At 42.3% G+C, this 72,089-nt stretch overlaps 1 protein-coding gene across 6 annotated transcripts; it reads right to left on the minus strand.

Annotated features, from left to right (window-relative positions):
- Positions 1-9,358: 9,358 nt before the first annotated feature.
- HMGN3 (high mobility group nucleosomal binding domain 3) lies at positions 9,359-43,695 on the minus strand. Of its 6 annotated transcripts, none has more exons than XM_052645727.1 (7): positions 43,519-43,692; positions 21,988-22,038; positions 15,928-15,957; positions 12,624-12,674; positions 10,390-10,506; positions 10,227-10,269; positions 9,359-9,842 (listed from the first exon to the last, which is right to left on the minus strand). In XM_052645727.1, exons 1-7 carry the CDS (start codon positions 43,531-43,533, stop codon positions 9,829-9,831), a joined length of 321 nt encoding a protein of 106 aa, XP_052501687.1. In that variant the 5' UTR covers positions 43,534-43,692; the 3' UTR covers positions 9,359-9,828. The 6 variants fall into 6 exon arrangements, with proteins under 6 accessions (XP_052501687.1, XP_052501684.1, XP_052501685.1 ...); XM_052645724.1 differs by having other exon boundaries at positions 10,183-10,269; positions 43,519-43,691; XM_052645725.1 differs by having other exon boundaries at positions 10,170-10,269; positions 43,519-43,686.
- Between the last annotated feature and the right edge of the window lie 28,394 nt (positions 43,696-72,089).

Here is a 72,089-nt window from a genome sequence, read left to right on the forward strand (position 1 = left end):
ACAATTCAAGGCTTCTCTGACCATGTGGACAGCACATTCCCAGCCTACGACAGTACATACCCACGGACACTGGCATGTCATTTCCTTAGTGCCTACTGTGAGCCAGGCCCAGCTCCACTTCTGTTTCCCACCAGCAACCCTTTCCTCCAGTCACGGCATTTTTCCGTTTTCCTGCAGATCTGTGCACACTGATAGCCTGGAGGAGTCAAACTGTCACTCAGGCCTTTAGGATTCCTCTGGTTCATCAGTCTTCAAATCGTGTCCCATGAGCTCACCCAAAGAGCCTTAGGAGCTGCCCAAAGAGGTGAGGTGATGGCCTCAGGGCTGGGTCCACCTCCCTCACCAACATCCCCAAAGAATTATCAGTATCCTACTGCTTGCTCCCTGGCGGCTCAGTGGTAAAGAATCCACCTGCAATGCAGGATCCACAGGAGATGTGGGTTTGACCCCTGTGTTGGGAAGATCCTCTAGTTCAGGGCATGGCAACCCACTCCAGCATTCTTGCCTGCAGAATTCCATGAACAAAGGAGCCTGGCAGGCTACAGTCCATGCGGTTGCAAAGAGTGAGACACAACTGAAGCGACTTAGCATGCACTACTTTGAAAAATGGTTTTAAAAGCCATTAATCAAACCCAACCTATCATTTTGCAGAAAAAAATAGAAGCAGGAAACAGTGAATCTATTTTCGCTCAGGTACCCAAAACATGGTTTTAGGAGATGAACCTAATCCAGATGTGACTCCACGTACTTCCCTCCAGCCTTATAAAGGTTGTTCCCCATCTGACAAGTTTTCCTGCTATGCTCAAGACTCATTCAGACCTCCTTCAAACATCAGGAGCATATGTGCATAATACACCATAATCCTTCCACAGCTACTCAAAATGGTTCCCTGCTCTGGTCTCCTAGAGTCATTTTTAGACTGAATTGCACGCATATGTAATGATTGATTTTTTACCTTAGAGTCTTTTATGGTATTATAGTATCAGACAGAATGGAATCAGTATAAAATATAGGTCAAGAAGGTGCTCTAAGAATGCAAAAGGCCAAAGCAACGCATTATGACTGAAAAGATCAGTCAAGTGTCCAATTCTTTCTTTCTGTCATAGGGACACTGTAGCCACTCAACAGCTAAACTGATCAACTGAAGATTTTACACAATTTGATTAATCATTATTCAACTCGTTGTAAAAAAAAAAAAAAGAAAGAAAACAAAAAACCTAGAAGTGTATATGGCTAAAGGTCTGTCTGGACTCGTAAGAATGAAGCCCCAAATTACATCTCTTCCTGGGTTGTTATCAATTCTTTAGCAAAGTGCTCAGAACACAGCAGCAGCTCAGCAACTGCTGGTTAAATGTAGTTCTTGGAGGCTTTGTATATGTTAAGTAAACCAGTTTTTAAGAGCGCTGTTCATTACCAATTATTCAAGCTGACCTCAACCAAAAAGAATGAATGAATACTATAAAAATTTATCTTATCCTGATTTAGATGCTACTATGAAAAGACCTTAAAATTTTCACAGGTAAAAAAGCAATTCTTTTGGAATTCAAAGGAGACTTGGCTCTAAAAATAAAGGTACCCATACAGGTCAGTTCCACCTGTTTCCTTCCTCCCATCCTCTATTCTCCCCAAATTCCATTTTGCTTTCAAATCACTCCAGTTCCACAGGTTGTTCGGTGCAATGGGCTGGAGTCTTCCAGCCCAAAAAGACATCAGTGGAAGAGTCACAAGAAGTATTATTCAAGATCAATTATTTCCTGGAAATATAGCTAAACATTTATTCCAAGTCCAAGGAGTCATTTTTCACAGGCACTCTACAGCAACCAGGTAAATAATATTTTAAAGTGCTATTCAGTAAATTAACTTACTTAGTTTTATGTATGTTTGTTTGCGACTAAAATCTGTTCTCAAAATGAAATCCATTAGAGTAATTATATGAACGTTTTACGGTGGAAAAGGTTAGGATTCAGTAATGGCTTTTATAAATACACATTTGTGTTACTAAGAAACTAATAATGTTAGCTTCCCCACTAGACTCTGAGCTCCGTAACAGCAGGACAATGACCTTCTCAATACTGCATCCCTAATACCTTGCAAAATGCCCAGCGTTTAGATGTTCAGTATGTTTTTGATGAATAGATGAATGTGGAAGACAGACTTTGGTGCAACCCTGATATGTCCTTTGTCCTGAAAACATACTTATTCACAGAAGACACACTAAATCAAATTTCCACGAAGGAGAAAGACTGAGGAAAAGGATCAGTTGAATCATGTGAAATCACTGTTTCTGAAGGTCCAAAGAGAAAATAGGATAGGCATTTCATACAGTTAGGCCTAATGTGATTGTTTTAAAATTGTTCTGCTCTCATTTCTCAATCAGTGTGAATTTATGAGACTAATTTAAGTACAATTATATCTTAAAAAGAGATCTTTCCTCCTATCTTTATAGAGGAGTTTGAGAAACCAAAGTGTTTCCAGGGGGACGTAACAGGTGTCTTCAGACACTTGAAGGGTCACTGGATGAAGAATGTTAGTTCTATACGTCCCTGGTCCTGGGAGACCTGACATTAATAGCTGGCAGGTTCAAGGATAGGGCAGGTGGCTCAGTGGGTAAAGAATCCGCCTGCAAGGCAGGAGACTTAAAGGAGGTGGGTTCGATCTTTGGGTCAGGAAGATCCCCTGGAGAAGGGCATGGCAACTCACTCCAGTGTTTTTGCCTAGAGAATCCCACGGACAGAGGAGCCTGGTGGGCTACAATCCAAAGTACTGCAGAGTCAGATACAACTGAAGCCACTGAGCAGGTACCCACAAGGATACAGTTCTTTGCTCAACAATAAGAAAGTACTTTGTAACAGAGCTGTTTGAGTGATAATGTCAAGACTGAAGGAACTCGAAAGTCTAAGAAACTCTTTGTCATGTTGTAAAGGGGATTTAAACCTCCTTGGAAGGGAGTAAGATGATCTCAGGGGTTCTTCCCGTTTTCAGAGTTGATAACCTGGCTTCAAGCAACTCAGTGAGACCCATCAACCTAGGTCTGCTGCTACTGCTGCTGCTAAGTCACTTCAGTCGTGTCCGACTCTGTGCGACCCCATAGACGGCAGCCCACCAGCCTCCCCCGTCCCTGGGATTCTCCAGGCAAAAACACTGGAGTGGGTTGCCATCGGCTTCTCTGCAACCTAGGTCTAGGTGTATTTATCTCTATGTGAATATTTTCTGTTGAATTGTTAAGCAATTTGTAATCTAGAAAGAAAGATATTACACAGAACGAACATGGTGTAATTTTTGTAGAAAAGTGAAGTTGGGTCTAAATTAAAAAAGAAAATGTGAGCACACAGGTCAAACTAGTATTGTCCCAAGAATAGCACCACAACCAAAAAAGATGTTCCTTAAGTTATGATGTGCCTGTGTGGGTGCATGCTAAGTTGCTTCAGTCGTGTCTGACTCTTTGCAACCCCATGGACTGTAGCCTGCCAGGCTCCTCTGTCCATGGGATTCTCCAGGCAAGAACATTGGAGTGGGTTGCCATGCCCTCCTCCTGGGGATCTCCCCAACCCAGATTGAACCCATGTCTCCTATGTCTCCTGCATTGGCAGTCAGGTTCTTTACCATTAGTGTCACCTGGGAAGCCCCAAACTGGATTTTAAAAGGCTTTAAATACAAACAACCCGCCTGCAACTCAGGAGACCCCAGTTCAATTCCTGGGTCGGGAAGATCTGCTGGAGAAGAGATAGGCTACCCACTCCAGTATTCTTGGGCTTCCCTGGTGGCTCAGCTGGTAAAGAATCCACCTGCAACGCGGGAGACCTGGGTTCGATCCTTGGGTTGGGAAGATCTCCTGGAGAAGGGAAAGGCTACCTACTCCGGTATTCTGGCCTGGAGAATTCCGTGGACTGTATAGTCCATAGGGGTCACAACTGAGTGACTTTCACACAAAATAAAAGATGATTTAATTTTTTCATTAATTCCAAGGAATATGAGCCTGAACTGTGGTTCATATGTTTGGGTTACACTGTCCAATTAGCTTAATTTGGAGACACATAGAGCAATGATAAAATCCTGAGCTTGGTTCTTGTTTATTGAAGACCACACTGAGTTCAACAAGTATTTACTCTGCCTTTATCATGTGTCACAAAGGTAAGAGACAATGGTCACTGGTCCCCAGGGACTAACATCTCACCTGCTGCATGGTTTGACTCATACTTCCTGAACACCTATTTTATATCATTTCACACTTTTAACACCCAATCAAGTGTACTATTTTTATTCTCGTTTATAGACAGGAACTCTTAAGATACACAGAGTATAGAGAGACTAAGTAACCTGTCCGTGGTTATATGGAGAGTAAAAAAATAAAGACAGGACTTGAACCTAGGGAGTCTGGTTTCAGAGTTTACAAGTTTAACCACTATGTTACATTGCCTTTGATATGAAGCATAGTTTTTCCTTTTGCACACCTATGACAGACATACCTGATGTATGCACCAGCCCACACCTACAAGGCCCATTCGTATTCATCCAATTTCCATTCAGTTTTATGGAAAATCCACTGCATTTTAGGCACTGCATTACGTGATTTCATAGTAACTACCTCATTTACCACTAACAGCTTTGTTGAACAGATCTTCTGTTTTAGGGATGAGAAGTTGAGAAGCAGAAGTTAAATGACCTGGCTGGCTTAACACAGGTGAGCAATGGTGACCTCCTCAAGTCCCGTGCTTTTAGTAGCCTCATAAATGTCATTTTTAATGGTGTACAGTCAGTGGATTTTAGTATAGTTACAAGGATGTACAACCATTTTTAAATTCCAGAACCGTTTCATTATCTTCCCCAAAGGAAACTGTTTCCACTATCAGTCAGTTCCCACTCTCCCCTCCCACTACCTACCATGAGTCTATTTTCTGTCATTATAAATTTGTCAGTTTTGGACATTTTGCATGCATGAAATCATATAAATGTTTTTTTGTGACAGCCTTCTTTCACTGAGCAGGATGTTTTCAAGGTTCATCCTTGGGAAAGTATGTATCAGAACTTCATCCTTTTATGTGGTTGAATAATACTCCACCACGAGGCACATTTTGTTCATTCATTCATCAGTGAATAGACATCTACACTGCTTCCACTTTGGGGAAAATAAAAAATACTGCTATAAACATACATGCATCAGTTTTTGAGTGAATATTTTTCAGTTTTCTTGGGTATATATAGAACTCCTGGGTCATTTGGTAACTCTTTCATTTTCTGAGGAGCTTCCAAACTGTTCCCCAAAGATGCTGCACCATTTTACATTCTCACCAGCAACAAATGAAGGCTTCAATTTCACCAGGTGCTCTCCAACACTTATCTTCAATTTTTAAAAACTTATCCTAGTGACTGTAAAGTATTGTCTCCTTATGAGTTTGACTTGCATTTCCCTAATTATTTTGAGCACGCCTTCATTTAAATATTGGCTATTGATACAAGCTGGAGAAGCGTCTATTCAAATCCTTTGCCCATTTAAAATTTTAAAATTGTTTATTGTTGGGTTTTAAATTTTTATTATATGTTCTGGATAATAGGTCCTTATCAGATATATTATTTGTAAAAATATTCACCCACTCTGTGGATTGTACCTTTACTTTCTTGACGCTTTAAATTTTGATGTACAATTTATCTAGTTTTTTATTTGGCTGCTGTGCTTTGGATCTCATAATTACGAAACTGCTGCCTAACCAAGGTCATGAAGCTTACTCATAAATATAATCCTAAAATCGGCTTTCACTTTCTCATCTCATACAAGGGAGAGATGTATAATCCCAAATTCCCTTTGCAGTTTTAAAAGAGCCTGAACCTCTACTTGGCACTGGAAAAAAAGGCTCATTTTTACTAAGGCATAGCAGCATCATATTAATATATTTAAAGAATTCACAAATTTTCTCCCAAATTAATTTATGAAAAGTGCTTATTACAGGGTAGTAAATAAATTGTGGCTACTTATAATATCTTAATCATTATAATTATTGCAAGATATTTTATATCAGTGTCCTGGATAAAATAATAGAAAATAATAAAAGTTCAGAGCTCACAATTGAGAGGCATTCAAAGAGATACATTAGCATAGGTGACAGCTAAAAATTGAGATGGCCTCCTTATATCTGCTGGGATTGGAAACCTGAAGGACAGCATTTGTACCTCTAGCTGAGAAAAACATCTCCTAAAATTTGAGGAGAGGGGGAAAAAACTTTCGTTTCGTAAACCTGTTTCAAACTTAATCATTTTAATGTCCACCAAAGATGTTATAGAACAGTTCACCTGTCAGGCTGATGTATCTGATGTATCTTTTCAGTTCACACGATCTTTTCACAGAACAAAAAAATGGGAATTATAGAGCCACTTACTTCTCAAAGCCCACTCTTACTCCACCACAATCCATGGGCCGGCCTCAGGGAGAATTTTAGGATTACCACTTACGACTGAACAAGCAGTGCACTGCTCAACCGTAAGGCCATGCCATTTGACTCAAAGTCACTGTAGATCCAAAGAGTTATGATTTTCCAGCAGGTTAGGCAGACAAGTGGGCTTTCCAGGTGGTTCAGTGGTAAAGAATCTGCCTGCCAAGGCAGGAGATGCAAGAGACAGAGGTTCAATACCTTGATCGGGAAATGGCAACCCGCTCCAGTACTCTTGCCTGGGAAAATGGGTTCTTTCCTGGGAACTCCCATGGACAGGGGAGGCTGGTCAGAGTCCATGGGGTTGCAAAGAGCTGGACACAACTGAGCACAGCACAGCAGAACACAAGCAGACAAGTATTTTGGACAACACACGTTTTTCTAACTTGTGTCCATTCACTGAAGGGGTAAGCAATGTGGCAGTGGACGGGATTCCCAAACCTTCGTTGCATTTGCTGGCAGCACACTCATACCCTTGGCAGCATATCCTTTGGTCAAGTTCTTGGGGAGCAATGTGGGCTTCCTATTTGGGTAGCTGTCTGCTCGACAGTATTCCCTTGCTTTGTCAATGTGGCAGTAATAATGCCCAGAACTTTAAGAGACGTAAACCAGGGGCCTACAGAACCCCTGATCTTTGTGTTTGAATAAAAAGTAACGACAGCAGCGGCCATGGCAAATAAGGACTTAAAACACACTGATTCCCTCAGAGAAAAACATCACAATTCATACAAGAAATTAAAGCGACACTAAACATAGGAAAAGCTCAGTTTTACTGGTAATAAATTTAAAAACTAAAACAGTACAGCATATGTTTCATTAATGAGACTAACCAAAATAAGGGTGTTGACAAATGCAGGAAGAAACGGCATTTATACCCTGTTGATGGAAGTGGACAGGGACCATTTTTTTGACCATAGTGAGAACATCGAATGTATATTCCCTTTGATTCAGACATTCCACTCCTAGGAAATTATTTGAGTTGAAATATGTAAGTAGGCAAAACTTTGTGTACAAGAATGTTTACTGCAGTACTACTGGCGATACTGCACTGTTAGAGATAATCTTTATACCCAATACAATTTATTGGTTGAATTCAATTCCAAATAGAATGCATAGTATGATTCCTTCTTTTAAAATTATATGCACATATGTACACATGCGCACACAAGTGCTTATATATGCACATATACACAGTAAAATAGAGAAAATCATGGGACAGTGATTATCTCTGGGAGATATGAAGGGGAAAAAGGAGGAGTTTGACTTTATGTATCTTTGTAATCTTCTTTTTTTAAAGAAAGATCACCAGCAGCACTTTAGAAATTAAATGTAAACCTATGAAGTTTCTACTTCACTTTGGAACTGGAAGCTAGCCAGAAATGTACTTCAACTGTGTATTAACTGCATGATGAAAATATCTTTGTCAAGTGATCATAGGATACCAGCTATTTTCCTTTGGGGTAAAAGTTCTTGGCATATCTAACACTCATCAGTCAAGGTACATTTCATAATCAGAAACCAAAGAAAACTATACATGAGATTATCCTCCATATAATACAGTTCCTACCTGCAGGAGATTAATGCCAAACTTGGGACAATGACACAGGTGTAAATTCTGAGTCCTGAAATTATACCTTGGAGGAGGGAGCTTGTTTTTGTTGATAAGAGAAAAGCATGGAGGGCCCTAGGAACAACAGCCTTTGTGCAAGAGTCCCAGAGCAGCCCAGGCAATAACTATTCTCCATTTCTTCATCCAAGAGGAATCTGCAGATTTCAGCCTTTCTGGAGGTGTTCATGCAGTTACCCAACTTCTTAGGAATGCAAACAAACAAATTTGCATTTAGAAAACAGCTCTTCTGCACCTCTGTCCTTCCAGAAACAAAAAGACATTGCTATGGCCTGAGTGCCTGTGTCCCCCTCAAGTTCCTATGCTGAAGTTTCAACTCTCAAAGATGCTGGTAGTAGGAGGGGAGGCTTAATTCATGAGGCTGGAGCCCCTGTGAATGGCATCAGTGCTTATAAAAGAGAGATCCCCAGCACCTTGCCCCATGTGTGGACACAGTGAGAAGTCTCAGATCTGAGGGGGGCCTCACTCAATCCTGCTGGCACTTGATCTGACTTCCAGCCTCCAGAACTGTGAGAAAGAAATTTCTGCTGTTTATAAGCCACCCAATCAGTGGTATTTTGTTACAGCAGCTTGAACAGACTAAGACAGATGCTATTCAAAAGATCACGTTTAACTCCTTTCCCAGAAGTGGCCACGTGGGTAAAGAGCGTCCAAAACTGTGAAATTCTCAATGAATGGGGAAGTATTTTAACATGAATGTAACTTAGTACTGGCTTCCCAGGTGGCACTAGTGGTAAAGAGCCTGCCTGTCAGTGCAGGATATCTAAGTGACGTGGGTTCCATTCCTGGGTTAGGAAGATCCCCTGGAGCAGAAAATGACAACCCGTTCCAGTGTTCTTGCCTGGAGAATCCATAGGGACAGAGGAGCCCGGTGGGCTACTGTCCCTAGGGTCACAGAGTTGGACACGACTGAAGTGACTTAGCACAACACAGCACGACTGAGTTTTTTTTGAAAGTGGGAACATTTTCAAGGATGAGGCTGAGTTTACGGTTTTTCACTAGTTCTGGTTTAGCAGAATGCCATTCTATTTATAAGGATTTCAACAAAATAATGTTGCATTGAGTGTTATTATATGGTTGACTATTGCTGGCCACTTCTGGTATTAAGGATATTAGAAATAATTCTACACTGGCACTCATAGATGATTCTATTAAAATAACATTTTTAAAGGCCAGAAAATTAAGAAACAACCCTATATGAATTATTAGAGGGACCAGCATGGGACAGACTGTACAAATTCTTTCCATCTTCTGCAACAAGAAAACGAAACAATGCCTAAATTTAGCAAAGACACTACTAAGGCAGGTATTTTGCAGGCAGGAAAACCTTTTATTTTAAACCACAAATAATCAGCAGGTGGCCACAACTATCCATGTTTCATTAAAATCACATAAAACCTAGGTACAAAAGCACCACTGATTATTGCTCTAGAAAAACGGCATGAAAAAATTCAAATACGCACAGTAAAAGCACCACAGAATGCACAGGACTAAAATTTTAAAGCGAGAGCATGGAATACTGAAATCAATTTTATAGACAGCTTCCAATATTAAACTGGTATTTATTTTACTCAAGGATGATGGAAATTTCCAAAAAGCACGACTATGAGAAGGTAAAATGTCCATCCTTATATATTTTTGTATGCCAACTAGTAGAGTCCTAAAAAATTAGCATTTACAAAATACTCGGTAAAAATAGCTTTTAAAAGTTGTCCCAAGAGGTACATAAAATCAACCCCAATTTTCATGACCATTCATTCTCCCTCGTTAGCTACAGATTCAGTTTTCTGTGCCTGTGAAAAAAAGAAAGGAAGACAAAAAAGACAGAGTTACTATTAAAACTACCATAAGCCAAAGAAGACTCCACCCGAGCAACATGCACAGTCTGGAACGTCTGCTTTTAGCGGCTCTACTGCAAAACCAAGTTCAACTCTGGGTGTAAAAACAGACAAGGCAGGGATATATGACACAAACGCTTGGCTGCATTTGCTGCTTTCTGCTTTGCAAACGACCACAAAAGCTTTGCCTGCGGGGCTCCCGCGGTTCACGATTAAAGAAAAAGAACACCACACTACTATCTGATGCTAGTCACTGCAAACGTGCAGAACTGTCCACTGTACCCTTAACTCTCACTGTTTCAATCTGCCCCTTTACTGACAGTGTGCTGGGTGGGGTACCTCTGGAGGCTGAGACATTAACAGTTGAGCGAGAGATGCGGATCTGCAATCACATTACGGGCAGTAAAGAGACACATTATGAACGTGCGGTCACTGGCTGAAGGGTCCAGCGATTGCTTTCATGACACTGATTCAATCAGCGGGAGGTGTCTGGGGAAAGTACCTCTTCAGCTTTAGTGTCACCATTTTCAGACGGTGCTGCGGGACCTTCCTTTCCAGCGTCCTGCTTCTCCTCCTTCTTCCCTTTAACACCTTTGCTAACCTTTGCTGCGGGTTCTTTCTAACAGAGGATCAAAGCACAAGGAGACAGAGTGTGTGAGACAGGGTGGGAGGCTGCGTAAACTCAGCCGGCCTCCATCCAAACGCAAGGGGAAGCACAAACAAGGGGGAGGGGTGGCTCTCAGGGGAAAAAGGGAACCCGGTTCTGCTGAGCTTTGAGTGGGTTACATGGAGGCTCCCGTGAAAATGTAACAGGCAACTCAGGAAATCCACCGGACTTTGACCTCTCCTCAAGTGTGTGTCTGGTGAGCATCCTCTCTTGATGCAGTGAGAAGCGGTCCTGACGTGGGGAGAGCAGCTGCAGGGGGACACAGGGAAGTCAGGGCAGACCCAGTGAGAGGAACCGCTGCACGTGAGGACCTGGGGCTAAAAGCTGGGAGAGCCCCTGGGAAGGAAGGCCCAGAGGAAGAAAAAATCCCAATTTTAAGACCAAGCTGGGACTGCCCTGGTGGTCCAGTGGTTAAGACTCTAATGTGCTCCCAAAGCAGGGGGCCCAGGCTCCATCCCTGGTTTGGGAACTAAGATTCCAGATCCCACAGGCCATGAGGCGTGGATCCCCCCCAAAAAAGAGACCAAAGCCACAAAAATGAGTTCCGCTTCACAATCGCCTTTTCACACCTCAATACACATCATTTCAAACAATGCACACACAACAAGGGGTGACGCTCTGAAGGGCAAAGTAAAGAAAGGCCATTTGGGGGGTACACTTCCTACCCCCGATAATTCTGCAATGTATCCCTACCTTAGTAGGACTGATGTGAGTGTCTATCCATAAGATGAAAGTGAAAGGCACTCAGTCATGTCTGACTCTTTGTGACCCCATGGACTACACAGTCTATGGAATTCTCCAGGCCAGAATACTGGAGTGGGTAGCCTTTCCCTTCTCCAGGGCATCTTCCCAACCCAGGCCTCTTGCATTGCAGGGGGATTCTTTACCCACTGAGCCACCAGGGAGGCCCATGCATAGGATGAGGGTCTGACATAGGACAAGAGGCTTTCCAGGTGGCTTAGTGGGTAAAGCATCTGCCTGCAATGCAGGAGCTGGAGGTGAATATGGATTCAAACCCTGGGTCGGGAGGATCCCTTGGAGAAGGAAATGGCAACCCACTCCAGTATTCTTGCCTGGAGAATCCCCATGGACAGAGGAGTCTGGCAGGCTACAGTTCATGGGGTCACAAAGAGTTGGACATGACTGAAGCGACTGATCACACACGTACACAGGACAAGGGCTATGTAACTGTTTGCTTGTATTCATTATTTGCTGTGTGTTGTTATTATTACTGTTTGTGTTAGGTGCTCAGGCATGTCTGACTTTATATGACCCCGTGGGGTATTGCCTGCCAGGCTCCTCTGTCCATTGGATTCTCCAGGCAAGAATACTGGAGTGGGCTGCCATTTCCTTCTCCAGGGGATCTTCCTAACCCAGGGATCAAACCCAGGTCTCCTGCTTTCCTGGTGGCACAGCTGGTAAAGAATCCACCTGCAATGCAGGGGGCCTGGGTTCGATCCCTGGGTTGGGAAGATCCCCTGGAGAAGGGAAAGGCTACCCATTCCATATTCTGGGCTGAAGAATTCCATAGTCCATGGGGTCACAAAGAGTCAGACACGACTGAGCGCCTTTCACCGACACTTACCTGCAGTGCAGGCAGACTCTTTACCGTCTGAGCTACCAAGCAAGCCTTAATTATTTGGTAGTATTGATTAATTATTAGTCAGCAGACTGGCCTCCTAAGACCAGTTCTAGGAAGCCAGAAGCCCCCACAAGTCCTCCACCAGCTGTTGGCAGCAGGCCCAGGCTCACTGTTCCAGAGAACCATCTGAACTGTGTGTCTCATGAGGCAGCTACCAAACTCCACCTTGGACGTGAGGCTTCTCAGAGCAGCATATGCTCTGACTCCCTTTGCTGCACGGACCAAACGGAAAACAGACTCCCAGTAAAGTGTAAGAACTGTGCTCTCTGCTTTTTGAGAAAGCCTGTCTCCAGCTCGGGTGAGTTTTCTGGTCCAGGCACTGAGCCTGAATCATTAAATGTGATCTTTCCTTGGATGACTCTGGGATATGGAATTATAATTCATTCACTGTTGAAAAAGCCAAAGCGGGGGAGGGAGCACCTCTTACCTTAGCAGATGTTTTTCTTGGTTTAGGTTCAGGTTTGGGGGGAGCAGGTTTCTGCAAAGATAAATGAAGTTATACAAATACTGAAAAAGACAACCCTCAGCACCAAAAGAAACAGCAACAAGGCCGCCAAAGACAACAGTCCATTTTGACTATGACATTCATTTCAAAAGAAAAAAATGTCCTATTTTCAGCACCAGCAAAAAGACCTCCACATTTCATGACTAGTTTCATCCTGGGTTCTCAAGTCGACGACAGGTGAGATCTGGAAGTCAATTCACCATTCCCTGGGCCAGAATAACTCTCTGGGAACACGTTTAAGCTTCTGTCTGATGTCACTTCATTTCCTTTTATCACAGCAATGCAGCAAGAGGAACGACTCAGGCCCTCGGCCAAATGACTCTGTGAATTTGGTTCACACCAGCCTTCCAAACAGTCTAGAAATCCTAGCACCGTCACAGGCGAAGCCCATGTGGGAATGGAGAGAGCCGCCCATGAAGTATTCCAAAACCAGTTCCAAATTCTCCCACCTCTGATGTGGGTTTCAAATGCCTGTCTGAGCTTGAGCTTCTTCCTACTTTTCTCTTCCAAGGCCAGTTCAAGGTGAACAGAATCTCCTGGCCACCCAGACCCTGGGCTCCCTAGAGTCTGTTGTTAGGAACACAATTATAATGATGCAGTGTTCGCTGTGTGTGCGCGCGCGCTCAGTCACTTCAGTCCTGTCCGACTCTTTATGACCCTATGGACTGTAGCCCACCAGACTCCTCTGTTCGTGGAATTCTCCAGGCAAGAATACTGGAGTGGGTTGCTGCGCCCTCCTCCAGGGGATCTTCCCGACCCAGGGATCGAACCTGTGTCTCTTCTATCTCCTGCACTGGCAGGCGGGTTCTTTACCACTAGCGCCACCTGGGAAGCCCACAAGGTATACTGTTAGCTCCCAAAGTTCAAGATCTTTCACAGACCTTATTAGCTAAAGGGCCCACCAGGCGACTTCTTTTTTTCCTTGCCTTGTGTGTTTCTCCCCACTCCTGGAAGCAGTGCTCCCCTGCCCTGGGGCCCCAGGCCCCTCCATACAAGCCTTCAGCCTGGCTGCTTCCTAAGGACCTGAGATGGGTACAAAGAGACACGGGGGAAGTTTAAACCTGTGGTTTTCCTAAAGCTATCTTAGGGCAAATATTTCTCTCTCATGGAGCTAGGAAAGAATTATACCTCTCTCCTGGCACCAGGGAGCATGGTTTTTAAATAGAAAACACTGCCCAGAGTACCCCCTCCACTCCCCCACCCCACCCCCACCCCCCACGGAGAAAAACACTTGTTTCGTCGGTGCCTCCAGGTGTCCAGGACCATACCGAATCTGGCCCTTTCCATCAAGGTCATAAACTGAAATTATAATCACTTCAATTCCGGAAGACTGGTCGTTGGACATAACCTCTCTAATAAAAAAAGGAAACTGAGCTTGAAAAGCAGGGGCTGTTTCCCTTAATCTTCTGACCACCATAAATTTGCTCCCCAAATATATCAGCTTTGCATAGCTCCTAAATTTTCAGGATATAAAACATCTCACTTCAGGCTTTGATACATTGTACTAACATGTCCTTGTTTTCTCAATTTACAGCAAGATGGACCTTTTCCTCCTAAACTCAGTATTGGTGTTTTAATGGGACAGGAAATGGTGATGTTTTTGTAGTCTGTAATCCCACTGGCTTCCGAGGCTCTGCGTCAGCACCGCGGGCCATGATGTCAGTGGAAGGTATTATATTGCTGGACCCTGGTGCTCAGGAAAGGCCTTGTTTTATATTTTGGTTTTTAACTTAAAGGTCTGCCCCCTCGCCCTTGATAAGCTAGATATCCATGCAATACAACAGCTTTCAGCATAATCTACAGTGAAATCTAAAAGAGTTAAGACATAGCTTTCCAACCACAGTGAAAATCACACCATTGGACAAGCATAACACCTTTTGTGTTGGTGTATTGTATTGGTATTGTAGCAGAATCTGGATTAACTACGTACACACACAAACACACCTCCCAGGTCTTAACCTTCCAGGTGACTCTGATGTTGCTTCTTAGGTTGGGCCTCATGTGGCGCTAGTGGTAAAGAACCTGCCTACCAACGCAGGAGACACAGGAGACGTGATCCTTGGGTCAGGAAGATCCCTTGGAGGAGAAAATGGCAACCTACTCCAGTGTTCTTGTCTGGAGTACCCATGGACAGAGGAGCCTGGCGGGGTGCAGTCCACGGGGTCACAAAGAGTCAGACACGCCCGAAGTGACTTAGCACGCACACATGCGGAACACTGGCTCAACCCAACCTAAACCCGGCTATACTTCCCAACTTGAGAATGGTTCCAATACCTATTTCTTTCCTTTTCTTTTAAATGTGTGAAACAAGTTTAGCAAAAATATATTGAGAAGAAAAGCCAGAAACTGATATATATTTTTTTAATTTGTGAAAAGTTTCCAATATCCATTTCAGCTTGGATTCCCTGCATTGTGCCAGGCACAGGTGTGGGCTGAGAAGAAAGCCAGGCTCCCCTGAAGGTCCCAGTGCCATCTAGTATGGGCTGTAAGCCAAGAGGTCAATGCCTTTCCCCCTACATCTCAGTGGGCAGCGCACGTCCCCCTCCAGAGAGCCAGGCTGACTGGTCTCAGCAGCAGGAGGCAGGGCACACCAGCAGGCTGGGTGGGAGGAGCACCAGATTCAGCCAGGAGCACGGCAGGGTGAGGAGGGCTGGGGCAGTCTTGTCAAGGCTTGGTCACTGCCCATCCCAGCTTCAATGCTCTTAACCCACGACCCTTCCTTGGGCTTGGCCTGGAGAGGGAGACCCCAGGTGGCAGACTGGAAATGGTTCTTTTTTTAAAAAAAGATTCTCTGCTTCTGAAGTAAGGCGACAGTCTATGGATTCAGAGGACTTCCAGAACATTCTGACTAAGGTATGGATTTTCTCTTTCTCATGGAGACAGAATCAAGACTTCTTGTCTCCTTTGGTACATCAGGTGTAGAATAGGAGATGAGGGCTTTGCTAATAACGTCACTCTTCATCGCACAGCTCCAGCCATATCAAACAACTTCCTGGGCTTCGTATGCTTGCTTGCTGGGCTGGCCACTGTTCTTCACCAGTCTATTTGATTAAGTGAATTGCTTGGCAACACTTGTCAAACCTGCTCGAAATTCTGACCCAGGTAATTTCCAAAAAGGAAATTAAACAAAGCTCAAAGGAAACACCACCTTAGTCTTCATTCTGCTGCCGCGGACAGAAGGAATGTGTGTGTAAGAGCTAACAACAGTGGGGCCCAAAGTACTCACCGCTGACAACCTGGCTGACCGTCTGGTGGGCTGCAAAGGAAAAGAAACACAAAACATAATTCTTCGTGATTTTGCACAATCAAGCTGATTTTTTTAAAAAATTCATTCTTACTGTCTTACTTTGTTGAAAGAATAGTACGCATGAGTCCCATTAATCCCCCACCTCAACCCCCCGTGAGCACAGTTAAACATACCCCAAGTGCCCTGCGCACTGGAACATTCCAGAAGTGTCTGTAAAGAGGTGCAGGTGCACTGTTCAAAGAATTGGCCTCTCGCAGGGGAGGGTGCCATGGGCAAGGCCGGGAAGACACGTTTAGGCTGCCACCCAAACCATCATCTACTGTGTGATAAAATGGGCAGCAGCAGCACTGAGGCGCTATTTCAGAACCAGTCCAGTCTGACGCGCATTCCTTACAAGCGGAACCAAAGCTTATACATTTATACAAAAAGAGACTTATTATATAATTGTGCAGAAACCGAAATATCAGGAGTCCCCTCCCTGGTTACTATGTTAGAAAAGAGAATGACTACAAATCTTAGGCAGTTAACAACCACAGCTTCCTTTTACCTGTAACAAAATAAACACATTGATTGATCTATGAAATGCACATCGCTGAAAGATTTAAATAGAGCATAAAGCTCTTTTCATTTGGAAGTTTACAAATTTAGAGAATCTCTTGAGATTAGAATTTTTCAAGGAAATCTTCCCTAAGGATGGTGCAACTTCACAGCAAAGGAGATGGCAAAGAAAATTACTAAGAGCAGAAATGCTCTACATATTTCAGAAAAACACACATACAACTGATACTCTGCTCCTCACCAGCCAAAGACAGAGCCTCAAGGGATTTCACTTTCTACAACTTCCTTTCTTTATAAGTGTTCCAGGAGCAAATACTCCTCCCGTTCTCTTCGGTTCGTAGCTCTATTTCTACTAGAACCGTGTGCCACCTCACATACAGTAGATACGCAAGAATACTCACTAAAAAAAAAAAGGAACGCAAGCTTTTCCCTAATTTGCTGCCTTATGTGGACTCTGCCTCATGACAATAGCTTAAAGGTCTCAAATAATCTTTTTGACGGTCAGCGCAAATCGTCAGCAGGAACCTGGGTCACAATTCCAAGGACATGGAATTCTCAAGTCAGTCTGGGTGAGCTGGTCAAGAAGAAAGGGCCTTGGAGTGTTTCTTGCCATCTCGACATGGAAGAATTTTCTTGCTGAATATAGTCAGAAGAAGCTAAAGCCGTCTTTCTTTAAACTACAGAAGGAAATGAAAGGCCAGAGCCTCCAGGAATAACTTTAACCTTGGTTTCGTGTGCACAGCTCAGAGCTGGACTTCAGGTGGGCGGGCAGAAGTGTCGAGTCAGAAGACTGTGCAGACACATCACTGCACAGGGTCGGGGGTGCACAGCGCGACACACAATGTGGGCCTTCCCTCCTGCCCCTTGTCTGTGCCCGTTCTGCACGGAACCATCTTCTCTAGCACTTCTGAAGCTCTGATGCCTCGCAGGGGCCCTCAGCAAACATGGAAGTGATTGGACTGGGTGAGCACCAGACACGCACAGCAAGAGTGAACTCCCAGGGAGCGGTGCCAAGGCCACTGGCTACTCAGGATCCAGTCTGGAGCCTGAAAAGGGGCCAACAGGTTAACCATTATTTACAACTGCCTCCCTATCAACCAACGAGCTGTCCTGAGTAAGAGCTCATTGAAGGGAAGCCAGATCTTGTGAAAAATTCCCCAACTCGACGGTTCGCTGCCCCCTCCCTCTCCAGGCAAGAGGCAGAGTGATGTCACACCCCACCCCCACCCCGGGATTTCCAGAGGCGTTCCAACAGAGCACTGGCCTGCCAGCTGTTCCCATCCAAATGACTCACTACCTTTTCATAATTCAGGTCCAGCACAAGAGTTTCAAAATGAAAAGTCTAGAAAACGCATGCAAAACAAAGTCTGCCTTTCTAGGCTGTCTAAATGGAGCCATATCTAAAAAGCATATATTTTACAGTAAAATGATTTTATGACTTCCTGCCTAAAATTTAACAGCTCTTCTTTCTATGTCAGGGAAGGGGAAAAAAAAACACCCCAAACTTCTCTTAAATATTCTTCTCTTAAACCATCCTAAGAGATGCTCTTTCTCACTGCAGAGAGGGGAGGCTCAAACAAACTTTCGCTCACAGTCAGTAGTACTGACTTTGCAGCAGGTGTGTATACCTTCCTGCAAAGTTTCATCACATTTCACAAATCTTCCTATAAATGACTGGACTGTATTTACTGGATATATAATAGACCAGGCTGCTCTTCTCCCTTCTTTCAAACACTAGAATTCAAAGTATTCATTTGAGACTCACACTGTGGGACAGAACTACTATTTTAAAAAAAGATTTAAGAATTTCTTTCAATAAACAAGGGTTTACTGTATAGCACAAGGAACTATATTCAATATCTTGTAATACAGTGGAAAGAATTTTAAAAAAGAATATAGATGTATACGTATATGTGTATCACCAAAACATTTTGTTATGTGCCTGAAACACAATATGGTAAATCAACTATACGTCAATTTAAAAAAAAATGTCTCTCCATTTGTTGATTGTGAATCCGCAGGAAAAGTGGCCAAAAGAGTAGTTCTCAGGGGAAAAAAGGCAGGCTTTTAGAATGATGGGTCATTGAGAGTTACAGAAACCACGTGAAGGTTTGTTACTGCGGTACACAGGTGCTGGACAAAATGGAATTATTCAGTAGGCATTGACTGCTTACCTGACAAACTCCCTAGGCTGGACAAAATTATAGTGAGGGCTACTATGAAAGATACGGAGTCTTTAATGTCCTGCAAAAGCAACACAGAAGTCTGATCTCAATATGACAGAATTCCCTGGGAGAGCTAGGGACAAGTAAAATCACTGGACTTAGCTGAACACTGCTCAAAACATATGGGCCATTCCAGTGGAATTCAGAAGTACATTTACTTTTATGAGATTCCTTAATGCCTCTGTGCTTCACCATGCACTTCCAAGCAAAGCCCACAAGTCAAGTTGCTTTTAACTTTCAAAAACAAATGAAGAGCTAGGTCGAATTTCCCTTCTTTGCAGAATTGAGAAGTGGAGCAGGAGGCGTATCAGGGTCTTGACTGGAGGACGGAGAAGACAGAGAAAAGGCACTGGGTGACCAGATTCAATTTTTTTGGGCCATGACGTGTGGCATGCGGGATCTTATAGCTTCCTGACCAGGGACTGAACCCGGGCCCCCTGCACTGGACCACCACGAAGTCCCATGACCAGATTTACAATGACCCCAAAAGGGGCATGAGGACAGGGGATTTTGAGTCAGAAGACTCAGACGGCTTTCCTGGTGCCGCAACTGACAAAGTGAGGGAAAAGTATGTTCTTTCTCTGAGAACCTTTTTCACTCTTGTTAAATGGGGATAATAACTCGTGCCTCTGTTGACCAAAACGGTGCTTCTCTGACATAAACTGCTCCCTCTGATTGCTTTCTTTTTCTTCATAGCAGATTTCTGATCATTTTATTTGCTCTCTCTTTCTCCCTTCTAAGTGGAAGCTCCATGAAGGCAGAGACTTTTGCTCCTTTGTCACTACGCAATCTGCACAGCCTGGTGCATCCAGTGCTCCATACATCTTTCGGTTGCTTCGGTAGGAATGCTCTTGCTGTTGTTCGGTCATTAAGTCAGTCGTGTCTGACTCTTCGCAACCCCCTGGACTCCAGCACATCAGGCTTCCCTATTCTTCACCATCTCCCAGAGTCTGCTCAAACTCATGTCCACTGAGTCAGTGATGCCATTCAGCCACCTCATCCTCTGTCGCCCCCTTCCCCGCCTGCCTTCAATCTCCCCCAGCATCAGGATCTTTTCCAATGAGTCGGCTCTGTGCGTGGCCAACTAGCTCTATGGAAATCCCAAAGTGCTCTCTCCCCTTGTTCCAGGGTTAAATTAAGGGTCAGCTCAAACAATGGAGGTGAAAGGGCTTAGGAATCTGCCCAGTGTAATGACTGTAGCCTATCACTTTGGTCATTTATTGTCCAGATACTATACTCTGCACTATGACCTTCAAATACCACTGAGAAGATTTTCAAAAGGGGATCCTCCTTTGTAACTGATATTTATTGACTGTAGACTAGGTTGGGCACACTCAGTGACATAACTAGAAAACCCCATCAATTCAGCAGGGAAAATCAATCAATATATGATTAAACAGTTCTTATCCCAAAGCACTTCTAATTAACCAACCTTTTTACTTTTGAAACAATTGTGTTGGTGTCCTGAAGACAAATCATAAGTTTTAATCTGATCCTGATTTAAATGATAGGAAGAGTCTTTTCTAGGAAAGATTTCTGATAGCAGCAAGATAATACATGCAATCAGATAAAACATTAAAAATAATACTGTAAAGATATAAGTAGTAAAAATTCTGAGGCTAAAAGAATATGCATAAGACAACTGTATGAGCAAGAATCTTGTTCATATATTCTAACCAGCTTGCTTTTAGTGTTGAAAGGAGGGAAAAGTTCTCTGTCCACGATCTGTTGTATGTAATGGTTTCTAGGTTTTCTGACAGATCAATTTAAATAGCAGTCCCCAAGGAGAAACCCAACTGCATTTGTGCCGAAACCTAAAAACATTAAGGCGTATTACACTTAGTCAACTGTCCTACAGATTATATTTCACCATTTTCCAGAAAATTCAAGCACTGGAACTTTGGTATAACATTTTTTTGTTTGGTTCTACCATTTGTTTGGACTTCCCTTGTGGCTCAGCTGGTAAAGAATCTGCCTGCAATGTGGGAGACCTGGGTTTGATCCCTGGGTTGGGAAGATCCCCTGAAGAAGGGAAAGGCTACCCACTCCAGTATTGTAGAGTCCATGGGGTTGCAAAGAGTTGAATACTACTGAGTGACTTTCATATGGCAGTCCACTCCAGCACTCTTGCCTGGAAAATCCCATGGACGGAGGAGCCTGACAGGCTACAGTCCACGGGGCCGCAAAGCGTCGGACACGACTTCACTTTCACTTTCACCATCTGTTTAGTGACTTGACCTTGGATTGCCAGTTTTACCTCCCAAGCTCTGCTAGACACTGAAAACTGGGTAAATGCACGGCGGGGACTTGGCTATACGCAGTTCTGCTCGTTCTGCTTTTGAAGTATTTCTTTACAGATTCTGTTGAAGATTTTCCACTCGGCAGAACGAACTTCCTTTTACAAACCATGTGTAGGGGTTTTGCTCTCATGACCACCTCTGAATTATTAACACAATATGAGTCACCCAATCAGACTCTGTAACTAGATATTGTTTTCGTCTCTCTCCTGACCCCTTTGAGTTTGTAAGTTCAAGGGTTAAGAGCTGCAGTGTTTCTACACACTGTGAGGCTCTGTGCAAAAGGGAATGGCTATCATCACAGTTACCATCTCATTCTAGCTCGTCTCCTTTCAGAAGCTCATGATATTGCCATGGAAGGTCAAAGGCAAGTATCTCTTCCAAGCTCCTAGCCTTTTGGAGTTTTCTGTATTTTCACACAGAGCTTCTTTGACTTATTATCTAATTATCCCAAAACCTACGAATTTTCCTGCTTCGAAGTAAAAAACTTTAAAATTCTGGCATTTTACATATCTTTTGTAGTTTTTGACTTTAAAAGACGACTGCTTTTAGGCAAATATTCAGAGCCCAAACGGTAATTTATAGTTCACTCACTGGAGTGGAGAATTTATTAAATCAACAGTCTTTCATTTCCTTACTGTGAAAGGCGGACTTTGTTCTCCTTGATGAATTTACCTATTATCTCACTCTTTGCCCAGGAGGAATTCTCAGTATCTGCTTTAACAGACAGCAGTACGGACAAGTAGAAACATAAACATGCTAAGTGGAAAACACCTCCTGAGTGCCCCTAACTGAAATCTGCCCGGGGCCAAGGGCGGAAACACAGCCACACTTCTATCTCTGGTTTACGTAGTCTCAACAATCCAGTTTAGAAGAGCAGTCATTCAGATGCAGACAGTCATAACAATACTAGAAATTCCAGTTAATAATGGCATACAGGATGTCAAAGACACACTTACCTCCTGTTTAGTTACTTTGGATCCATCCTTGCCCTCTGTATTCTCTGGAGACTAAAAAGAAAATATTTGGGTGAATTGTATTTAAGTTGGAAAATGCATATTAAAAGACTACATAAGCCAATGATCATTTCCAGGGAAAAGTAAATTTGTAAAAGGATACGTTTTACACACACACACACACACACACACACACACTCACCCACACACACAGCATTATTCTGCATAACTGCTCTAATATTACACCAGAATTGTTGCAAGAACTGATCTGAGCCCCTGTTCTCAATGTACATTCACTTGAAGCAATTTTCATTGATTTCTCTTGCCACTGGGGGAAAGAACAGGGAGCCAATAGTCACTTTGTTCCCTAAGATGAGAGCAGGAAAAGCCCAGGCCAAGCGCAAAACTGTTATTTTCACCCCATACTCAGCTAGCTTTGATTTCTAGCCCATTTCCTGATAAGACTTGACACATTTATCATGAATTCCCATTTTTCCATCAGTAACTCCAGGGTCTCTCCCACACTCCCAGCCCCAGCGGATCGGCCCAGCACCCAGCCACGCTAGCTGATTTCTTTCCAGAGTTTGATCCATCCCCCCGGGGAAGCATCTGCCCACTCTTGTGACAGCTCCTTTCCCGACTCCATAAATACACTTAGATTTATAAGACAAATCAATTATGTCCATATATTTTTATTGGCTAGACAATAAATAAGATGAAAACACTTCAAATAATCAGAAAATTAAAACTATTTGACACAACACAGGAATAGAGTGGGCTTCCCAAGTGGTGCTAGTGGTAAAGAACCTGCCTCCCAGTGCTGGAGACCTAAGGGACGAGGGTTCAAGATCCCCTGAAGAAGGGAACGGCTACCCACTCCAGTATTCTTGCCTGGAGAATCCCATGGACAGAGGAGCCTAGTGGGCTACGGTCCATAGGGTCACAAAGAGTTGGACACAACTGAAGTGACTTAGCAGAAAAGCATTCAGGAACAGAGTGGCTCAGACGCTAAAGAATCTGCTTGTGATGCAGGAGAACCAGGTTTGATCCTTGAGTCGGGAGGATCTCCTGGAGAATGGAAGGGCTACCCACTTCAGTACTCTTGTCCGGAGAATTCCATGGACAGAGAAGCCTGGTGGGGCTACACTCCACAGGGTCACAAGGAGTCGGACACAACTGAGACTAACACACACACAGGAAGAGTTCCCAGGACAAAAAAAATACAAATAGCAAACTGACATTTGACGCAATGCATGGCTTAGGAAAAGAAAACAGCTGTGTGGTAATGCCTAGTCTGATAAAATGAGAAAAACATTTAAAAGCTCCTCAAACCCACTGTTTGCTGGGGTTGGTGACACTGTAAATCAATATATTTTCAAAGAACAATCTGGCAATATAAAAAAGACACAGAGGACTAATGTAATGATGGAGTAATTCTGATTTTGGAACCAAGAGTCAGAGAAAGAAACAAGAAGCTTTGTAAAAATACCGTTTTATTTGTACTCTAATATGAAATAATTGCAAACAACTCACAGGATCAGTAAATAACAGACAAATGTTTAGATAAACAACGTAATTATTGTTATGGGATTAAAAAGTTAAGCTATGTGAACATATGGAAAGTCCACATAAAGTAAGATTAAATTTAAACACTTAGGTTACAGGAAAATCCCTGGCAGACCAGTGGTTAGGACTCCACACTTTCACTGCGGAGGGGCTGCGTTCAATCTCAGGTAGAGGAACTAAGATCACGTGAGCTGCACAGTGTGGCCAAAAAACTATTAATAAATAAACGCTTGGATTATAAAGTAATATGTAAAAGTCAGGTCAGAAGTAGATAAAGTCTTTGAGAAAGACAAAACCTTTTCTTCAATGCAAACAACACAGTAAGCCTCTTCTTCCCTGGGGCTGCCTGTTAGCCAGTTTACGGATTTCTCTCTCTTCAGAACCTCCCAGATCCCTGGAGTTCTCTCCTGTTTCCACACCAACCGTTTTCCCCCTCATCCGTGCAATCCTCTCTATCATCAAGGAAAACAGAGCTTCTCTTTCCTCTCCCCACTCTCTGGCGCAGGAATGTCTGGCTCACAGGTCTTGTGCTGCATCAGCCGGCTGAGTTAGAGACAGGGAAATCTTGAGAAAGTCTAATAGGCGAGCCATTTGGCTTTGCCCATTTCCCCAGTTACCAATGTGACCCGTCTGGCCACAACCAGATGCTGTGTTGTCTGAAGTGCTGGGCTCTCATCCTTACTTATCAGGCCACTCAGTAGATCTGATCTGGGCTACCCTCTACCTGTAACTGACAGGCTTTCAAAGCAGCAGCACACAGCTACTACTTGTTTTTTGGCCACGTGGGATGTTAAGTTTCTTGACCAGGGATTGAATCCACCCTCCCTGCATTGTAAGCGCAGAATCTTAACCACTGGACTTCCAGGGAAGTCTCCACACAGCTTCTACTGACATTAAAATTTTTTTTCCTTATACTGATATTATCCACAATTTTTCTTTCCCTTAAACTGATATTAATGACATTATGTTCAATATGCTTCCAGGCAGTGGATTTGTGACAGCAATATGACTGATCACTCTCTAAAGTGGCCTAATATTGATCGTATTGGATGCCAATTACTGAAAAAGAGAAACCTGGAAACCACCCCTCCCCCCCAGAAAAGGCAGGTATAACTGACTATGTCAATACCTCCAGATGAATGAATGAGCCTAAGCCTGGAGGCGGAAGAGAGACAACTGTAGCACAGCTGGTTTCTCTGGCAACTACTCCCCGAGATCACTCTATACACAAGTACATAGCAAACTGGTAGGCAGGAACAACCCAAATGATCTTCACCCTGGCGTCAGTGGGGTTCTGCGGCACACATGCAGGTCCAGACACCACTTCACTCTCGGCTCCCTAGCTCAGAGCCATGTGGTCTGGGACAGTGACCTGATCATGTGACTCCGTCTCTTTCTCTGATCGATGATAGTGACACCTAACTCAAAGGGTCATCTTTACGATCAAGCGAGATACTGGGGAGAGCATTTCATAGACCGAATGGCTATACAAATGTTATACAACAAAACATATAGCAGGATACTGGCTGCTTGGGGCTGGTGCACTGGGACAACCCAGAGGGATGGTACGAGGAGGGAGGAGGGAGGGGGTTCAGGATGGGGAACACGTGTATACCTGTGGTGGATTCATGTTGATGTATGGCAAAACCAATACAATATTGTAAAGTAGTCAACCTCCAATTAAAATAAATACATTTATATTTTAAAAAATAATAAAAAAAATATAAGACTTTAATGAGTCTCTTTTTATAGCAACAGTTTTTATTTGAGTATAGAGGTAAAATAAAGAACCACCTTTTAATCCTGAAATTCTAGACTTCCGTATTTGTGACTAATATCTATTCAGCCATATTTGTCATTATTAATGAGTCTGTAAATTATCAAATATGATATATTAAATTCAATGGAGCCTTGAGGTTGAATGCAGTTCCCTACACCAGATTCCCTGCAACCCTGTCATCTGCTTCTGTTACACAGAGTAACAGGCATATAATTTCAGAAGGACCTACCACCTTTCAGGCTGTCTTATCACACTGCTAACACTTAGCCATGAGGCTGAAGAGAGCAGGAGGTCATGGTATAAAGGAATCAAAAGAGAAGCCCAAAGCTTTCGTCCAAGATTTTGAGGAATAAAAATGAAGAAAAGGGAGAAATAAGGCGTGGGGGTGTACACAGATGATCTCAGATATACTTCAACCACCTTGTGAGCAGAAGGGAAGGACGAAGTGAGAGAGATAGGCTGCAGGGGGTTCCAAGGCAGACGGGTTCTTGCCCACTCCCCTAGACAGGGCAGCCTCACGCTAATCTAGTTTGAATGCAGAATGGCCAAGAAGGCAGAGAACCATGGCTTAACAAAAAAGATCTTATTCACACATCTGAGGCTCCTTCAGCATCCAACTGGATGGGGGCTGAACTGAGAACCAGCAAGGGGTAGGGGACACATGTGGTGGCCTGATGGAAGGCACAGCAGGATTCTGGGGGAGTCACTGGGTGGCAGGTGGCACAAGTCAGAAGGCAGCTGGACCACCTGGTAACCCAATGGAAAAGGAGAACCAGCCGAGAGCACAAACTGTGCATGGCAAAAATCAACAGGTAGCTGAACTTTTTAAAACTGCAAGTTCTGAGAATGAAAGCAGGCTCCTTGAAATTAAAAAGAACTCAAAAGGTAAAGTCTAGACCAGGTACAGCAGAAGAAATAATGAATCGTCATGGAGTGCTGAGGAACTAGCCCAGAATGTACCAAAAGGCAAGAAGGAGATAAACAGTATGAAAGAGAGGTTAGGAGACATGGTGGTTAACTGCAGGATCCACGTATGTTTAATAGACTTTCAGAAGCAGAGAACAGAGACACTGGTAGGAAGGCAAAGGCATAACGGGTGAGAATTTTCCCAAACTGAAGTCATGAGTCTCCAGACTAAAAACTCACACCAAGGAACAAACTGGAAACAAAGCAAAGCAAACATATACAATGAGACATAATGAAACCACAGAAGGTCGAAGAAAATGAAGAAAGCCGTTAAAAGTTTCCAGAATTAAGAGATGGATTATTTTCAAAGAATTAACTTCTCACCAGAATCTGTAAACAGGAAACTCCAGAGAAATGTTCAAGGAGTTGAGCAAAACTGTCAGCCTAAAATTTTACACCCAGCTATCATTCAAGAGTAAAGGTAAATGAAGGTATGTCATAATATAAATACTAAGAGAGTTTACTGCCAACAGAGTCTCTCTTTCAACAAGGATCTAAACCTAAAGGATCAAATTCAGCAAGAAGAAAAGAGAATTGACACGAAAGAAAAATGTATAAGAAAAAAGTATAAAATATATTGGCAAATCTATTAATTGTAGATACTAGTATCTATTTTTTGTGTGTTTAAAATATTTCAACAGAAATCACAGACTACTGTTGCCCTATAAAATTATAAAACGTAATTTTAGATTTTCTAATAGCCACATGAAGAAAGTAAAAAGACAAAGGTGAAACTAATTTTGATAGTATATTTAGCTGAAGATAACTAAAACTTTATCATTTCAACATGCTATCAAGATTCAAATTATTAATCAGATACGTGACAAACGTTCCTCACACTAAATCCTCAAAACTTGGCATGTATTTCATATTTACAGCACACTTCCACTCAAATGCCAAGTTTTCACTACGAGTATCTGACCCATATTTAGAGGTCATAAACTATATTGTATTTTCACATATCCAGGTTGTTACAAACAGGTTTAAAACCTCCCAGTAACTGAATTGAATATCAGCTTTTAAATTTAAATTGATGAAATTAAAAATGTTTAAACTTGGCTCATTCTTTCTCAGTGGCTAATAGCCTCGTGTATTTAGTGGCTGCCATCCTGGGTGGCACAGGTCTAGACAATAACAGCCATAAAAGATGAGAAGAGGGGCAACAGAGCATCTCCACCTCCAGCATGGGAGGGTCCTGGTTTTGTTCTGGAGGATTGTACAGACACAGAATCATTTTAGATCATACTAAAATAAAAATTTTAAGACAGGCATTATGTTTTTTAAGAAAATAAAAAGAATCTATACACTTAACAAATCAGGAGGAGTGACATAAAGCAAATTTTACAAATCAAAGGCAAGGAAGAAAAGAGGAAAACACATGATAAACATAAACCACAAAACAAGTCATTAGAAAAAGTCCACATATATTAGTTATCATAATATACCTAAACAAGCTACACTCATTCATTATAATGTCAAATAACAAAAGAAATAGAATGCAATACATGATTACTTATAAATTTCAAAACATGCACAAATCAATTATCATGGATTTACATATAACATACACATCATGAACATCTAAAATCATGACCTGCAAAGATATACAATCAATTCATGATCAAGGTTATCTTCAGGAAGGTTCACAAGGGAAGGGAATCAAGGAGGTGTTTTGAACTTAAACTTTATAACATTTTATTCTTAGAAAGATCTGAAGCAAAGAGGATAAAAAATGGTCAAATGTGTGAATTCTGAATGATGGGTAAATAGGCATGTCATATTATTTTCTGAATTTTTCTGTATTTAAAACTCCCAGAGTATTACCAATATTCAGGGGGAAGAGGGGTGGAAGTAAAGCCCAATGGCAGTGCCACACCTCCTGCCAACACAAATTCCACAACTATTAGTGTTTCTTGTGTTTCTTACAAGTCTGGGCAGACACCACCTCTTCCTCTTCTGGCCAAAACATATAATTCACAGTCATTTCATTTGTGCTGATATGAAGGAATCTGGAGTTGGGCAAGACGGGAAGCCAAAATCATCAGAAACCCGGATTCAGAGCTGTCCTCTTGAGCGGGCGTGGGAGGAGAGCTGGTGAAGGAAGCCAGGGTTCCTTCAGCAGCTGACCAACTTCACTTTCTCCACTCTCCCATCTTACAAAGATGCCGGAGTCCTGCATCTGAGGACATGAAAATGCACCGAAGGGGACAAAATCGTACTTCCTGCAACAGGACGAGGAGTCCTTCTTGGGAAACGAAGGAAATGGAATTTGGAATTTTCATTCTGCAGACCATCCACAGGAATCAACAGAACAAATGCCCATTTATTGAGATTCTCATTGAATAAACAGCAGTTACCACTTTACTTAGGGGTTCTTACGGGGACCATCAGCCCAGCTTTCTCTCTCCAAACTCAGGAAGGTATCTGCAGAGATGAGGGAATTATTACGGCCCTCAACAGTTGCTTGGAAACAGCGCTGGATGGTCCTAGCCTCCAAATTTGTCACTTCTGAGAAAAATACTGAGGGTGTGGCAGGAAGCTGGAAGAATAGTACCTCCTGGTGCCATCTTTTTCAGATGCAGAAGACAGACAAGAGCTCGGGATTCTTAGCAACGAGTGCTGGACCCTGTGTTAAAGTTCCAAATAGTCTTTACCGGTTAAGTGCAGGCTCTCGGAGTTTTCCTTCCAAGACATTAAGTGACACGGGTTATTGTTTTCTAACTTAAGTGAAATCACTGAAATCTTAGAGTGTGTACACAATTCAAGTAACCCATTAGCCACCTGCCATAGAACAAATCCAGACTCAATTCCTGGATTATCTGTGCTGATGCAGGAAAGTTGGGAGCAGATATAACACTGCAAATAAACAAAATCACTTCTGGGGGAATGTATTACTTTGAGCGGACTCTTATTTAACTTGCTGGTCAGTATGTTTAAATTAGTAGCATTTCTTTTTTAAAATTAATTTTTAAACATTTTCTTTTGAAATTAATCTACATTTTCTGTTACAAATCTGAAGCTGGAGAAAATAAAGCAGTCAGCTGGAGAAAATAAAGCAGCCCAATAGTGAGCTGGTTAACAGAGGGAAACCATTTGATGACAAAAATCCAAATAACCCACCCCGAGAAAGACTGAAATGTGTCTGTAACTAAGCTTTCATGCTTCTGCTAAAACTGACACATAATCAAATTATTTAAGGCAGCATTCATTTCCCTCCACAAATGAGGGCACTGTCCATGAAATTCTCATGAAGTTTTCCAAACAACACATATTTCCCTTAAACTCAGATATGCACATATTTGAATTTGACATATGAAACAGACTCTGACAATTTTATTCAAAGCCATAAGGACCACTGTTTAACATCACTATGGCAGTTTTTCGTTCATTCTCTAAGTGTGTGTTTGGGATCTTCCAATATGGTCATTTCCTTCTCCAGATCTTCCCAACCCATGGATTGAAGCTGGGTTTCCTGCACTGTAGGCAGACGCTTACTGTCTGAGCCACCAGGGAAGTCCAATACTGCCTTGCTTGTTAAAATAACCCTTAAAAAATCCAGTTATTTGGGAATGAGAGGTCACATGCAAATGACCCTCTTTAATAATGAAACCAATGTCAAAATTTTTTCTTACTTCCTCCTTGGCTTATGTCTATTAATTTCATCAACTTCTATAAACCCAAATAGGTTATTAAGGCCACGAGGCTAGTATGTCTTCCCAAAATAAAGTCTTGGTGTTCACGATAAAAGTAATGGAGTAAGGACTCTGCTTTAAAAAGACTCTCGATGAACTGAAATAAACAGTAATTCTCTCTTTTCTGCTGCTGCGAAGTCGCTTCAGTCGTGTCGGACTCTGTGCGACCCCATAGATGGCAGCCCATCAGGCTCCCCCGTCCCTGGGATTCTCCAGGCAAGAACACTGGAGTGGGTTGCCATTTCCTTCTCCAATGCATGAAAGGGAAAAGTGAAAGTGAAGTTGCTCAGTCGTGTCTGACTCTTAGCGACCCCATGGACTGCAGCCTACCAGGCTCCTCCGTCCATGGGCTTTTCTTTTCTGAGGGATACTTTTAAGGAAAGTATCTCACAGATTCCATTACAAAAGATAAATGAAAGCAAAGAAAAAGCTGTGTTTAAGTATGCTCAGTAAAATTTTCTTCGTATGTAGTGAAGTGAAGTGAAGTTGCTCAGTCGTGTCCGACTCTTTGCGACCCCATGGACTGTAGCCTACCAGGCTCCTCTGTCCATGGGATTTTCCAGGCAATAGTCCTGGAGTGGATTGCCAGTTCCTTCTCCAGCGGATCTTCCCGACCCAGGGATCAAACCCAGGTCTCCCGCATTGTAGACAGACACTTTACCACCTGAGCCAACAGGGAAATCCTTTCTTCGTATAAATGTACATAATTTAAAAATGGAAATATATCATTAATACGAAATAACTTAAAAATTTTACGCAGCTCTTTGGTCTGAGCTGCCTTTTTCAGGAGAGTCACCTCTTCCCATGTTGGGTGAATGGGATGGTGCCGGAAGCTCCTGGCTGAGGCTGGAAGCCTGACCCCAACCTGACTTGTATCTTATGTCCCTGGGCCTGAGTTTCTTCATGAGGAAGACTAAGAAGCTGGATCCAAAGATCTCACTTGCCTGACTTAGTGAGATACTCAAATATATACTAATCACACTATGGAATATATATCACAGAGATGTCAGGTACTGAAGCCTTGGAAAGGGATACGAGAAGAGACCCAGAGCAACCATCATCATCTCAACAAACATGGATTCTGTACTGCAGTCACGTGCAAGGCAGCAATCTAAATGAGTTAATCTCCTTCACCGCAGTCCTGTGAGGCGGGCAAACAGCATCATATCCATTGTATGAAGGAGCAACTGAAGCCAGAGAGGTTTAGGTAACTTGCCTGAGACAACACAGCTGGTAATCTCGCTGGTAAGGGTAAGAGCTGGGATTCAGACCCGGGGGGACGGGCTCAGAGTTCATCCTCTCATCCACTACAGGCTCTAAGTGCTTTCTTCTGGCTTTGCTAGATTCAAAACTGGGTGCCTATCTGGGACTTTAGGGCAGCAAGAGGGTTCCAGTCCGGGAAGTATCTTAACCTGTAGACCTGGGCAAGCAGCACATTATATGAAATGGAGTGTTTCCCCCTCTGCCTCATTTGGCTGCTGCCGCTGCTAAGTCGCTTCAGTCGTGCCCGACTCTGTGCGACCCCATAGACGGCAGCCCACCAGGCTCCCCCGTCCCTGGGATTCTCCAGGCAAGAACACTGGAGTGGGTTGCCAGTTCCTTCTCCAATGCATGAAAGTGAAAAATGAAAGTGAAGTCGCTCAGTCGTGTCCCACTCTTAGTGACCCCATCGACTGCAGCCTACCAGGCTCCTCCATCCGTGGGATTTTCCAGGCAAGAGTACTGGAGTGGGGTGCCATTGCCTTCTCCGCCTCATTTGTGAGCCTCTTAGAATAACATGGAGAAGGAAATGGCAACCCACTCCAGTACTCTTGCCTGGAAATTCCCATGGACGGAGGAGCCTGGTAGGCGACAGTCCATGGGGTCGCAAAGAGTCAGACACGACTGAGCGACTTAACTTTTAGAATAACAAGAAACAATTTCCCATTAGAAATATGACATGTTAATTGCTTCCAAGTTCTGGCTATTTGCAGTGAACAATGGGGTGCATGTATCTTCCCAAATTACGGTTTTCTCTGGATATATGACCAAGAGCGGGACTGCTGGATCATATGGTAGCTCTGCTTTTAGTTTTTTAAGGAACTAAAGGTCCATTTGAATAGATAAATGTGTGGGGACTTCCCTAGTGATCCAGTGGCTAAGATTCCTCTTTCCCAGTGCAGGGGGCCCAGATTTGATTCCTGGTCTGGGAACAAGATCTCACACGCTGCAAGTAAGAGTTCACAGGCCCTAATTAGAAATCCTGCATGTCCCAACTAAGACCCGCAGAGCCAAATAAATAAAGACTCAAACAGGAGAAGATGTGGTACATATACATACGATGGAATATTTCTCAACCATAAAAAGAATGAAACAATGACACCTGAAGAAACATCGATAGACTCAGAGATTATTACACTAAGTGAAATGTCAGGCAGAGAAAAATATCATACGACATCATTTATATGTGGGCTCTGTAAAAATGAGACAAATGAACTTATTTACAAAACAGAAACAGACTCAGAAACAAATTTACAGTAAACAAAGGGGAAAGGTGAGGGTGGGATGAATTAGGAGTTTCGGATTAACATATACACACTATTATATACATTAATAAAACAGAATCAACAAGGACCTACTATATAGCACAGGGAACTTAATTCAATATTTTGTAATAAGCTATATAGGAAAAGAATCTGAGAAAGTCCAGATATATGTACACGTATAACTGAATCACCTTGCTGGATACCTGAAACTAACATAATATTGTAAATCAACTACACTGAAATATAACTTATACCTCAAATAAAAACATAAGAATTTGAAAAAGACTAAACCTATCATAAAATAAAACTTAAGATAATTCTGAAAAAAAAAATTACATGTTGAGATGCACATAAATTTACTATTCTAGGTTTTTAAATGTTCATACACATGGCTACAAGTACTTTCATCTTACTATTAAAAGTAAAGACAAAACAAATCATTTCTATCATTTTCGTAGCACTCTATGTTTCTCTATGTACATTCAACTTGTTGCTGTATTTGATCATCTCAACAGCACTGAGATACACAGGACTGTCTCAATACTCCCATTTTACAGATGAAGAATAGAGGCTCAAAGAGATCAAGCGACTTTCCCCCATTAAAGAGTTCGGGAGACCACCCTAGACCCCAGTCTTTCAACTTTTACACCAGGGATTTTAGAGGGATGTTACCAAATCCCTTAATTTTCCTATTTGCTCAGATACGAGTTTACTTCTACTAAATGGTAAACAAGTTATGATGCTCCTTATATTTTTGCAAAATGAATCAAGCTGGCTCTGATGTGATGGACGTGTGACCATTAAAGGGGGGAACAGTAAAATTAAAAACTGTAAATAAGAGATAAAGGAAAGCAATGAAGAGGAGACATAAAAGAGTTCAAAAATGTATTCTATGGCATACATATGGAACGTCAGAAGTCTTTCAAGCTTCACACTTAAGTCTTTGGTGTGTTTACCTCCCACATACACCGGGTCTAGGACTCACAGCAACTTCCCACAAAGCAGAATTTAACTAATTGTGTCCAGTATTGTAAAAAGCCACAGTTTATACCCAAAAAGAGAAAGTTAGAAAAGAAAAAAAAAAAACACCTATCTTTTGGGGTAAACTTTGTATTTATCTTTGGATGGGATCAAAATAATAAAGATATAATTTTAAAATAATGTCACTTCATACCTTTTAAAAATAACGTTTGTAATTAAACATTAATCAGCTGGTAATCCAGAACTCTGAAATAAAAATCCGTTCAGTTCTAGGTAAAACAGCTTTTCCAAGCTATGAGGCTTTTATTCTTTATTTGATGAGTTCCAAACACAAAAGCACCTGCTTGTTTTTAAATCCAATGCCTAAGCAACGGGGGCTTCATACATGTATTACAACCTGTCACTATTACTGTATAATATGCCAGTGTTCATGGGGTTCTCAGCTCTCTGAGACTCAGATTCCTCATCTGCAAAACTGGCCTAAAAATATATTCTACCTTGTTGGGTTACTGGAGACATTAAACGAGAGGGTGAATGCAAAGTTCTTAAACAGTCAATGGATGCGTCATATCGTGAGGCCAGTATTTTTTTTTTAATTGCAGTATAGTTGTAAACTATACTTTGGAAAAGACCCTGATGCCGGGAAAGACTGAAGGCAGGAGGAGAAGGGGACGACAGAGGATGAGATGGTTGGATGGGATCACCAACTCGATGGATATGGGTTTGAGCAAGCTCTAGGAGTTGGTGATGGACAATGAAGCCTGGCGTGCTGCAGTCCGTGGGGTCACAAAGAGTCGGACACAACTGAGGGACTGAACTGAAACTGATGCAAGTGTATTTACATATTTCTGGTGACAGGCAAATATCCCTGTTAACTGAAATATAACAAAGACAATATATCTTGGAAATAGTAAATCCACCAGTTCATGGTGGAATTTGAGAAAATATGAAGCTTTAGACTTTCAATACTCGAAGATACCAATGCTTAGGGATGGAAACTTCACATAAATACCTTGCATAGGAGCCTGCAGTCCATGAGTTCCTGAAATACCCAGAAGGCTTCATGATAATGGGCATCTTTCAGAAGCCAGAGGTCTGGACCCTGAGGGCAGCCTTAGGGTGTGATCACAGATAATAATGACTTGTGGGGTAACTTCCTCTGACTGGTGCCTAGAAGCAATGGCATCAGCCTATATCTTAATAAAGAGAACATTTTAAACAGATGGACACACATATTTACATAGCTTGAGTCCTTCTTGTTTCATTCATTGGGCGCCTTTATTTAAATACCTATCACTGACTCAATGGACAGGAATTTAAATAAAAATTCACTAGCTCTAGGAAGCTAGTGAAGGGGCAGGGAAACCTGTCTTGCTGCAGTCCATAGAGTCGCAAAGAGTCGGACACGACTTAGAAACTGAGCAGGGACCACCACTGAGATTATTAGAAATGAACATGTATGGGAAGTACCGTGCTGTCACAGTTAGGAGTAAAATGCTTGAGGGCTGGGGTGGAATTCCTAGTTCTGTCACTTCCCAGCCGTGTGACCCAGGGGAAATGCCTTCATCTGACTAAGTCCCAGTTTTCTCACTGTGTCTGGGGCTGAGACCAGCTGCAGGCTCCATGGTTCTGGAAGCAGACCCGTCTCGGCCACCCCCTACCTCGGAAGATGTCATTGTGGAGAACACACCTGACCAGGTGCTTAGATGATTCAGGTTGTTAATGCAAAGTGCTGGGAACAGTGCCTGAGTCATAGAAAGCTACCTAAATGTCATTTATTGTGGCTGTCAATATCATACTCTGTGAGACGAGACCAGCCTTTCAGAAGTGCAGGGAGAATAAAATGAAATAATATGAAATTACTCCATAATGCTTCCCACCCAGGTTTATTTCTAACAACTTGACATATTTTTATTTAAAAGAAGGTGCCTAATGACTATAAAGCACAAAGCTCAGCCAGGCATTCAATAAATGGTAGCTATTTAACTTTTAATGGTAATAAATATACGCATATGTTGTTACTGGTAAGTTACTCTTAAAATATTAAATTTTGGAACCAATTTTGAGATTTAAAACATTTTTACTCTACTTCCCTACTTCTGATTATGCATATCATTCCCTTTTGTGACTGAACAAGCATTCGCTTTGGGCAGATCTAAATGGCCCTGTTTTCTGGATATGCCCACAAGATATAAAAATACTGGACTCAATAAACACCTTGACCAGCAACCAATACATGATTCGATTGAACTCTTCTAAGAAGGCAGTGAAATGCGCAATAAATGAGCAGCCAGTGGGGGGAAAATTCAACATTTTGATTTGGTTTGTTATCTTCAACACTGATTTTTAAATTACTCAGGAGACTAACATCGTATTTCAACACACTAGGTACTCTGAGAGCAGACAGCTTAAATGGTGTTTACGTCAGTCGCCATTTCCAAACTGTAACCTGCAGAAAAGTGGAATATATTTAAATTTGGTGTAAACAAAGGCAGTGGTTTAGGGGGAAAAAATATAGAAGAAGTGGATCACTTGATAACTTGATTTGCCAAGGGAATTTTAATGTTATATGGCAATATTTTTAAGCATAATTTTTTCTGTGAGAAAAATCAACCATGTAAAAATGCAACAGATGAAAGCTTGTGTTCTCTTAAAAACACTACATTTGTTATCTGGTTGTTGAACACTGACTCCTATAATTGCAGTTAATTGGACACACAGGTGAGATCTATGTGCCACCGGTCCTCCTGTAAAATGAAAGCTTGGATTACTACAAGGCTATTATTTCACTGCAATTCTCTTAACAATTAAAAATTATCATTCAGTATCCCATGATAAACTATAATGGAAAAAATATATATATTTCTATGTGTAAAGATAGATATATATACATAAAACTGAATCACTTTGCTATACAGCAGAAATTAACACAACACTGTAAATCAACTATATATCAATTAAAAAAAAAAATTGTCTCGCAATATGGAACATCTACTGACAGTTTCACACATGCTAAGCCCTGTGCTAAGAACTTCTCATTCACTATCTCATTTAATGTCTCCAATGACCCAACAAGGTAGAATATATTTTTAGGCCAGTTTTGCAGATGAGGAATCTGAGTCTCAGAGACCTGAGAGGCTTACAGAGTTAAGCAACCTACCCTAAAACATACAGCTAGTAAACAGTAAAGCCAGGTCAAACTGGACGATCTCCCCAACAAAGACATGAAGTAAGTCAAGTTACTGCTTTCTTTTTTTGAAAACGATTCATTCATGAACTTGTTCAACAATTACAGTACCTGTGCTACGTGCTCTGGCAGGGATTAAAAAAAAGACCAGAGCCCTCAAACACTTCACGGTCAAGTGAAATTAGAAGGACTACAAAATTAATTCAAAATTAGGTAATCAATCAAATAATATATGTCAATTTAGAAACATGGTCCTCACCTTTTAAACATCAGAGGGTGGTTACAAGAAAAGCATGGGGCCAGGAAGTCACAGAATCTTCACTAATGAGGGTACCTACTGTGCACAATCTAACCTCAAATGCTAATCATATGACAGGCCTTGAATTTAACTTTCTTCTACTTCAAAGAAAGCCAAGACTTCAGAGACCACCTCTATTAACAAACTAGAAAGATCCCCTTGAGATTAAAAAAAAAAAAAAAGTAACCCCCAACCCTTTTAACCAAACAACTTTTTGTCAGTGTTTTTCCTTTGGACATGCAGTCTGGCCAAACTTTTGAATGTTTAGAGCTCTTGGTTTTTCTTGTGGCTCATTATCATTTCTTGCCATGAATTATAAATACTGTCATATTTATATTACTTACCCTCTCAGACTGAAAGATCCTTAAAAACAAGGGCCTTTACTCATTCATTTCAGAAAGAGTTTGTAATGTCAATAATTCACTTACTTCCCAAGGTAATGGTACTCTGCATTAAGGTGATGCTTGATAAATGTTTATGTCACATGAAGTGAGTGAAGGGCTGAACAAAATGTATAACCCTGACATTTTGGAGCCTTTACTCAAATATAGGTTTCATATAAGTATCAACTCAATTAAACTCCGCAGGTATTTATGGATGGCATACTACATGCCAGGCCCTTTCACATTCAGACTGGGTAGCTCAGAATGGCATGCATGCATGCTCAGTTGCTTCCATCGTGCCTGACTCTGGGTGACCACATGGACTGTAACCTGCCAGGTTCCTCTGTCCATGGGATTTTCCAGGCAAAAAACACTGGAGTGGGTTGCCATTTCCTCCACCAGGATGTCTTCCCAACCCAGGGATAGAACCCATGTCTCCTGCACCGCCTGCATTGCAGGCAGATTCTTTACCGCTGAGCCACCGGGGAAGCCCAAACCAACTTATAGATTCAATTCAAGCCCTACCAAAATCATGGCAGGCATGCTGTAGGAACTGACAAGCTGATTCAAAAATTTGTATGAAAGACAAAACAATTTTGAAAAAGTACATAGTGAGAAACTGATATTACCAGTATCAAATCTTACTATACCATAGTAATCAAGATAATGTGGTATTAATATATGAATAAATATATAGATTATGAACAGACATCAAACCTTTACATTTATGATGAACTGATTTTCAACAAAGGTGCCTACGCAATTCAGTGAAAAAGGATGGTCTTTTTAACAATTGGGGCTGTGACAAGTAGATATCCACATATACCAAAATGAAAATAATATAAAACTGAAACCCTTATCTCACACTATTTACAAATTTAACTGAAAATGGATCATAGATCTAAACATCAGAGCTAAAATTACAAAACTTCTAGAGGCAAATATCTGTGACCTTAGATTAGGCAAAGATATATTAGATAGGACATTAAACAGATTTCATCAAAATTAAAAAAACTTCTGTTCTTCCAAAGACATCACGTGAATACTTTTTAAAAAGCCACAGATTGGAAGGAAAGATCTATAAATCATTTATGATAAAGGACTTGTATCCAGAACAGGTAAAGAACTCTTACAAATCAATAATAAGACGAAAATCCAACTTAAAAATGGGCAAAACATTTGAATAGACATTTCACCTAAGGTATCTATTATGCTAGTAAACACATGAAAAGATGCTCATCATCATTACTTATTAAGGAAATGTAAATTCGGCTAATTAAAAACCTATACGCAAAAAACCCCAACAATATTAGCTATGAGTACAGATGCAGAGAAAACTGGAACCCTCATGCACTGATGATACAATTACCATCAAAATCAGTTTGGAAGTTTATTAAAACATTAAAGACAGACTTTCATACCACCTGTCAGTTCCACCCTTAGGAAACTTCCCAAGAGAAAATGAAAACATGTCCATGCAAAGACTTACATATAAATATTCATGACAGCATTATTTATAACAATTCAAAATGAAAACAATTCAGATGTCTATTGACCTGCGAAAGGGTAAACAAAAGGTCAAAAATCCATACAACGGACTACTATTTGGCAGTAAAAAAGAATGGAGTATGGATACAAGCTACTCTGTGGATGGACCTCAAAATCATTGTGCTGAGTGAGAGAAACCAGACTCTATTAGACTACATATTGTTTGATTCCTTTGATATAAAATTTCCAGAAAAAGCAAATCTATACAGATAGTAATCAGTGGTTGCCTAGGACTGGGGCGGGGGGAGTAGGGACTGTCTGCAAACAATGGAGAAGACCTTTCTGGAGTGATGGAAGTGGTTTAAAACTGGACTATAGAAATGTTACACAACTCTATAAATGTATTAAAAGTCACTGATTTGTATACTATGGTAAGTACATCATACCTCAATAAAGCTTTTTTTTTTAAGGAAATTATAGCCCCATCCATATTGCTTGGGAGTTGCTGAAATGTCAGTGCCACTCAACACTGCACAGTGACACAATCTTTTTTTAAAAAAACAAGACTTTTAAAAAACTCACATCTCATTATTCTTAATAATATACATTTATTTGACTGCTAGTTAAACATTTTCATCTATTGGGTCTGTTATTTTCTTATAAAGATATACATCTATTTCATAAGGAAATCTTTTTTAAAGTGGCATGCTTTTTTCAGTGGTATGTGGTAGAAATCTTTTTTCCCAGTTTTACATGAGTTTTAAAATTTTGTTAACATGGTTTTCTTTTTCTTTGCCATACTGACATATTCATTTTCATGTAGTCAAATTTATCTGTATTTTCATTTACAGAGTCTGTCTCTGGTGTTACAATATGCAATCTCCCTTTGAAAGATTAATCAGAAACCTTGAGTATTATTAGGTAAGCATCCCCTGTCCCAAGCCCAGAGTTACTAGGCCTTTCCATTTTATGAAAAGAGATAAAACATAATTTCAAATCTCAAAGCTGGAGGCAGATGGACTTTTCTGCCTTTAACCTTTACGGGTAAAGAGGGACTAGTGTTGACATCCCAAATTCCTGGAAAATTGTCTCATTAGAGAAAACTTCTGATGTGATACACTTGACATTTCCAATAGTTCTGGGGATGAGGAATTGGAAAAATAAAAAGAAGGATGTGAAAATGTGCCTGCTGCTGCTAGTCATGCCAGGACCATGGCTAGAGGGCTCTCTGGCTGAGGCCTCTTTGTAGACCATCAGGTCATTCCATAACAACGTGATCACTGCATTCAGTGCGATCAGGCATTTGTGGATGTCTGACCGGAACAGTCTAGAACTCAGTCACTCACTGTCCCACCACCACCTGGGTCCAGGAATATTATCATTTTTCCTGCTGCTCCATTCACTATTAGTGGGTGGTCACTCACTATCCATTAGGTAATGAATACAGGAAACACAACTTTATTTAAATCTCTCCGTCTCACTAACTGAAGAACTTGTCACTACTGAGTGATATACTCATTGAAAAATACTACTGCAGTTCCAACCACTTGCTTTCATGTAGCTATGACTACCACACAAAGATGCAGAGAAAACTCATAAAGGTAAGAGAGGCCCAAGGATGTACTGTACAACACAGGGGCTACAGATAATATTTTGCATTAACTGTAAATGGAACATAACCTTTATAACTGGATAAAATTTTTTTTAAAATAATACAGTATTTAAAAAAAAACAAATGCCATAAAAACATTTTATATTAATGTGGACACTATGGACTTTAAGGCATATACCTGAAGGCCAGTCATGTTAGATACAATCAGAAGAGGCATTCAAATGCCTGAAAATAGAAAATGACTGATCTTTTTTCTTTGTATATGAGTCTCCCCCACACACATACACTTTCAAGACTGGCCCCAATTCAACCTCTTTCCTTATCTATGCTATAGTTTTTAGAATCTATACTACATATTCTGGGACCTATATACAGGTTTAATATTATTTAATTGTTTTGTGCCCATTACTCATCAAATTAAACATAAGCTCCATGAGGGCAAAATTTGTATTCCTATGGCATTCAAGCAGTGCTAGGATTCCAGATGCTTCTACTGACTTTGTTAGTGACATTTCTTCCTCTGCAGCCTCAACAGTGCTCATTAAATAACATTTCTTGATTTCTGGAAAAAGCTGAAGAAAAAAGGGCCAAGAAGGTAAAAAAAAAAAAAGTATTGTGAGGGCACTTTGAAAACTTACAATGTAAAACAGGCAGTGCTTTAGCTAAGAAAAATACCATGGAGTAGTATGTAAATGCTTTGGCAGATACCCCAGCTTTACAGATCTCGAAGAGCAAAGCACAGATTGTCTCCAGTTCTCTTCTTTGCACCTAGGCAGGCTTTATCTAATGACTATAGTTTCCTATATAAGTTTCAGGGACCCCCCCAGGGTTGCATGAGGCAGTTCCAGGGCTCTATGGGGCAGCATCAAGGTTTGCCTGGTGAACAGGATGGCCATGGGAGCCACGTTTAGTTTGTGGTTGCTCCTATCCAAGTAACAACCCAGGTCTTTGAGCCGTATGTATAAATGAAAAGAATTTCTATTAATCAAGGAGAGGTTTCCTATCTCTGAAGAAGACTGACACACAGGTGCCTGCACACAGGTCCGCCCTTAGTCCCAGGATGCCTGGCTAGCTTCTTCTCTGCTTTCTAGGGAAATAAAACAATAATCAAAGGCCAGTTTCTCTACTGCTCTTCTGTTCTTCCCTTCTGTTCCCTTGAGAGAGGAGGGTAGTGAGAAAAAGTAAGAGTAATGGTTTCACCAACTCTGACTCCTGGACAACAGGATTCCAGCACATCAGGATCTCTTATAATAAAGACTTTGTACCATCTAACCATTTGTCTACATTTGTTAATAATTCCCAGAATGGAGATGATATCAACTCACTCTGGAACCCAGTTCTTGGTGACTCTACTAGAATTCCCAACCTCATCATTAAACCAAAGTTAAAATGCCGAAAATGGTGGCATCATTCTAACATCCTCATTGTAGTACTGGAAAAACCGTACTTTCATAATAATTAAGTTTAACTAATGAATCTGAAATATTAGTACTCTTAATATGCCATTCATCTTCTCAGGCTGGGCGTTTCTTTGCATTTCAAATTCCTCTTCACTACCCATGAATGAGTAAATAAAGAGAATGAGTAAACAATGTCTGAAAGAAAGGCCTTTACCTACAGCATCTAATTAAACCTTTGGTACTAGTTATTGGTATCTGAGATTCTTAGGTAATTCCTGTCTTATAGCCCCAGTTCAATCGCAATACCACCATCTCTCAAGGGGTTCTGAGGTTTAAATGCGACGTTAAATCAAACTCCGCCCACAGTATGAGGCATACAGTATGTGCACAATAAACTCTTTTTAAAAAACTTTTAATTATAATATTTCTTTTTCCAAATGGAGACAAGTTTCCATCAACTTCTAAATAAGGACAGATAAAAAGGCAAAAGCCTCTGTATTTTTAAAGCTGCAAGATTTTGAAAACAATGAGATCACTTACAAACACAAATCATTCCACCATCTTTAACTGATATAGCAACATACTCTTTGCCCTTTTGCTTCCAATTTAATACCCTCACTGCTTAACACTGTTGGACACGCGAGGCCAGGCGGTGGGAGGGTGCAAAGTATTTTCTCAGCGACAGCCGCCACACTGCAGTTTCTCCTCGGGGTGGAAAAAAGCCTTCCGCTCCTTCCCTGGGACAATGACAAGTCGCAGCCGGACTCCGAGGGAAACGTGCGTCCCTGGTGCGAGTCACTTGGGTGCCCGGGGCCTGCGCGGAAGGGGACACATAATAGTCCTCCAGGAGGGACCCCAGGTCCCCCCTCCGCACCCAGGGGCGCGAGAGCACGCGGAGCCCGCCTTCCCGGACCGAGTGTGAGTTCGGGTCGCCGAGTCGGACCCGGTGACCCCTGCCCTTTGCAAACACAGTTGCGCGCGCCCCCGGAGGCGTCCCATTCCTGCGCAGGGCCAACTCCGCGAGTCCCCGCCGCCAACTGCACGCAGGTCCAGCCGCCCTGCCCTGCCCGACCCTGGAATGGGCACATACGGGTCTGCAGCGGGGGCGGCAGCGGGGTGAGCGCTCTGTTAAAACATGGCTTTCCCTCTCCGGTGGCCTGAGCGCCTTCGCGGCGCACCGGCGTGGGCACGGCCCACAAGGGAATAACCCCGACATCTGCCCGACTTACTGGATTCATTTTCGATCTCCCTCTGCGTGTTACTTGTTACCCCTCCCTTCCCTTCTCCCCCCCCCACCCCCGCCCCGCCCCCGGTCTCGCTGCTTTTTCCTGCACACTAACCTCAACCTGGCAGTTTTGGAAAGAGAAAACTCCCCTTCGCTTTTGCTTCTTGTTTGAGGTAGAAACCATTCCGGCTAGAATGAGTTCGAAAAGAAGGGAAGTCGCGTCGCCGTAAAGAAAGTAACATCCAGAGATCGATGAAGACAGAGGGAGGGAGCAAGATTTGCAACAGGCACCTGAAAACAAGCCTGAAGGAGCAAAGGGAATCGCCGCCCCCGAGTTACTACCGAGTGCATTCCGCGCCATCCACAGCGATGGCAAGATTTGCTCTTCTCACAGTCTGAAGGCCTTTGAAATCTTTTCGGGTAAGACTTACCTTTCTCTTCGGCATAATGACTGTATTCGTGCAGCTTAAAAGTAAAGCAACGGGCTGGAACTACTGGCACCGCCGCTGGATGCTGCCGCCGCCGCAGCTGCTCACGCGCAGGTCTTGGCGTAGCCCGGCCTCCGGGACCTCAACCTCGGCGGCTCCCTCCAGGGGCCCTCTACTCGCTGGTCTCCCCGCTCCTCCAATGAGGAGCCCCGGCAGCCGGCCGCGAGGCCCCATTGGCTGCGGCAACGTTCTAAATTCCACGAGGGCACGCCCACCTCCGCGCGCACGGTACGCGCTGTTGTAGTTTCCACTTCACCGAAAAATCTGCCTGGCGACTGAGCATGCCCAGTTCAACTAGTAACCCCCGCAAGCCACGGGATCCTGGAGTTTCATTGTTTTGTTGCTCCGTATTTGGATTGTTATCAGTAGGAAGTGTGGGCCTTCATAAGAAGGAAAAAGAGTAAGGATGGACACATTAACTTTATAAGGTAAATCTATACGCAGCAAGCATTTTATGTTTCCTGTAAAAGCTTGTAATGAGTGCTATGTGGTGCAGAGCTTTCAAAGTGGGAAGGTACTCTGTTCTGAGACAGTCTGGCAGTCTCTAAGGGTCTCAGTTTCCCCTTCTAGATTTCTAGTGACAGTAAACTCTAAAACTGCTAAGGAATAATTTCCTAAAATCTGATTTCATATCTTTTACTAATTCAGTCACCAGCAAACTAGGCTTGAAGGTGAATAGGGTGTGTTTACTATGGAAATTCGGAGAAGGCAATGGCACCCCACTCAGTACTCTCGCCTGGAAAATCCCGTAGACGGAGGAGCCTGGTAGGCTACAGTCCATGGGGTCGCTAGGAGTCGGACAGGACTGAGGACTTCACTTTCACTTTTCACTGTCATGCGTTGAAGAAGGAAATGGCAACCCACTCCAGTGTTCTTGCCTGGAGAATCCCAGGGACGGGGGAGCCTGGTGGGCTGCCGTCTATGGGGTCGCACAGAGTCGGACACGACTGAAGCGACTTAGCAGCAGCAGCAGCAGCACTATGGAAATTAGAAAAGACTGAACAAGGTCAGATAGGATTATTTTATTTTTTGGAACATATTTAAATGACAATTCAAATATGCACAATTTAATGTTTCTCAAAGTTCTGCAAGGCATTCAATAGGCATTGGATGCCTGGATTAAATATAAATATAAAATATATAAAATAAAATATAAAGTATTTTAATATAAAATAAACACTCTGGATTTATTTTATGAAATCATTCTTACTCTGATACCTGATACCATAACCAGTGATAAAACCTCAAAAGTAGAGAGAACTAGAGATCACTTTCCTCATAAACACAGACATGAAATCTTGAATAATATTTTAGTAAATTAACTGTAAATGAAATGTAAATTTTAAAAATTGTGAATCACCTTTATGTTGAATACTTGGAATCTATATAATATTCTACATCAGCTCTACCTCAATTAAAAAAGTTCTTTTTAGGAAGTCAAATCCAGCAACATTTAAGAGGATAAGACTTCATGACCAGTGAAGTTTATCCTGGGAATGCAAAATTGGTTTAACATCTGAAAGTCAATCAAAGTAGTTCAACATATTAATAGAATAAAGGAAAAAAAAAAACAGTTTTGCAACAGATACAGGAAAAGCACTAGTGAATGGTTAAACAAAGTTTAGTAACTATATACAATAGAATACTACTCAACTTGATGAAGAGGAATAAAATATTCCTCCCTGGATGAATGTCAAAAACAAAATGCTTTGTGAAAGAAGGCAAGTATAAAAGACCATACTGAATAATTCCACTTACATAAAAATTTTTAAAGCAAAATTACACATAGTTAGTTTTATAATCATGTTGGAAGGCAAAAGTTCACATTATAGGAAAACACTAATGAGACCTTATGCTACAAATATGGCCAAATCCACTTTAGTTACCCAAAGGCTACAAATATGTATTAAATAGCATCATCAAGTAATTAATTTTAATGTGTGACATTTTTCTTTGTTAATTTTCACAATAATGAATTAGTATCCTAGAAAACTACAGAAGTGATCAATGACTTTCTTTTCTGTAATATCTTTAGCAATGCATGGATTTTTTGGCATGGATATTTTTTTGGCATGTTTCAACCTGTTGCCATTATTACTTTTTTTGATACTCATATTGCTCCAATGTGAGAGACTTTTTTCAAATTAGTGCTTGTATACTTTTGACATGATCCCAGTTGTCTTTGATAGACTCCTTATTTTCAGGTATTCAGTGGATCACAATACACTCAAAAGAACTGGGATAAAACCAGCTCTTAGCTTCAACACTAGATGGAATTTGTTTATAATTTTACCATGGTAATTAATTTATAATGAAATTGTTTTGAAAGACAGTTAACTTGCAAAGTGCTTTTTATTTTTATTTTTTCAGTTAAAAATTTTTGTTTTGGCTGAACCGCATGGCATGTAGGGTCTCAGTTCCCTGACCAGGGATCAAACTCTGCATTGGAAGCACAGAGTCTTATCCACTGTACTGTCAGGGAAGTCCTTGCAAAGTGTATTTTAAACCAATGAAAACATTTTAAAATAAGGTATGTGTGGGAAGGATGCTGAGTAGCACTTGAAATCTGGGTTGAATTGTTTTTCTTTATGGAGATAAAATGATGTCACAACAAAAGTGGGACTGGAGTGATTTTTTTTTCTCCTCTGTGATAAAAAGTGATTCATGAAGTTGGCTGCTTTAGCTGATGTTTGTCAAGACTAACCACTCAACCAACAACAGCAAACACAACTGGGACTGTTTTTACTGCATATAATTAAATAGTGGCACTGGTTTATGGAATTCTTTAAGCCCAGTACTGGAGTGGATAGCCATTCAGTGAAAATGAGCATTGCTAATTGGATAAAGAGGGTTGATTGTGGGGACCTTGGGTCCTTTGAGCCCCAGAATTCATTTACCAGTGATGAGAATAATGGCTTTAGTTGTAAAAATAAATAACAGCATTGGTTCTTTTTACTTTGAAGGCACTTGTACCTGCCTGAGCAGGATGTTAGGGAAGGAAGGTCTCTCCCTGTGCCTTCAATAGCCTTCACTGGCAGCCCCAGGGGTGAGGAGGCAGGCAAGGAGAATGATTTTGCAGGTAGCTGCGATTCCAGATTAGGAGGTAAAGACAGCCAAGCAGAAGTGAGCATGCCCTTTGCAAGTCAGCGAGAAGGCCAACCTGGTAAGAAGACTCCTTGGTTTATCAGTAAATTCCTCTGAGTGTTTCACTTACTTTGACCGATCCACCTCTAAGACTGTAAAGTCTTCTCTGTAGGTTGTGGATGCTGTTTTAGCCAAGATAGACAAAGGATAAATGAAGAGGGTTACTGCCTGAGGAAGGAAGAAGGAAAAATGAGTGAACAGACCTCTTTTCCAATTCCAGCTCCTCATGCCTGCTTTCCTTCCCATAATGGTTGGAATCTTACATGGACCCCAGCACTTTTCAAACACCAGGGTGAAACCATATGTGGTACCATGACTGTCATTAAAGAAAATAGGGGAGGGAGAAGGGAAAAGAAAAAAGGGCAGAGGGTAGAAAATACTAGAGTGCACGTCACATGATAAAGGCGAGTCATGTTTTAGAAAGTGTTTCCATTTTCCATATGTTTCCACGTAAACACATGCCACACTTAGATACACATATGTGGAGTGTGTCTGTGTGTGTGTGTTCTAGGTTGTGACTTGAAATTTATTTTTAGGAGGGGTCTTGGTGAAAAATCTTGAAGCTACTGCACAGCCCTAATAAATATTCATTGGAAGGACTGATGCTAAAGCTGAAGCTCCAATACTTTGGCTACCTGATGTGAAGAGCCAACTCATTGGAAAAGACCCTGATGCTGGGAAGGATTAAAGGGAGAAGGAGAAGGGGATGACAGAGGATGAGATGGTTGGATGGCACCACTGACTCAATGGACATGAGTTTGAGCAAGCTCCGGGAGATGGTGAAGGACAGGGAAGCCTGGCGTGCTGCAGGCCATGGGGTCGCAAAGAGCTGGGCACAGCTGAGTCATGAACAATAATAGCCCTAATGAATCTTGTGGTTTTGGGGGCTCCGGCAGTTTCTTCCTCTGGAGGAAAGATGCTTCATCTTCAAGTCTTGGAAAGAAAATTTGAAAGGGAGAGATCACCTCCTTTTTCTGTCCCTCCTTCCCTCTTTCAGGCAGGCACGGACAGGTTTTGTTTGAAGTAGTGGCAGCTGTGGAGAAATCAGAAGTAGAATCATATTTTGTTGCTCCTGATAGATCTGTAATTCCTGGATAAGTTACTGTTCTTCAGTGAATAGGCCAAAGAACTCCAGAAGTAAATGAACAAGAGGTGGCAAAAGAGTACTCCTTTGTTGGTGGTGGTGGTATTGTTATCAGTCAAGTCTCTAATAGGACTGAGTGCTTTTTTTTGAGGAGACCATAGTTTTTACAGAGTAACTAGAACGGTCCATGGCTTCCCAGGTGCGCAGTGGTAAAGAACCCGCCTGCCAATGCAGGAGGTGCAAGAGACACAAGCTTGATCCCTGGGTCGGGAGGACCCCCTGGAGTAGGAAAGGGCAACCCGCTCCAATATTCTTGCCTGGAAAATTCCATGGACAGAGGAGCCTGGGTCACAAAGAGTTGGAGTTCTTTGTGACGTTTGTGGGGTTCCATCACTCTAACCCCAGTTTACTGAATCAGAATCTTATATGGCTAGATTTGGGAACGTACGTTTCAAATAAGCTTCTCGTGTGTTTTTAATACTAGAATTTGAGAATTCTAGTCTGGGCCTGAATGCTGGTACTTAGGCTGTATATCTGTGAAAGCCTCTAAAGTTAACTTCCAAAGTAGGACCTTCATTCTGTGGGTGAAATTTCGCCCCCCAGACCTCCTCTTGTGCTCGGGCTTCATCCCTGCTCAGTTCCAGTTTTGCCAGGCACTACCTACCACCTTCTCTAGTTGCAAGGAGAGTAAAAATGTCCCACCTTGAGATCTTAGAAAAGCACCTCATCCCAGCTTCCCAGGCAGCTCCTCAGCCTCTGGCAAGGTTAAATTCCGTGGCCTCGCATCCTCAAAGGGTACCCAACCTGAGCAAAACCCCACAAGCCATGCCTCCAACGCTCTATTATTTCAGCAACTGGACAAGCACACCTTGTAACTGCATTAACGAGGAGGCCCAGGGTGTTCTGTGATCTTCCAACAGTAACCCCCTTTTTGTTTTCCCAGCCTTCAACAAATGTGGTTTACACAGTTTTCCCAACCTCCCCCCACCCCCTGGTCCTTTTCAGGTTCAATCTCTGTGTTATTTACCTCTCCTCCTTCTTCTTGCTGCTGCTTAAACTCACAGGAGTGTAATTAATTTGCTCTTTGTAGTTCTCCAAAGACTATTTGGGCAGAAATTAGCCATGCTCTGTAACTAGAACCAGGGATTGGACTGCATTTGTTCAGCCATCCCTTGCAGCTTGGATGATCCCTGTGTCCTGTGCCAGGAGCCAGCCAAGTTCAAGGTGGTGAAAGTGGGGGAATCCCAAGGTTCAAGGCAAGGACACAGCCAAGTCAGGACACATCCTATCCCTTTAAGGCAGAAGCCACAGCCTGCCAGGTGCCCAAGGCCAGCTAGGGGTTGTTGTCAGGCTCCCAGGCAGAGCCGTACTTTTTTTTTTTTAATTGGTGTCTTAATTTTTATTTATTTATTGTTTTGGCCTCGCTGTGAAGCGTGCAGGATCTTGGTTCCCAACCAAGGATCCAGCTCGGGTCCCCCTGCATTGCGATTGCAGAGTCTTACCCCCTGGGCTGCCAGGGAAGTCCCCTGAGTTGCACATTCTTGCAAACTATGGCCAGGGCAATGCACTCTCAAGCAGACCCACCTCTGTCCTCCCAGCTGGGATCTTAGTACCCATTTCTGATATCTCCTGCATTTTCTTCAAACCTCAATATCCTTGCGAGCTTGTACAAAACATCCAATAGCTCCACCCCCATCACTACTCACAGGGCTCCTGTCTTTCAGGGCAGATCAAACCATTTCCTTTCCTCAATGGTAGCAAAAACAAAACAAAACAGAAAACACCAACCAAGAAATAAAAATATCTAGGTTTAGGGAAATGAGAATCAAATGAATCATTCTGGAAAACACCATATAGCAACTGGAGAAGGTCTTCAGGTTAGCTTGGTTAAGAACTGCTCTAATTCTCGGGCATTAGTTTAGAGTTAATAGAAGCAATAAAATGACTGCCAGGTCAGAATGAGGTCTAGCCACAAGGCAGTGAATTTTTTACCCACAGTGGGAAACTAGCCTGAAAATATGCCATAATCTTTAAGGTTGCTTTTAAGCATGGAGGGTTTTTATCATTGTTGTTTTTATTGTTTAAGCATGAGATTGTGCTATTCCCACCAAAAATCTCATCCTTTCCTCCTTTCTCATTCCTACTTCTACTTCTCCAGAATATTTAGCAAATGGTTTCTTTTTTGTTTGTTTGTTTTCTGAATAATTCAGTTTATCCCTTTATAGGTCAAAATATTTTTGATTTAACTATTTTAAAAGTAAATTCTTTCACAGACATGGAAAACAAATTTATAGTTACCAAAGAAATTGTGGAGGAGGGGATAGATAAATCAGGAGTTTGAGGTTAACAGATACACCCTACTAAATAGAAAATAAACAAACAACAAGGTCCTCCTGTACAGCACAGGGAACTATTCTCCGTATCTTGTAATAAAGTATAATGGAAAATAATCTGAAAAAGAAAATTTGTATGTATATGTACGACTGAATCACTTTGCTGTACACTTGAAACTAACACAGCATTGTAAATTAACTACGTTAATTGTTCAGCCAAGTTGTGTCCAACTCTTTTTCGATCCCATGGACTGTATAGCCTGCCAGGCTTCTCTGTCCATCGGATTTACTATACTTCAATAAAAAAAATTCCTCCTGCCAAATAAATAAATTCTTATCAGAAAGCCCTGAATTTGCACTTAACAGAGCTTGAATTCCCAAGTCATTGAGCTATGATCATGTTACTCAACCTCTTTGAACCTTGGTTTCCTTGTTGTTGAATGAAAATAATGTTTATCTGAGCCAGACACTACCAGTTACCTGACCAATATTCAAAGTGGTTTTCTTTCTTACTAACAGAATTCTGATTTTGGTAATAGCTGTCACCAAAACAAAACCTTTAGTCCCCCCAATTCCCCAGAAGAGAGAGGTTGCTATGTAACACTGTTTTGGAAATAAGATGTGTGCAGAAGTCAAGAGGTTGTAGTGTAAACACCACCTGTAACTGGGTGGACCTACCCCACTGCTGCCTTCTGCCTTTGAACCTCTCCTTTCCATTCTGGAAGTTGCTAGTAATGTCTGGAGGTGGTCTTATATCCGTGAGGATCAGGGCCAGAAGATTGGAACTAAAGAAAAGAAAGGCAACTAGCTCTCTATGTTAGTCCTGGCTTGCTCCCCTGCAGACTGCTTACTGGGACTTCCCAAGTGGCTCAGTGGTAAAGAGTCCACCAATGCAGGAGACATGGGAGATGAGGGTTCAATCTCTGCATCAGGAAGATCCCCTGGAGTAGGAAATGGCAACCCACTCCAGTATTCTTGCCTGGAGAATCCCATGGACAGAGGAGCCTGGTGGGCTACAGTCCACAGGGTGCCAACAAGTCAGACATGACTGAGCATAACACATAGAGACTGCTTATTACATATGGAAAATTAACGCTTTGCTTGTTCAAGCCGCTGCAGCTGGGTGCCTGTGACATACAGCTAAACACAATCCCTCACTGATGCACGACCTCATAGAATTGGTGTCAGAATTGGAGACTAAGCTATGAGAATGCATAAAAACCTGAAGCACAGTCCTTAACATGTTGTGTTTGATGAAACTGTATTATCAGGTCTTCCCTGGCCTAGTGGTTAGGACTTTGTCTTCCAAAGATGGGGGAGGACAGCAGTTTGATGTTTGGTTGGGGAGATAAGATCCCACATGCCCAAAAAGCCAGAACAAAAATAGAAGCAATATTGTAACAAACTCAATGAAGACATTACATCAAAAATCTAGGTTTTTTAAAGTATATTATCTTCCCCCATAGATTGTAAAAGATAACACAAAAAAATTTTAATTTTTCCAGAATCCCTAAGGGCCTGACTTTGGATGTTCAGTGTAAACCTCTTAAAGTAGGTGGGGCCTGGGGGTATGTGAAAATTATAAACAAGCTTTATTGTTGCTATAGCACCTGCTGCCCCACCTGTGGCCTGCTGCCAAGTCGTAAAGGATGGATGTGTTGCCTAACAACCTCATCTTCGCTGTGGTGGGCCCCCATGTGTATAGATGCTAGAGTCTAAAAACCAGATCCCAGAGCCCACTGCAGCTCGGGTTCTGGGTGTGCTTTGAATCTGGCCAATCAGATTATTTCTGCTTTATTGACTATGTCAAAGCCTTTGACTGTATGGGTCACAATAAACTGGAAAATTCTGAAAGAGATGGGAATACCAGACCACCTAACCTGCCTCTTGAGAAATCTGTATGCAGGTCAGGAAGCAACAGTTAGAACTGGACATGGAACAACAGACTGGTTCCAAATAGGAAAAGGAGTATGTCAAGGCTATATATTGTCACCCTGCTTATTTAACTTCTATGCAGAGTACATCATGAGAAACGCTGGATTGGAAGAAACACAAGCTGGAATCAAGATTGCCAGGAGAAATATCAATAACCTCAGATATGCAGATGACACCACCCTTATGGCAGAAAGTGAAGAGGAGCTAAAAAGCCTCTTGATAAAAGTGAAAGAGGAGAGCGAAAAAGTTGGCTTAAAGCTCAACATTCAGAAAACGAAGATCATGGCATCTGGTCCCATCACTTCATGGGAAATAGTTGGGGAAACAGTGGAAACAGTGTCAGACTTTATTTTGGGGGCCTCTAAAATCACTGCAGATGGTGACTGCAGCCATGAAATTAAAAGATGCTTACTCCTTGGAAGAAAAGTTATGACCAACCTAGATAGTATATTCAAAAGCAGAGACAGTACTTTGCCGACTAAGGTCCGTCTAGTCAAGGCTATGGTTTTTCCTGTGGTCATGTATGGATGTGAGAGTTGCACTGTGAAAAAGGCTGAGCACCGAAGAATTGATGCTTTTGAACTGTGGTGTTGGAGAAGACTCTTGAGAGTCCCTTGGGGTGCAAGGAGATCCAACCAGTCCATTCTGAAGGAGATCAACCCTGGGATTCCTTTGGAAGGAATGATGCTAAAGCTGAAGCTCCAGTACTTTGGCCACCTCATGCGAAGAGTTGACTCATTGGAAAAGACTCTGATGCTGGGAGGGATTGGGGGCAGGAGGAGAAGGGGACGACAGAGGATGAGATGGCTGGATGGCATCACGGACTCGATGGACGTGAGTCTGAGTGAACTCCGGGAGATGGTGATGGACAGGGAGGCCTGGTGTGCTGCGATTCATGGGGTCTCAGAGAGTCAGGCACGACTGGGCGACTGAACTGACCTGGGCGTGGGTTTAGAAAATCGAGACTAGAAGGCCATGCTTGCGTCTGTCTGTCCTGTCTGCTGCTTTCTCTTGTCCTGTGACAGTATCAGCAGAGACACCAGGCACCAGCTCTGTGGGTTCTGAGAGGCGGGCTTCCCGGCACCCAGCCTGTGGACCTAGACGGTGCCAGGTGTGGTGTGGTCTGGAACTAGTGGCAATGCTGCTTTCCTGATGGAGAGGGGGAGTTTTCATCCTCAAGGGGTCCTGATGCTAGTGGACTCCTGACTGCAGGGGAGACACAGCTCTGTTGATGACCTGGTTCTGGGGTGTGACTTTGGGAGACTTTTCTGAAAGCTCAACCTACAATCTATTTCTTTATTCCTCCCAATTGTCCACAAACCACTCTCTTCCTCCTTGAATTAGATACAGTGGGTTCTGTTCCCTGCATCTGAACTCGGAGCTATAGAGCTTCTATTCTTGTGTATGAGTGCTCAGTCATGTCCCATTCTTTTGTGACTCCATGGACTGTAGCCCTCCAGGCTGCTCTGTCCATAGGATTTCCCAGGCAAGAATACTGGAGTGGGTTGCCATTTCCCACTCCAAGGGATCTTCCTGACCCAGGGATTGAACCCGTGTCACTTGCATCTCCTGCACTGGCAGGCGGATTGCTGCTTACCAAATATTTCCAGCTCTAAGAGGCGCCCTCTCTTCCCCCAGAGCTCTGCTTAAGAGAGCAGTTGTTGAGACGGAAACTGGCCGTGTGTTTTCCCGAGTGACCACCTTGAACAGAATCATCTCAAGACCCCTCCAATGGACATGGGACACAATAGAAAAGAAACCTCTTATTTAAGCTGTTGATATGGGAGGGAAGTTTGTCACCATGGAATTATATTATCCTGAAATGACACAGAATTTGAAAGAGTGAGCTGCTACTTTAATAATAAACCCTAAAATATGTGGCATTTGGCTTAACCACTGGTCAAAGGAATCAAGGGAACTATTCTTGAAGGACTGAAAGTCTATCCATGTTATTTTTTAAAATAAGTTTTTCCCATGCCCCCTGCAGTGAATGTATGGAGTCCTAACCACTGGGCCACCACGGAAATCCCTGGAAATCCGTGTTCTCTAGTGGGCAAAAAGTCGGTAAAGTGTTGCCAGCGGTCAACTGGAAAGTAAAAGGCATACCTAACTTTAGGGAAGAGACTGAAAGCAAATTATTATCATTACTGTTTATTTGCTTGCCATTGACTGCATTTGACAAGATATTGCAAGAAAGAGATATGAGGAGGAGATTGGTCAGTTTTGGTAAAGATGCATAAAAGAGACAGAGTTTGCAAATTCAAGGACTTACAAGGTTGGAAAGGCAACGGCTTCTCAACCCAAACAATAAAAGATAAAACTGATACTTTGAGCCATGAAGTCTATTAAAACCCAGCATTGCAGTGAGGATCAGAACAGTGGAACTGGATTAGGGCGTGGTGGCTGATATCCCCTTCAGCTGGACCAAATGGCTCCAAATGACTTAAACACGGTTCAGGGGAAGACATACTGCTGTCACTGCTGAGCTCAAGGAACCCACAATTAGGGAGGGAGGCAGAGAAAGAGGGAGAGAAAGCAGGGAAATATGGCAAAGAAATATGTCTAGAAAGGAAACATGGGGGTAAGTAAGAAGTCAAACAAGGTTTAATCTGAAAAACTTTTTTTACTGTTAAAAGAGGTACCAACTTGGATTAAAGGCAGTTGGAGCCTCTTGAAACTTAAAATGGTCCTTGATTCCTATCAGAATGGGTAAGAAGTATGCTGACAAGACAGCTCAGCCTCTACAATAGATAAAATCATTGTCCCTGGGTATCCACTAGGCGACTGGTTCCACAACTCCCGTGGATACCAAACTCCACAGTGATCAAATCCCTTGTATAAAATGGTGTGGTACCTATCGCCCTCAGATGCGGAACCCCCAGATATGGAGGGCTGACTGTATTTCTCAATACCTACTTCAGACAAGGCCAAGAAGAAGAATTATGGAAAGGGAAGAGCCTCCCAAAAGGAAAATCCAAGGCCCCGTGGAGATCAACAGACAGGGGACTCCCTCCTAGGAAGCTCAAATGAAGCCTCTTCAGGGAAAGCTCCGCACCCTGCCAGGGGGGTCCTACACCTTCGGTGCAAACTAATATCAGGATTGTCATAGGCCAGTGACCGCCATGTGTTTTCCATCTGTCTTATTTTTACTTTTAGCTTTTGAAACATTGTTTATTTGGCTGCACCAGGTCTTGGTAGTGGCACACAGGATCTAGTTCTCTTAGCCGCTGGACCACCAGGGAAGTGTCAGTAAAGTTGATTACAGTTATCCTGATCCTGCTCTACCACTGGAGTGTGTGTGTGTGTTACGGGAGGCTTGGGTCTGTGGATCAAGAGGAGCTGCACCTGGCCCTGTGAGAGAGGCTGGTTGCACATTCCCCTCTGATACAAACTCCCGGCATCACCCAGAGACCCTGGGCTTTGAGCTTGATGCCATCACTGCGACTTCCTGGAAAGTGAGTGAATGAATGCATCTCACATGCAGGAAGGAGGGTAGAAGAATTATTTCATATGCAGAAGAAGAGTGTGTGATAATACTACTGTTCACCAGTGCTTCCCTGGTGGCTCAGTAGTAAAGAATCTGCCTGCTAATGCAGGAGATACAGGTTCGATCCCTGGTCCGGGAAGATCCCACATGCTTCGGAGCAACTAAGCCCATGTGCTTAGTTAGGGTTAGGGTTAGGGTGTATTGAGCACCTATTGAGCCTGTACTGTAGAAAACTGGGGCTGCAGCTGCCGAGGCTCAGCACGCTAGAGCCTGTGCCACAGGAGAAGCCGTGCACACAGCCAGAGTAGCCCCCACTTGCTCTAACTAGAGAAGAGGCTGTGAAGCAACGAAGACCCAGCACAGCCAAAAATAAATAAAATTATTTAAAAAATAACTGTTCACCAAATGGATTTGCGTTACTGCTAATGGGCCCATACTAGGTTTATACCGCCCCTCCCCCTACTGTTAAAGTCAGGCGCAGCTACTATAACTTACTTTGCTAATTAACTGTGAACAGAAGCCACACTTTTCCTAAGCAACATTTTTTAAGTTGTGGTTAAAAACCCGGTAGTGTATAGTTTACCATCGTAGCCGTTTTGAAGTGTACACGTCTGTAGTGTGAAGCATACTCATGGGAATGTCAGTAAAACAGGTCTCCAGAACTTTTCCATCTTGCAAAACTGAAACTCTATGCCCATTAAACAGCGACTCCTCATCCTTCCCTCCCCTCAGCCCCATATAGCCACCATTCTGCTTTCCATCTATAAATTTGACTGCTCTGGCTAACTCACGTAACTGGAATCAAGCGTACAGCATTTGTCTTTTGTGACTGCTTCTTTTACTTAGCATAGTGTCCTCATGGTTCATCCACATTGTTGCATGTGATAAGATAGCCTCCCTTTTAAAGGCTGAATAGTATTCCACTGTGTGTGTCTCACGCATTTTGTTTATTCATTCATCCATCAATGGGTGTTTGGGTTGCTTCCACCTCTTGACTATTGTGAATAGTGCTGATTTGCTGAGCACCATTTTTAAGAGCCCCTTTTCCTGCTGTGACAAGCAAAAAGGCACATGTTAAGATGAGCATTTCTCAGCCTGAGTCCCTGAATTATTAAAATGAGTGATGCTCCATGCTGGCCCACACTGAACATGTGCAGTGAACAAGAAATAAGCCTTTGTTGTTGTAAGGCACTAAGATCTTGGGGTCCTTTTTCCCCCAGTGAAAACTGGTAAGGTTTTAACTTTTAAAATGAAAATTTAACTCCTGGGAAGTTTGCAGAGAGAGACATTGAAAGAGGTTCCCCCAGTGTAGCTTCATTTGAACCCTGTTCTTCTGTTGTATCTCTTCAGTTACACTTTCCTCCTGAGGTTTTGTGTTTTTGTCATACTCATGCCTTTTTCTTCAGCTGGCCAAAGACTGGAGAAATTTCAAATCCCTTTTTCTCATTTCCTTTTCATTTATCTGTCTCCTATACTCTGGATTGGCATCATCTTTGCATCCTGTGTATTTGATAGGAGCAGGTTTGATTGAGCATCCAAACCCCCTGATAAAAGAAGCTAAGAAGATAGATGTTAATTCCTCCGCCCGCCCTGCCGCTTGCATTAATGACACAGGGTCAATGTGATAGCTCACAATCCACTGGGATGCTGTCTCCCGTGACTCTCTCATTTCATTATGCACCTCCTCTGTCGTATTCCACAATGCCTGATCCAGCGTCATTCTTCACATGTGCGCTTTGGCCAGCAGAAAGGATAAAAAGAAAGGGAAGGATATGCCCTCTCTCTTAAAGGCAGCTTCCAGAAGTTGCGCATATCACTTCCACTTCCATCACATGGTAGAATTCAGTCATGTCAAACGTATCAGAGGAAACTGGGCAACATGATCTCTGCTTTGGGCAGTGATAGTCCCTGCTTTTGGTAAATAACATGGAGGTCTTACTTCTGAAGAAGTGGAAAATAGATATCGAGATATATGCCTGTGGTGGACAGAATAATTATCCCCCAAAGACACCCATATCCTAGTTCTCAGGGTGCTCCTGTGCATACGTTACTGTTTATGGAGAAATGACCTTTCAGTAGGAACCTTAAGATGCGGAGATTCTGCTGGATCATCCAAGAGGGCCCAATATAATCACATAGACTCTTAAAAGTGGAGAACTTGGGCTTCCCTGATGGCCCAATGATAAAGAGTCTGCCTGCCAATGCAGGAGACACGGGTCCTATCCCTGATCCAAGACGATCTCGCATGCCACGGAGCAGCTAAGCCCGTGAGCCGTAACTACTGAGCCTGTGCTCTAGAGCGTGGGAGCCGTAGCTACTGAGCCACATGCCACAGCTACTGAAGCCCGACCGCCCTAGAGCTCACGCTCTGCAACGAGAGAAGCCACTGCAATGAGATGCCCGCGCACAGCACCTAGAGGGTAGCCCTGCGTGCCACAACTGGAGAGAAGCCCTGCAGCAATGAAGACCCCGCATTGTCAAAACATAAATAAGTAGGTAAAATTATGTTTTTTTTTTAAAGAGGCAGAGAACTTTTCCTGGCTGTGGTCAGAAGGCAGGTCAGAGATGCCATACAGGCTTTGAAGAAGAAGGATACCATGAGCTAGGGAATGCAGGTGGCCTCTAGAAACTGGAAAAAGCAAGGGAACAGATTTCCCCCCAGAGCCTTCAAAAGGAACACCTTAACCTTAGTGCAGTGGCAAGAATGTTGGACTTCTGACCTGACTGTAGGATCATAATCTCCTTGTCTTTAGCACTAAACTTATGGTACTTCATCACAGCAACAGTAGAAATTGAACACATTAGCATCTCAGCCACAATGCCCTCCATGGGCCACCCAAATACCCATGTCCAGTCTTTTCTTCACACACACAACAGATTCACCTTCTGGGAGAAACCTCTCAAATTCCATCCATCTCTTCCATTTACATTGTCCAGCTCAAAGTCCAAGACTCCCGGAGCTATTCAGTCCTCTCCATCAGGTCTGGATGTAGCCAAGCTACCTGCTTCCCAGATACCTGATATATTGCTACTGGTAGACAAGGCTCATTCTCTAGCACCTAAATTGTCTGACTGACTCATCTGGCACCCTTGATGGCAAAGTCTCATATCCAGAAGGATCTCCCATGCCCACTTTCTCTACATACTCCCTGACTCTGCCCTCTGAAAAGGTCTTCCTTGTGCTATGTCTTCCAGGGCCAATATTATGTGGGCATTGAAAAGCTCGTACCATTTGAAAGCTGCTAAACTTTAGTATAAAAGCAAAGACATCACTTTGCTGACAAAGGGCTGTATATTCAAAGCTATAGTCTTTCCACTAGTCATGTATGGATGTGAGTGTTGGACCATTAAGAAGGCTGAGCAGGAAGGAATTGATGCTTTTGAATTGTGGTGCTGGAGAAGACTCTTGAGAGTCTCTTGAACAGAAGGAGATCAAACCAGTTGATTTCCTTAGGAAATCAGCCCTGAATATTCACTGGAAGAACCGATGCTGAAGCTCCAATACTTTGGCCACCTGATGCAAAGAACTGACTCACTGGAAAAGACTCTGATGCTGGGAAAGATAGAGGACAGGAGGACAAGTGGCAACAGAGGATGAGATGGTTGGATGGCATCATCGACTCAAAGGACATGAACTTTGGCAAACTTTGAGAACTAGTGTAGGACAGGGAAGCCTGTGGGCTGAATTCCATGGTATCACAAGAGTCAGACATGACTTAGTGAGTGAACAACAGCAATAAACTTTGGTATCCCACCTTTTCTTGGCATGGGTTTGAGTGCCCAAGGATTGCTCTGCAGATTAAACAGTTTGAGGTTTTCTAAGTTTGCTCTTTCTTTGACAATCTATTTCTCCCAAATGCTTGATAGGCATTTATTTACTTTCAGTTCATTCCATTGGCAATTAACAATAGCCATATGTGTCTAGATATAATTATTAAGCCTCAAGGTTATTCTTTAGGGCTACCGTCCGTAGCTCAGTGGATAAAGCATCTGCCTGCAATGCAGGAGACCCAGGTTCGATCCCCTGAAGAAGGAAATGGCAACCCTCTCCAGTATTCTTGCCTGGAGAATCCCTTGGACAGAGGAGCCTGGCAGGCTACAGTCCATGAAGTTGCAAGAGTCGGACATGACTTAGCCACTAAACTACTACTAAGATTATTCTTCAAACCTTAAGATTATTAATTCACTGGGCATATAGAAACAGAGGTGTTGGGCTGTGCGTGGCAGCTTCCCAAAGACCCTGATGGGTTTTGCTTTAATTGTTGACCTCGTGAAAGCTAGACAGTGTGCTTCCTAGTTTACAAATTCTCCAAAACTGAGGTATAAGAACCACAGTGACCTTCACCATGGCCAACTGTCACACAAATACATCATTCTGACTGCCCAGGGGACCAGATGCCAGGAGAGTTCCTTAATATCAGGTCCAACCATGTAATACTAGATACAGTATAACAAGCTTTTGGCTTCTCTTAACGATGGAGAAAGCCTTGAGCACTTTGGTTAAGTTCAGAAGGACTTTTGTAATCGATTCAAGATGGCGGAGTAGAAGGATGTGCACTCTTCTTCTCCAAAATTACAACTAACCACTGTACAACCATCGACAGGAGAACATTGGATTCCACCAAAGAAAGATACCCCATGTCCAGCGGCAAAGGAGAAGCCCCAATAAGACAGTACAGGGGGCAAAATCACGTTTAGAATCAAACTCCATACTGTCCAGAAATGCTCGCAGGGCTCAAACAAACCTTGTGCTCACCAGGCCCTAGGGACCCCACAAGAGACTGAACCAGACCTGGCTTTGAGTGTTTGAGTGTCTCCTACAGAGGCATGGGACAGCAGTGGCCTGCCACGGGGACAGGGGCTCTGGCTGCAGCAGACCTGGGTCACACAGTGTTACCCACCATAGAGTGGTCAAGTAGACAACCCACAAACTGGAGAACAGTTACACCAAGGAAGTTCTTCCACTGTTGCAAAAGCTCTACGGTCCACAGTGATTCCCCAACCGGGGATCTGGCAAAAGTACTGAGAACCACCAGGGGATTTGACTTTGAAGGCCTATGGGATTTGACTACAGAACTTCCACAGCACTGGGGAAACACTCTTGGAGGGCACAAGCAAAAGTTTGCGTGTACCAGGACCCAGGAGACAGGAACAGTGATCCCACAAGAGGCTGAGCCAGACTTGCCTGTGAGTGTCCAAGAGTCTCCAGCAGAGTTGTGGGTTGGCAGTGGCCTGCAGTGGGGTCAGAGGCACAGAATACAACCATCCTGGCATAAGCCCTTTCGAAGGAGGTCCCTGTTACTGCCATTAGCCCCACCATAGTTTGGCCTCAGGCCAAAACTGTGGGTGAGGACACAGCCCCACCCATCAACAGAAAATGAGATTAAAGATTTACTGAGCATGACCCCACCCATCAAAGACCCACTTTCCCTCACTGCCAGTCCCTCCCATGAGGAAGCTTTCACAGGCCTCTTATCCTTATTCATCAGAGAGAGAACAGAATGGAAACCACAATTATAGAAAACTAACCAAACTGATCACTTGGATCACAGCCTTGTCTAATTCAATGAAACTATAAGCCATGCCGTGTAGGGCCACCCAAGATATGAGTCATGGTGGAGGGTTCTGACAAAACATAGTCCACTGGAGAAGGGAATGGTAAACCACTTCAGCATTCTTCCCTTGAGAACCCCATGAGCCGTACGAAAAGGCAAAAAGATAGAACACTGAAAGACGAACTCCCCAGGTTGGTAAGTGCCCAATATGCTATGGAGAAGTGAAGTGAAGTTGCTCAGTTGTGTCCGACTCTTTGCAACCCCATGGACTGTAGCCTACCAGGCTCCTCTGTCCACGGGATTTTCCAAGCAATAGTACTGGAGTGGATTGCCATTTCCTTCTCCAGGGGATCCTTCCAACCCAGGGATTGAACCCGGGTCTCCCACATTGTAGACAGACACTTTACCGTCTGAGCCACCAGGGAAGTCGCTATGGAGAAATACCTCCAGAAAGAATGAAGAGGATGAGCCAAAGCAAACAATAACACCTAATTGTGATACCTGTAGTAATTGTGATACCTTCATTACAAAATGAAGCAGGGCAAAGGCTAACAGAGTTTTGCCAAGAGAAGGAACTGGTCATAGCAAACACCCTCTTCCAACAACACAAGAGATGACTCTACACATGGACACAACCAGATGGTCAATACCAAAAACAGATTGATTATATTTTTTGCAGCCAGAGATGGAAAAGCTCTTTACGGTTAGCAAAAACATGATCTGTAGCTCAGACCATGAGCTCCTTATTGCAAAATTCAAACTTAAATGGAAGAAAGTAGGGAAATCCACTAGACATTCAGGTATGACCTAAATCAAATCTCTTACGATTATACAGTGGAAATAGATTCAAGGGATTAGGTCTAATAGAGTACCTGAAGAACTATGGACGGAGGTGCTTAACATTGTACAGGAAAGTGAAAGAAAGTGACAGTGGAAGTTGCTCAGTCGTGTCCGAGTCTTTGCGACCCCACGGACTATCCAGTTCATGGAATTCTCCAGACCAGAATACTGGAGTGGATCCTTCACTGGTAGATCAGTTGGTAAAGAATCCGCCTGCAATGCAGGAGACCCCAGTTTGATCCCTGGGTCAGGAAGATCTGCTGAAGAAGGGATAGGCTACCCACTTCAGTATTCTTGGGCTTCCCTTGTGGCTCAGCTGGTAAAGAATCCGCCTGCAATGTGGGAGACCTGGGTTGGGAAGATCCCCTGGAGAAGGGAAAGGCTACCCACTCCAGTATTCTGGCCTGGAGAATTCCATGGGGTCGCAAAGAGTTGGATGCAACCGAGCAACTTTCACTTTCTCCTGCACTGCAGGTGGATTCTTTACTAACTGAGCTATCAGGGAAGCCCATAGGCAGTGATCAAAACCATTCCCAAGAAGAAGAAATGCAGAAAAGCAAAATGGTTGTCTGAGGAGGCCTTACAAATAGCTGAGGAAAGAGAACTGAAAGGCAAAGGAGAAAAGGAAAGATTTACCCATCTGAATGTAGAGTTCCAAAGAATAGCAAGGAGAAATAAGAAAGCCTTTCTCAGCGATCAATGCAAAGAAATAGAGGAAAACAATAAAATGAGAAAGACTAGAGATCTCACAGGAATTTCATGCAAAGATGGGCACAATAAAGGACAGAAATGGTATGGACTTAACAGAAGCAGAAGATATTAAGAAGAGGCGGCAAGAATACAGAGAACTATACAGAGATCTCAATGACGCAGATAACCACGATGGTGTGATCACTCAGAGCCACACATCCTGGAGGGCAAAGTCAAGTGGGCCTTAGAAAGCATCACTACAAATAAAGCTAGTGGAGGTGATGGAATTCCAGCTGAGCTATTTCAAATCCCAAAAGATGATGCTATGAAAGTGCTGCACTCAATATGCCAGCAAATTTGGAAAACTCAGCAGTGGCCAAAGGACTAGAAAAGGTCAATTTTTCATTCCAATCCCAAAGAAAGGCAATGCCAAAGAATGTTCAAACTACCTCACAATTGCGCTCATCTCACATACTAGCAAAGTAATGCTCAAAATTCTTTAAGCCAGGCTTCAACAGTGTGTGAACCAAGAACTTCCATATATTCAAACTGGATTTAGAAAAGGCAGAGGAAACAGGGATCAAGTTGCCAACATCCATGGGATCATAAAAAGGCAAGAGAATTCCAGAAAAACATCTACTTCTGCTTCATTGACTATGCTAAAGCCTTTGACTGGGTGGATCACAACAAACTGTGGACAGTTCTTCAAGAGATGGGAATACCAGACCACCTTAGCTGCCTCCTGAGAAATCTGTATGCAGGTCAAGAAACAACAGTTAGAACCAGACATGGAACAGTGGACTGTTTCCAAATTGTGAAAGGAGTACATCAAGGCTGTATATTGTCACCCTGCTTATTTAACTTATATACAGAGTACATCATGTGAAATGCTGGGCTGGATGAAGCACAAGCTGTAATCAAGATTGCCAGGAGAAATATCAATAACCTCAGATATGCTGATGACACCACTCTTATGGCAAAGAGCAAAGAGGAACTAAAGAGCCTCTTGATGAAAGTGAAAAAGGAGGGTGAAAAACCTGATTTAAAACAAAGATCATGGCATCCTGTCCCATCACTTCATGGCAAATAGATGGGGAAACAATAGAAAGACTTTATTTTCTTGGGCTCCAAAATTACTGCAGATGGTGACTGCAGCCATGAAATTAAAAGACGCTGGCTCCTTGAAAGGAAAGCTATGACAAACATAGACAGCATATTAAAAAGCAGAGACATTAACTTACCAACAAAGGTCCGTCTAGTCAAAGCTATGGTTTTTCCAGTAGTCATGTATGGATGTGAGAGCTGGACCATAAAGAGAGCGGAGTGCTGAAGAACTGATGATTTTGAACTGTGGTGTTAGAGAAGACTCTTGAGAGTCCCTTGGACAGCAAGGAGATCAAGCCGGTCAATCCTAAAGGAAATTAGTCCTGAATATTCATTGGAAGGACTGATGCTGAAGCTGAAGCTCCAATACTTTGGCCACCTGATGTGAACAAAGAACTGACTCATTTGAAAAGACCCTGATGCCGGGAAAGATTGAAGGCAGGAGGAGAAGGGGATGACAGAGGATGAGATGGTTGGATGGCATCACCAACTCAATGGACATGAGTTTGAGCAAGCTCTGGGAGTTGGTGATGGACAAGGAAGCCTGGTGTGCTGCAGTCCATGGGATCATAAGAGTTGGACAGGACTGAGGGACTGAACTGAGAAGGACTTTTTGTATTTTGGACCCTAAAGAAAATTGGAGTTTCATTTGGCCTCCGTTTCCCAAAGTATTGGGGATAGGAGCTTATAGAACTTTACTTATGCCACTGGTCTTGAAGGGAAGCTTTGAGAAATGAACAGCGGTTCCCAACAAAATTTTTAAAGCTTTAGTGTGAATGAGGTTATAAATAAATTAAATCTTATTTATATAGCAAAATGATTATGTATTTTTTTTCCTATTCAGAGTTTTTTAAACTCAGTTTTCAGCTAACTCATCACTTTATTTGGAATACAAGAATGTATCAGTTCAGGGAAATGATCACACCGCTTCCCAAGTCTCCTCTGCCTAACTCTGGGCCTTTATAACCTGTGCTCCACACAGGGCCACCCAGTAGGGACATTAGAAACCCCTTTTGAGATCTTTAATCTACTCTGACATTTTACACTCTTTTGACCAACATCTCTTACTAAACCAAAGAGAAAAGGCTCTCAAAAGGCTTCATGTTGCCCTAAGAGGAAACCATGGGAAATGTTAGTTATCAGCTGAGGATCAAGTGACTTTATGTAAGAAGGATTTGAAGAGCTTTTGCCCCACAGTCTGAGCATCACTGTGGTTCCCAGTGTTGTAACCCATTTTTTTTTTTCATTTATTATTTCCTTTAATATTTTTATTGGGGTATAATCTGCCTGCAATGCAGGAGACCCTGGTTCAATTCCTGGGTCGGGAAGATCCTCTGGAGAAGGGAAAGGCTACCCACTCCAGTATTCTGGCCTGGTCACAAAGAGTCGGACATGACTGAGTGACTTTCACTTTCACTTTTCTTAATTGCTTTACAATGTTGTATTCGTTTCTGCTGTACAACAAGGTGAATCATCTATGCGTGCATGCTAAATTGCTTCAGTTGTATCTGACTCTTTGTGACCCTATGAACTGTAGCTTTCCAGGATCCTCTGTCCATGGAATTTCCCAGGCAAGAGTATTCATGTGGGTTGCCATTTTCTTCTCCAGGGGATCTTCCTGACCCTTGGATTGAACCTGCATCTCCTATCTCCTGCATTGGCAGACAGATTCTTTACCACTAGCGCCATCTGGGAATCAGCTATGCTACTGCTACTGCTAAGTCACCAGTCATGTCCGACTCTGTGCGACTCCATAGACGGCAGCCCACCAGGCTCCCCCATCCCTGAGATTCTCCAGGCAAGAACACTGGAGTGGGTTGCCATTTCCTTCTCCAATGCATGAAAGTGAAAAGTGAAAGTGAAGTCGCTCAGTCGTGCCCGACTCTTAGCGACCCCAGGGACTGCAGCCTACCAGGCTCCTCCATCCATGGGATTCCCCTCCCTCTGTAACCCATTTATAAATATTTCATTTTGGATACTTCCATGTCCTAAGACCCCTTTCAGAGTAACCTTTCTAGTGTGTTACTAGGCTGGAGAAGTAATCCTCACCTCAGATGCTGGCATGCCCCTCCTGACTTAAAGGCTTAAGTGAAGTCGCTCAGTCGTGTCCTACTCTTTGCGACCCCATAGACTGTAGCCTATCAGGCTCCTCAGTCCATGGGATTTTCCAGGCAAGAGTGCTGGAGTGGATTGCAGTTTGCTTCTCCAGGGGATCTTCCCGACCCAGGAATCGAACCCGGGTCTCCTGCATTGCGGGCAGACGCTTTACCATCTGAGCCACCAGGGAAGTCCAAAAGTACTTGGACACTATGCATTGGCTGGGAATTGAACCTGGGTCTCCCTCATGGGAGTTGAGAATTCTACCACTGAACCACCAATGCGCTAAAGGATTAGATTGAACATAAAATCCCTGGATCAGTTCAGTTCAGTTCAGTCACTCAGTCGTGTCCAGCTCTTTGCAACCCCATGAATCACAGCACGCCAGGCCTCCCTGTCCATCACCAACTCCTGGAGTTCACTCAGACTCACGTCCATCGAGTCAGTGATGCCATCCAGCCAATCCCTGGATACCATTTATTTTTTTCCCTTTTCCCTGGCAAAATTAAAATAAATGGCATTTTGCCCCAGATAGGATGTAGAAAGTTGTGACAAAAATCACTTTCATCTTTAAAGAGAAAAAAATTAGATAAACTAAGAAAATCATTTAAAAAAGATAAATGGTTGTTGAGTGCAAAGAAGTTTAAACAAACTAAATTCCATAGAGGGGACAGATCCTAAATATGTATACATAATGTATACATACATGTGTGTGTATATATGTGTGTGTCTGTGTGTACATGTGTGTGTGTGTGTGTACATGTGTGTGTGTGCATGTGCATGCTCAGTGGCTCACTTGTGTCTGACTCTTTGTAACCCCATGGGCTGTAGCCTGCTAGGCTCCTCCATCCCTGGGATTCTCCAGGCCAGAATACTGGAGCGGGTAGTCATTCCCTTCTCCAGGGGATCTTCTCAACCCAGGGACTGAACCCACATCTCCTGCGTCTCCTGCATTGGCAAGTAAATTTTTCACCACTGTGCCACCCAGGAAGCCCATACATATGTGTGTGTGTGTGTGTGTGTATATATATATGTAATAATATATATTATATGTACATAATGATAATAGCAATGTAACTGAATATTTTCAAATCACTCAAAAGTGTTATTTTTTTAGCAAAAAAAAGCTATTGAAAAATTATTTCTTAATTATTTAGTAAGCTTTTTTTTTAACTTTTTATTTTGTATTGGGGTATAGCTGATTAACAGACAATGTTGTGACGACTTCAGGTGAACAGTAAAGGGACTCATCCATATACATGTATATATATCTATTCTCTCCCAGACTCCCCTCTCATCCAGGCTGCCACCTAGCATTGAGCAGAATTTCATGTGCTATATGTATTAGGTCCTTACTGGTTATTCATTTTCAATATAGCAGTTTGTACATGTTCATCCCAAACTCCCTAACTATCCCTTCCCCACATTAACTTAATGTTTTCTAATATTTAAGTTTCTTATTGAAATATAGTTGATTTGTAATATTAGTTTCAGGTATACAGTGTAGTGATTCACTACTTTTATAGATTATGCTCCATTTAATGTTATTATAAAATAATGTGGAGAAGGAAATGGCAACCCACTCCAGTATTCTTGCTTGGACTGTATTTTCCTGTGCTGTTTGAAATTAAGCTTAGACTTTTGCTTGATATGGAAATATAACTTTTAATTTAGTTGCTGGATATTCATGCCAAGATTGTTGACATTTTTCTTTTCAGCGCTTGACATCATTAAAATTGTATCACACAATTTTTGTCAAGTTAAATAATGAAAGAGAAAGTATTTTTACTTAGTTCTGAAAGTCCAACTCACATACAAGAGCATGAGGAACAAATATAAACAACTATGCCACTTGAGAAGCCCTTACACCACTCATAGAAAATATTTACAAAGTGAATATTTGCAAGAAAGACATATTTCCCCTTGAATTGTATAATTTAAAATATTTTGACTTCTTATATGTAGTTTTATATGCACAAGGGATAAATTGCCCCCCTCTAAAAAAGTTTTCCCTAAGTTGATTACAAAAGTCAGTGATCCAAAAACTCATTTAACAAAATTTCATTTTGGAGCACGCTTTTCCTGGGGGATCACCTTGTGCAGTGAGGTCTATCTAGCCTTTGATCTTTAAATAATTACAAAAGTAGTTAACGGATGTCATGAGCTATTTTCGATATTGCAAAATGCAATCATACTATTGCTGGGCTTTCCCTCCCCACAATGTGCACAGTTTTATAGGTCTTTCTTCCATAAAAACAGGGCATCAAATTGTTGCTTAATTACCTGGTGAAACTGACATGTCCTTCTGGCCCAATTACCTACCTTACCCTGTGCCTTTCACCGTTTCACCAGTTTTTGTGTCACCACCATTTCTAATTCCCCTTAGAGGTTTGTCACAATTAAAACAAACAAACAGAAAATGAAATGTTTAATTATTGTTCACTAAGTGATTTTTCTAGACACAATATTTTGGAACACAAAGTTCATGGTTAAAAATTATGAGCAGAAGAGCTCAGTAGTGAAAATGTTTCAACTGTTTATCTGGTTTAACATTCTACAGAGGTCTAAAGAGGTCAAATGCATTTTCCAAGGTCATGCAACTGGTTAATGACAGAGGCAGGACTGTTCCCAATTTCTAACTAAAACCTGTCATGCTTTTCATTAGTGCTGTCCTCAGAGTGGACAGCATTAAATGCTGTGCCGTAAATGGCACGAAGGTCATTTTCTGTGGGTGGAGGTCAGTGGCTGTCTTCACCGCCTAAGGCATGTGAGAGCTACTTCTGCTTGAGCTCGTACTCCAGGGCACAGTCGTCAGCCCAGACACAGCAGAAGACTGTGAAGCAAAATACTGCTGCAGCATTCTTCACAGATCCCTGGAAAAAAGCTGGCGTTGTCCGTGACTGCTGAGTTGTGCTGTGATGATAGTGGTTTGCAAATGATGTCCCCAAGGCACTGCAGGTCTCCAGGATACAATATGCAGGATCAAGGAGTTATTATATTTGGAACTCTTGCAGCATTTACTGCACATGATAGCATTCTAAGGTGACAATATGGCAACTCAACAACCAAACACAGTTGTTTAATTGGACTTGAAGACTTCTGGAATACAATTTAAATGAAGACTAAAGGCCTAGAGTCATAATGCTTGTTTCTTTAGTTTATACTTGTTATAATAGTTTTACTTTTGCCTCATCAAGGCTTTGTTGACTATTATGGTATGGCTTTCCTTGATTTTTTTTTCTTTTTACTTCTTTGAATTACTGAGTTCATGAAAATAATCAATTCATCATTTATGCATTCATTTAATATGTTCATGGAGCATTTACTATGGGCCAGATTTATGCTAGATACTGGCAAAAAAACAGACATAAATTGTAGAGACTATAGAACTTATATTACAAGTAAGTATAAAATTACCCATTGATGAGTGCTTCTTAAGGGAGGGTATGGTGATATCACAGTTTATTAAAGGCAGATTTGATGAAATTGGGGATAACAGAAAGGGGTGTCTTGAGGAAGGGATGATTAAACAAAAGTCTGAAAAAATAGCCTTTAAATAAGTGAAAAAAGCAGAGAAGGGGCTTTCAGGCAGCACAGCATGTGCAAAGGCCCTGTGGCTAGAGGGTGGTTCAGTGAAATGAAGATCAGTGTTGCTGAAGTGCAGACCAGTTTGGAAGCTGTTAGATGAGATTGATGTGAATGATTTATAGGCAGTGTTAGGCATCTTGGCTTTATTCTGAGGGCTGTTGAAGGCACTGAAGGACATGGGGTGATCAAGGTTTATGTTTTGGAAAATCTTTCTATACTGTGAGGAGAGAACAGATCAGAGAGGCAAGAAGGAGGTACAGTAGACCACCCACTCCCCTTATTGATGGGGACTACATTCCAAGACCCCCAGTGGAAACCTGAAATCTAAGATTGTACTGAGCCCTATATATGCTAAGGTTTCTCCTATACATACATACCTACGATACAGATTAATTTATAAATTAGGCACAATAAGAGATTATCCACAAGTTCATTTTCTATGTTTGTGAGTCTATTTCTGTTTTGTAAATAAGTTCATTTGTCTCATTTTTCTAGATTCCACATGTAAGTGATATCGTAGGATATTTGTCTGACTGACTTTACTTAGTATGATAATCTCTAGGTCCATTCATGTTGCTTCAAATGACATTATTTCATTCCTTTTTATGACTGAGTAATATTCCCCTATATGTGTGTGTGTGTGTGTGTGTATGTTTGTGTATGTGTAATCTCACATCCTTTTTATTCATTCATCTGTTGATGGACACTTACACTGCTTTCGTGTCCTAACTATTGAAAATAACGCTGCTATGAACATTGGGATACATATGTCTCTTTGAATTATGGTTTTCTCTGGGTATATGTCCATGAGTGGGATTGGTGGGTCACTTGGTAGTTCTATTTTTAGTTTTTTAAGGAACCTCCATACTGTTCTCCATTGTGGCTGCACCAGCTTACATTCCCATCAACTATGTAGGAGGATTCCCTTTTCTCCACACTCTCTACAGCATTTATTATTTGCAAACTTTTTGGTTTGTTGATTTTTGGATGATAGCCCTTCTGACCTTTTAACTTGGGCATTTTTCTTAGCCATTCTTAATCCTCTACTGAATATAAAGAGTAAGCTTTATAATTACTCTTTTTATATATAAATCACAGCTGTCCAGTATATTTGTGGTATTTACATTTCATGGGTCGAACAGTAGGAAAAAATTAGAAAAAGTGTCTAAAAGGTCTTCTTGAAACATAATAATAAAATAAAGTTTAATAAAAGTGGTTTAGATTATGGTGATGAAAGTAGAAATGCAGAAATACAGAAAATTGGGGGATGGGGAATCTCTAGGATCCAATGATAAATGGGATTTGAAGAGGGAGCGAGGGGAAGGTCTAGTTTACACAACAACATAGGTGATTCAGCTAGCTACTTGATTGGGAAGCACTGGAAGAACCCCAGGAATTTGTCATCTAGTTGTTTATTTTGTGGAGTCTATTAGTGTATATGTTTGTGGGCATACATTTAATGAAAAGGTCTGGATATATTGACTTTCAGTGGTAGATAGACTAATGGTCTTCTCAAAATTTCCACATTCAAACCTCTGGAACCTGTGAATAAATGATGTTACATGGCAAAGAGGAATTAAAGTTACAGGTGGAATTAAGGTTGTTAATTAGCTGACCTTAAGATATTAAGGGTAGGGACTTCCCTAGTGGTCCAGTGGTTACACCTCTGTGCTTCCTCTTCAGGGGGCATGTGTTCAATTCCTGGCCAGGGATCTAAGATCTCACGTGCTGTGCAGCATAGCATGGGCAGATAACAAAAAGCAAACAAACAAAACCAAAAAGATATCAGTGATAATCCCCAGAAAAACCACTAAGAAAACTTAGAAATATATAGTAAAAGATAAATACCACAAGGAGATTTTAATACTACACTGCTGCTAAGTCACTTCAGTCATGTCTGACTCTGTGTGACCCCGTAGACAGCAGCCCACCAGGCTCCCCAATCCCTGGGATTCTCCAGGCAAGAACACTGGAGTGGGTTGCCATTTTCTTCTCCAATGCGTGCAAGTGAAAAGTGAAAGGGAAGACATTCAGTCGTGTCCGACTCTTTGCTACCCCATGGACTGCAGCCTACCAGGCTCCTCCATCCATGGGATTTTCCAGGCAAGAGTACTGGAGTGGGGTGCCATCACCTTCTCCTACACTAGCAAATATCTATTTGGCACAAAAGAAGGCAGTAATGGAGGAATTGAGAAATGCCAAAGACATAAAACATATAGAAAACAAATAGCAATACAGAAAGATTTTATTATGCATAGAGTATTAGACACCTATAGATAATAAATTCTATATTAGCAATAATTGCATTATGTAAATTAATTAAAAACTTTCATTTAATTTAAAGGCAGAGATTGGCAGATAAATTTTTAAAAGATATAAACCAACAATATGCTGCCTAAAGAGACTCCCTTTAGATCCAGATATTAAATACGTTGAAAATAAAAGGGTAGACAAGAGATAACTGCAACTCAGTAATCAACTGAGACTAAAAACTAGACAAAACAGACTCAAAGACAAAAAGTAATACTAGAGACAAAGATGGATATCTTATAGTGATAAGAGGTCAATCTACCAGGAAGATAACATAAATGCAAACATACATGTACCTCACAGAGACTCAATATATATGAAGCAAAAGCTGACAAAGTTAAACAGGG

The sequence above is a fragment of the Budorcas taxicolor genome, chromosome 9 (genome assembly GCF_023091745.1).
Source record: "Budorcas taxicolor isolate Tak-1 chromosome 9, Takin1.1, whole genome shotgun sequence".
Lineage (NCBI taxonomy): Eukaryota > Metazoa > Chordata > Mammalia > Artiodactyla > Bovidae > Budorcas > Budorcas taxicolor.

Bases quoted from the DNA above. Each gene is read 5' to 3' on its own strand.
- HMGN3 (XM_052645723.1), bottom strand. The intron at 10,507-12,623 runs GTAAGAGGTGCT...ATCCTCTGTTAG, and splicing joins CAAGAAAAACATCTGCTAAG to AAAGAACCCGCAGCAAAGGT. The intron at 10,270-10,389 runs GTACTTTCCCCA...ATGTGATTGCAG, and splicing joins GTGACACTAAAGCTGAAGAG to ATCCGCATCTCTCGCTCAAC.